This window comes from Cryptomeria japonica, chromosome 11 (assembly GCF_030272615.1).
Source record: "Cryptomeria japonica chromosome 11, Sugi_1.0, whole genome shotgun sequence".
In the NCBI taxonomy this organism is placed as follows: Eukaryota; Viridiplantae; Streptophyta; class Pinopsida; order Cupressales; family Cupressaceae; genus Cryptomeria; species Cryptomeria japonica.
Window position 1 is genome coordinate 614,523,745 of NC_081415.1, and position 72,089 is coordinate 614,595,833.

Here is a 72,089-nt window from a genome sequence, read left to right on the forward strand (position 1 = left end):
ATTGCATTTTGGAAAACTATGTTTATTGCATGAAACAAGAGATTGGATATGTCAGTGAATGGAAATTGGTCCCACTAGATGTTTCAAACACATACAAGGAAAATGAGGATGAAATATTTGAAGACATTTCTTTGATTTCTATTGATTATGACCATATTTTAGGATTCATTAAATAAGGTATACATATATATCCTTTAAAAATGTTATGTATGTAAATAAATTTTAAGTTTTTAATTGAGTACATTTTAAATTTATAACTTGTTTCAAATTGTAGGAGATATTTTTGTAGTCATAGAAGAAGATGGAAATATAGAAAGTGATAGTTATTATTTATTGCATTGCACAAAAGAGAGAAAGAAGTTAACAAAATCTAAAATGAGCGATGGAATGTCCTTTCTCACATGTTTGAACTGATTTTAAAATTAATTAATTTATTTTAAACATGCACATGTTTTAATTTTTATATTTACATAGCTTACACAAATTTTTAATTTCTCATTTGTTATACATGTACATGCAGGTTGTTAGGATTCCCTAAGATACTTTGAAATTAATTAATTTATTTTAAACATGCACATGATTTTAATTTTTATATTTACATAGCTTACACAAATTTTTAATTTCTCATTTGTTATACATGTACATGTAGGTTGTTAGGATTCCCTAAGATACTAAGAGGGGGGGTGAATGAGTATCTAACCAATTTACAGATTTTCTGAACTTATTAAGTAATTTGCATTCCAAAACAATGTACCGATAAAGAAGAATTAATGCAGTAAATATTAACAATAAACACAACATAGAAAGCACACCATAACACAAGATTTTTGGCAAGGAAACCCGGTGTGGGAAAAACCTTGGTGGGATTTGTAACCCACAATATTCACTCACTGGCCAATGAATGGATATTAATTATAATGATGTGTGCCTGCACATGCAGGGAGGCCAACTACCTAGTGCTCACTACTCAAATACAAAAGGAATTCTCACTGATTTACAAAATAGATTATAGAAATCCAATGTGATGTACTACTACAAAAATCATCTACTATGCTAGGTTCAATACTGATTGAAGCTCATACAATAACCATAAAGCTTACTCCAAAATATTCCTTAATATTCGCTCTACATGTCCATCCTATCATCTCTCTCTCTGAAAAATGATCTACAAGATCTCATACTTATATGAGTCTTATTACAATATGCCATGTCGGCTTACAAAAATATATTACAGTTAAATACAATATACAATAATCAAAATCTTGTCGGCTAGGGTGCCAGTAAACATTCTTGTCACTGCCGGTGAACTATCTGTAGGTGTAGAGTCTGTCAGTGTTGGTCCCTGCCGGTGCCATAAGATTGCAAGGTTACCATCAATGACAATACCTTCATGTTGGCATATGAGAAGAGTATGATGACATGATTATATTGTATGTTGCCATTGATGTCAATATGCTGAAGTATGAACCGGTATATTGAAGTAAGCAATTTGGCAGAGAACCGGTATGATGAACCAATATATGTGCAAAAGTGGTATGTTTATTCAAGTGAACCGATATGTTGGAATGTGAACTGGTATATGGAAATTTTTGTATCAGGGTTTCATTTGGTATGACTACCAGTTGGTAGTCTCAGCTTCAGGGTTTCTAGTTGATGCATTCCAAGTCTATGTGATTCGACCGACAACATTTTGTGATGAGTTAGCATTGCAATGAAGATCAGATCATGTTGCCATGTCAGCCTTGTGCATGTGAAGTATTTCCTTGAGGATCTTTCTTGAAGAAGATTGATTCTATCTACATTGGGAATGTGCAAAGTCTCAGTAAACAATGGAGAACATGTGATGAGTTATCAACTTCCAGAAGCAACAAAGAACAAACGATGGAGAACATCTTGAAATCTGTTCAAGATGGTTTTATTCAATGCAATGTGTTTGAATGGTCAGGATTGAACCAACTATATTGATAACCTAAAAGTTTAGGGTTTAGGATTTATGCCACTGACCTATCTGTTGTCTATAAGGTCGATGATGATTTGCATTGTGAAGTTGTTGGAAAATGTTATGTGTGTATCCAAGTGAAGAGATACTTGATTCTTGCTAGACCAGAGAAGTGCATTGATACCTCCAAAGTGTGATTGCAGAAGAAAAGGAACTAAAGTGGATTTGCCTTCGATTTGAGTGTTGTTATCAGATCAATGTTTTACCTGTTGACTTCTAACCATTTCAACAGTTGGAAAATACCTTAACCGGATAGCTTTAAAATGCTTTTTGTAAATCCTTTAACAAAGTGACTCAAATTCATTGAGTTCTTCAAATCCTCTTGTGAGGTAATCTTTAGCAGGGTTCTAACCCTTAACTAGGTATTTAGCCATCCCTTAACCGGGTAATCCCTAGTAGGATCGGTTCCTAACAGAACCTATTGTAAGGTTCTTAACCAGATTAGGCTCCTAACAACGAGGACTTCAAAAGAGTTCAAAGAATAACTTGTGGGTATTCATCCCCACTTTGGTTTTTCCCATTTGGGTTTCCACATGAAAAATTAGTGTATCATGTTTGATTCTTTTTCATGTGATGATTAGTATTTTTTGTTAAGTGGTAATGCATGCTGATCCAGTGGTCTTTATATTTCTGATGTATTACTTGTTTAAGCATATGGTGATAGTTTTGATACTTAATGTAAAGAGCTAATGCCAATAGCTAACAAGATGAGAGGGGGGGGGCGTGAATCATACAAACTTAAACTTCCATAAAGTCAACAGATTCAACCTCGGTAACATATGTATCAATAATATAACCAAAACTATTAAACATGCAAACTCATAAACACATAATCATCATAAAACATATAACACTAGATTTAATGTGGAAACCCAAATAGGGAAAAACCATTGTGGGATTTCAGACCCACTAAGAAATATACTCTTCTAGAGTATGCTCGGTTAAAAGAAAATCCTATTAAAGATTACAAACACATTGCTAAATGTGACCTAGTTAAGGGATTTCCCTTAGATCTGTTAGGATCTTCACTTTGTTAGAAATGACCTTGTGAAAGGATTTCAAAAACTCATTTAGAATGTTACCTTGCTAGAGGGTTTATAAATAAGATTGTTAAGTCCACTTGACTAAGAGATTTCTCTGTTATTCAGAATAAACAACAGTAGTAAATATATCTACAACTTCAAATCTAAAATGCTAAAGAAGATTCTTATTTTCTCAAAACAATGCTATCATAAGACTTATCTAGTCTTCTGCTGGGCTCCCTACTCTATTATTCAAACAGGTATCCAAGCTTCTATGCTTGGTAATCACTATGTAGCATCCCTATGCTTACACTTGCTTGCATACATTGTTTACCGACAATTTCTTATTTATAAACAATTTTCTAACTGCTTAATCTCCTTGATCACATTTACCATGATCAATCTTAGCCATCAGATCTTCAATCTTGACTAGGTTCAATGCATCCTTCGATCTGAAAATGTTTTACCTTGCCTTGGGACTTGCAGTCCTTTCTTGGAACTTGTACAAGGTTATTGTGGTTCAATCTGCGATGTAGATCTTCCTGCCGATTTTTCATTGCCATAGATTTTTAAAAAACTTCATGCGCAGCATTCCAATCATTTATACATCTCCAACTCATCATTGTCCTTCATTAAATAACACTTGTATTCATCAAATGCGCTCTATCATAACTCGGTTGCAACTCGATAAATACTAAACTTTACTCGGTAGACATTCCACCTTCATTAACTGATATCGATAACCTTAGGGTTTATCGACTAGGTTCCTTAGGGTTTACCGACTAGGTTCTTTGCTCGGTGACATAGTATAGTATTAACCTTACAATAAACAACATATGTAGGATATCAAAACAATCTAAACATCATGATCTCATCATTGTCTAACTCGGTAATAGTTGCCCATTGAATAACTTATTTCTCCTTATTCATATTCTTTTTGTGTCACTTATCGACCACTTAATACTCATCAAATCAATCTCCTCAAGATATGGCAACATCATACTGAATTAGAAAATCAATTTCTTGACATCAATGACAAAATAATGTTATAAAGATAGTTATCATCCTTCTTCAGTTATATGAAATAGTCTTCAAAAACCTTCTCAATATCCTTAATGAATATCAACAATCTTTCTATCTACTAAAATGCCAACAATCTCCCCCTTTGGCATTGATGGAAAAACCAAATTTTAAATGGTAATACCAACAAGATATTCAAATTGATTCAGATTCAGATTGCTGTTAGACTTCTTCTGAAATCTTCTTCCTTTTGGTGATCTTCTCCCCCTGTCATTAGTCTTCTATTATCTTCTTTTAGGGCTTTATCATTCAGTCAACCATTTAGTCTTCTCCCCCTTTGACAACAATGCCAAAAAGTAAAAGAACTAAATCATGATTTCTTCCTCTATGAAGTGATTTGCCTTGCTGTGTATCATCTCAGTCTCAGTCAGAGCAACTTGTCTCTATTCACTATTTCCTGCACAACTTTAGAAAACCTCCTAAAATGTAAATCAGCATCAATACACACATAATATTCGGTAGATTCATCAAATTGATGCTTTCACCAAACTCTGTCAGTGAGTAGAAGATAGGGGTAGGACCCCTAACTTGCTTCAGAGATACTCAAAAGTGTCCCTTGGTTGTGGCTTTGTGAAGATGTCTACTAATTGCTCCTTTGAACTGATATATTCTAGTACAACTTTCTTCTCTTGAACTTCTTCTATGAGATAATGATACTTTATAGATATATGCTTTGTCTTAGAGTGCATCATTGGATTCTTTGAAATGTTAATGGCACTAGTATTATCACAGAATATAGTTACTGGTTCGATAACTTTTTCATTTATACCTTCCAACAGTTGTTTGATCCATGCTATATTGGTACAATTCAATGTTGCAGCAACATATTCAACTTCTGTTGTTGACTGTGAAATACATCCTTGTTTCTTGCTAAGCCAACTTACTAGTCTTTCTCCTAAAAAGAAAGCTCCACCACTTGTGCTTTTCCTGTCATCAATGTTTCCTACCCAATCAGCATCAATATAAACTTTTAAATCAAAATCATTTCTCTTTTCATATACTAAGCCATAATCTTTAGTGCTTCTTAGGTATCTAAAAATTCTCTTGATTGTTGTCATATGAGTTTCCTTGGGATCTGTAGAGAATCTTGTAATAATACCTACTGTATGTGCTATATCCGGTCTACTATGCACAACATATTGCAACTTCCCAATCATAGATCGGTAAAGTGTCTCATCAATAGATGTAGATTCATCATTCTTTGACAATTTACAGTTAGTAGTCATAGGAGTACATACCAGTTTAGAATCCTCCATTCCAAATTTCTTCAAGATTTCCTTTATGTACTTGGATTGAGTAATGAAAATCTCATCTTTCATTTGCAGTATCTATAAACCTATAAAATACTTCATCTCACCGATTAATGACATCTCAAATTCTTTGCTCATTTCATTTCCAAAGTTCTTGCATAAAGAGTCATTACCACAAAAAATAATATCATCAACAAATATGGCTGAGATCACTATTCCATTGTTCTCATCATTCTTCATGTACATGTTGCTATTTTCACTTGTCCTTATAAAACCAATCTTGAACAAATAAGAGTGCAATCTCTCATACCATGCTTTAGGTGCTTGCTTCAGACCATATAAAGCTTTGTTTAATTTACATACCTGATCTTTACTCTTGTCTTCAACAAATCCTTTAGGTTGTTCAATGTAAACTTCTTCTTCTAGTATACCATTCAAAAATGTAGATTTAACATCCATTTGATATATCTTGAAATTTTTGTAAGCAACATATGCCAACAATGTTCTTACTCCCTCAAGTCTAGCCACAGGTACAAAGGTTTCACCATAATCTATTCCTTCTTCTTGAGCATAACCTTTGCAAACTAGTCTTGCTTTGTTGCGAATGACCTCCCCTTTTTTATTTAGATTGTTTCTGAAAATCCACTATGTACCAATTACATTTTTGTCCTTCAGTCTTGGAATCAGAGTCCATGTGTCATTCTTCTTGATTTGATCAATCTCTTCTATCATAGAATTTACCCAATCTTCATTGTTAAATGCCTTTTTTACTATTCTTAGTTCAAATTCAGAAATCAGACATGTGTTTTGTCTTAGTTTGTTCCTTGTCATCACTAGATCATCCTTATCTCCTATAATTTGACTTAATGCATGATTTCTTCTAACATATTTGGCTAATATAGGCTCCATAGACTCTATATGATCTTCTTCATCACTTGGTAATTGGACATTCTCTTCATTTTCTTCATCAGCTTTCTCAGTAGGACTTCTCGGTTGAACATAAACAAATTCTTCATAATCTTCTGGTTCTTTGGAATTTCCTTCATCATTTATTTCTACAAATTCATCAATTTTCACATTTGCACTTTCTACTATTTTGTTAGATGATTTGATCAGACATTTAAATGGTTTACTTCTAGAAGAATGACCTAGAAATGTTCCTTCATCACTTTTCTGATCAAACTTTCCATTTCTGTCATCTTTGTGAACATAGCATCTACTTCCAAAGATTTTAAAATAACTTACATTAGGTTTCTTGTCATACCAGATCTCATATGGTGTCTTCATAGTTCCTTTCTTCAGTTGAACTCAGTTCAGGGTGTAAACTGCAATGCTGATTGCTTCTCTCCAAAATGTTTGAGGTACCCTCTTTTCTATCATCAGGGTTCTAGCACAATCCACAATTGATCTATTTCTTCTCTCGACTATCCCATTTTGCCAAGGTGTTCTCAGTGCAGACACTTGCCTTTTTATACCATGATCATTGCAGAATAAGTTAAATTTATCAGAAGTGAACTCACCTCCTCTATTAGATCTAAGACATTTTAGTTGTCTTCTTGTTTCATTTTCAACTCTTGCCTTGTACCATTTGAACATTTGAAAAGCTTCTAATTTTTCTTTTAAAAACATGACTGACATCATCCTTGAGTAATCATCCACAAATAATATGAAATACTTATCACCATAATAAATTTGGACTTTTATAGGACCACACAGATCAGTATGTACTAGATCTAAAATTCCTTTAGAAGTGTAGGACTTACTTGTAAAGCTTGATCTTGTCATCTTACCCATTTGGCATCCTCGGCATATAGCATTCTTAGGTTTTTATAGACTCGGTAGACCTCTTACTCGGTGCTTCTTACTTATTTTGATCAAATTATCAAAATTTACATGACAAAACCTTTTATGCCATAACCAAGTATCATCAATCTTTGCATAAAGTAACTTGTTTCAAGTTGAGTCAAGATGAAATGTATTACCTTTTGTTTGTGTCCCAGCAGCAGCTAACTTTTCATGCTTATCATGAACTTTGACAATTCCTTTTTAAAATTCTATTCGATATCCTGTATTGTTTAGCTGTGCTACACTCAACAAATTGTATTTCAATCCTTCAACCCAGTATACATCATCACATTTAGCATTGTCAAGAAGTGTTATAGATCCTTTACCTTTCACTGGACATTGTTCATCATTACCAAATCTTACATAGCCTCCATCATAGTTTTCTAATTTAACAAACTTGTGTTTATCACCTATCATGTGATGTGAGCATCCACTATCTATGATCCAAGAATCGTTATTATTTATGTGAGATACTAGGGCTTTCTCTTCATACCTTTCTTCATCTAATCCATCTTTAATAGCCACATAAACAACTTCCTCAGTATCAGTTTCATCAGATTTATCATCATTGGATTCCTCATCAGCTACTAAACATGTCTTTCTATCTCTCCTTCTGAAGTCTCGATGTTCTCTGTATTGGTTGTCTTTCTGCTTGTCTTCTCGGTATTCTCTCTTTTCACTAGATTCTCTATCAAGATAGTTAGAAGCCATATATCCTTTTTTATCACAATTAAAATATTTTAAAGGTAGCTTTCCTTTATACTTTCCTTTTCCTCTCGGTAACCTTCTGGCTAATAATGCTTCAAACTCTTCTTGCTTCTTGATTTCCTCATATAGTTTGTGCACTTTTTCCATGTTCTTGCGAAATATTTCACTTGCTCCACTGTGATCCCCTTCAGAGTACTTACTCATTCTATCATTGTAACCATCAGATTCACCAATATGAAAAGAACTAAATGTAGATTCTACTTTATTTACCCAATACCCACTGTTATCAAAATTAATTAACACAAATGCATGTAGCTTACCAATAGTAGCATGCAAAGAAACTAGCATGTTAGGTACAGACCTCAATTCATTGATTGTAGAGACTCTAATAGTGTAAGTTGGTAGAAGGGTTCTCAACAACTTACTTGTTACATCCTTTTCTTCAATAGTTCCACCTGCTCCTTTAATTTGATTGACAATCTCCTTTAATCTTGTACTGTATTGTGTTATGTTCTCACCTTCATTCATTCTCATGGATTCAAGTTGTCCTCTTAGACTATCTAATTTTTCTCTTTGAACATGTTCATCACCATCGTAAACAGATATGAGCTTAATCCATATTAATTTTGCATCATTACAACCTTCTAGATCATTAAACTCTGAGTCAATCAATGCTGATGTTATTTCAATCATAGCTTGAATATGTTCTTGCTTTACCTTTATCTCTTCCAAGGTCATTGGATTGGTGCTCGGTGCAATTTAATCATTCTCTAGATGATATGTTGCATATTCTCCAATTCCTGATAAATGCAACTTCATCCTTTTCTGCCATGTGGAGAAACTTGACTTGTTCATCTTTGGTGCATCCCTTTTATACATCTTCGGATCTTTGCCTCAAGTACCTTTAAACTTTTCTTCCAGAGTCCAAAGCTTTGATACCAATTGATAGTTTTGATACTTAATGTAAAGAGCCGATGCCAATAGCTAACAAGATGAGAGGGGGGGTGAATCATACAAACTTAAACTTCCATAAAATCAACAGATTTAACCTCAGTAACATAGGTCTCAGCAATATAACCAAAACTAATAAACATGCAAAATCATAAACATATAATCATCATTACACATATAACACTAGATTTAACATGGAAACCCAAATAGGGAAAAACCACTGTGAGATTTCAGACCCACTAAGAAATATAGTCTTCTAGAGTATGCTCAGTTAAAAGCAAATCCTGTTAAAGATTACAAACACATTGCTAGATGTGACCTGGTTAAGGGATTTCCCTCAGATCTGTTAGGATCTTCACTTTGTTAGAAGCGACCTTATGAAAGGATTTCAAACACTCATTTAGAATGTTACCTTGCTAAAGGGTTTACAAAGAAGATTGTTAAGTCCACTCGGTTAAGAGATTTCTCTGTTATTCAGAATAAACAATAGTAGTAAATATATCTGCAACTTCACATCTAAAATGCTAAAGAAGATTCTTATTTTCTCAAAATAATCATGTTATAAGACTTATCTAGTCTTCTACTGGGCTCCTTACTCTTTTATTCAAACAGGTATCCAAGCTTCTGTGCTCAGTAATCACTATGTAGCATCCCTATGCTTACACTTACCCATATACATTGTTTACCAACAATTTCTTATTTATAAACAATTTGCTAACCGCTTAATCTCCTTGATCACATTTACCATGATCAATCTTAGCCATCAGATCTTCAATCTTGACTAGGTTCAATGCATCCTTCGATCTGAAAATGTTTTACCTTGCCTCGGGACTTGCAGTCCTTTCTTGGAACTTGTACAAGGTTATTGCAGTTCAATCTGCGTTGTAGATCTTCCTGCCAATTTTTCATTGCCATAGATTCTTAAAAAACTCCATGTGCGACATTCCAATCATTTATACATCTCCAGCTCATAATTGTCTTTCATTAAATAATGCTTGTACTCATCCAATGCGCTCTGTCATAACTCAGTTACAACTTGGTAAATACTAAACTTTACTTGGTAGACATTTCGCCTTCATTAACCGATATCGATAACCTTAGGGTTTACCGACTAGGTTCTTTGCTCAGTAACATAATATAGTATTAACCTTACAATAAACAACATATGTAGGATATCAAAACAATCTAAACATCATGATCTTATCATTGTCTAACTCGGTAATAGTTGCCCATTGAATAACTTATTTCTCCTTATTCATATTCTTTTTGTGTCACTTACCGACCACTTAATACTCATCAAATCAATCTCCTCAAGATATGGCAACATCATGCTAAATTAGAAATTCAATTTCTTGACATCAATGACAAAATAATGTTATAAAGATAGTTATCATCCTTCTTCAGTTATATCAAATAGTCTTTAACAACCTTCTCAATATCCTTAATGAATATCAACAATATTTCTATCTACTGAAATGCCAACATATGGGTGAAGTGGAAATAAGTTATTAGGTTTTGTGAAGATCTAAGTGTTACAGATTTATGTGTTTCACAGTCTCACTGTGTTTTACCGGTAGTGCCTGATTCAGATTGGTGATCTTGTTTACTAGTTAGTGTAGTCTTTGCAGTCAAAGTGGTTTCAAGAATTTTTTGTCTATATTGATTCACCTCCCCCTCTTAGTGTCTATTGAGTACTTACTGTTCATCATTATTCATCAATTGGTATCAGAGCATCCTCCAGGTCCTCTGTGTTGTAAGCTTAACCGCTTGAGGAAAAGATCCTATTCTAATGATGAAGAGGGAAGGTCCTAAGTTCAATAGAGACAACTTTAAGATATGGAAGGATAGAATGGAGATATACATTAAAAGAATGGGTGCTCAACACTAGAGCTATGTTGAGAATACTTATGTTGTCCCTATCGGTACTCTCACCGATGATCAAAGAAGAGAAATTCAGGAGAATGTGCAAGTAATGGAATATCTTATCAGCAGTCTATCTGATGTTGAGTTTATAGATGTTCAGGAAAAAGACAATCCCAAAGATGTATGGGATACTCTGGAGTCTATCTATGGCGGTGATGAGTATGTGAAGCAGGCTAAGGAAGAAATCCTTAGAGGAAAGTTTGAAGATATGTGGATGGTTGAAGGAGAGACCATTCAACAATATGGGATAAGGATTAAAACTGTTGTTGGAGGCATCAAGAGTGCAGGAGGTACAATGGATGATTCCACCATTGTTAGCAAAGTTTTGAGAACCTTATTATTGGTCTATGCAATAAGGGTTGCCGCTATTTAGGAGTTGAGATCTATTGACAAGACAAAGGTGTCCTTTGATTCTATCATTTCTAAGTTGACCGCTTTTGAGCTAAATAGTTATGATGGCAGTGTTCAAAAGACTGATTCAACCTTTAAAGCATCTGTTGCACTATCTAGAAAGGGTAAAGAAGTTAGTACCAGTTGTGAATCTAAACAAAGCAGAGATATGGATGATGAGGAGATCCTGATGGAATTTGAAGCTCTTCTGGCCAAGAGACTTCCTAAGGGAACTGGTTAAAACAGAGGTAAGCTCCCTTTAAAATGCTTTTCTTGTAATAGGATTGGACACATTGTTGTTAACTATCCAAATGGTGATAATAAGGACAAACTAGAGAGGTTCAAAATGTTCAAAGGAGGAAATAGGAGAAATTTTCTTGTTGTAGCTGATGAAGGTGTCACTGATAATGAATCAAAGGATGAAGAAAGTGAAGACATAGTATTTGTAGCTATCAAGGAAGATGTGTTAGACAAGAAGGCTCTTGTCTCCTGCTTTGATAATTCTAATGAATGGATTATTGAAAATGGTTGTTCTCACCAAAATGTCTGGTGACTGGAGAAAGTTTCTATCTTTGGAAGAGTATGATTGAGGTGTAGTCTGATTTGGTAATGATGCACCTTGTATGGTAAAAGGAAAAGGGTCCATCTCTCTAAATGGAAAAAGTAGTGTTGATAATGTGTATTGGGTAGAAGGTCTCAGGTATAACCTTCTGAGTGTTTCTCAGCTGAATGATAATGGAATCACTCTATAATTAAAAGATGGAGTGTGAAAAATAAAAGGAAAGAGTGGTGAACTAATGGCCATTGGTATGCAGACCAAAGGTAACTTATTTGAGTTAAATGAAAATATCAGCCAATGTCTAATGGCTAAGTTTGATAACAATTGGATATGGCATAGGAGACTTTCTCATGTGAATTTTGATAATATTGTGAAGGCCAATAAGATCAAGGCAGTTAGAGGATTGCCTATGCTGAACAAACCAGAGAATCCTCTGTGTAGAGAATGTCAACTAGGGAAAATGTCTTCCTCAACCTTCAAAGGTAAATCTTTCACAACAAAAAATTTACTTAATCTTGTGCATACTAAGGAGTGCTCAAGGAGATAGGTACTTTAAGATTCTTACTTATGATTTCTCAAGAATGATGTGGGTCACATTCTTGAAAGACAAGTCTGAAGCTTTTGGAAAGTTCAAAGCCTTCAGAGCACTGCTTGAAAAAGAAAGTGGTAAGAGAATCAAATGCCTTAGAACTAACCAAGGAGGTGAGTTAACTTCTAGTGAGTTCAATAAGTACTATGAAGAAAATAGAATCAAGAGGCAACTATCTGCCCCTTGGACTCCATAGTAGAATGGCCTAGCAGAAAGGAACAACCAGACTGTAGTTGAAGCAGCCAGAATGATGTTGATTCAAGGAAAGGTTGCTCATACTTTTTGGAGAGAAGCGGTGAGCACTGCAATCTACACTATGAACCGGGTACTCATCAAGAAAGGTAAGGATAAAACACCTTATGAGTATTGGACCGACAAGACTCTTGTAGTAAGATACTTTAGAGTGTTTGGTAGCAAGTGTTATATCAAGAGGAGTGAATACCAGAGAAAGTTTGATGCAAAATGTGATGAGGGAATATTCCTAGGATATTCCACCAAGAGAAAAGCTCTCAAGTGTTTCAACAATAGGACTCAGAGAAATGTTGAAAGTATCAATGTTAGAGTTGATGAAACCTCTGAGAAACCTAAGGAAACTGATAGTGAGCAAGTGGTAAATGAACTGGCTGTAACCTTCTGGGAACCAGTTGCAAAACAACCAAGTACCAGTAATAGTGCTCCTACACCAGTAGATGTTGATGCTGATGAAGATGAGTATGAAGAAGAAAAGAGAGAGGAATCTATTAAGATCATTCCTAGGTATGTAAATATGAATCATGATCCAAAGTAGGTCATAGGAGATAAGGATGCAGAAATTCTTACAAGAAGAAAGGTCAAAGAAAATTCTTGCATGATCTCTAAATTTGAGCCTAAAACATTTAAAGAGGCACATAAAGATGAAGAATGGATCAAGGCTATGGAAGAGGAACTTGACCAGATAGAAAAAAATGGTACATGGTCTTTGGTACCCAAACCTAAGCATAAAAATGTTATTGGAACCAAATTGGTTTTCCAAAACAAGTTGAATGAAGATGGCACGGTGGTATGAAACAAATCCAGACTCGTATGTAAGGGATATGCTCAAGAAGAAGGAGAAGACTAAGGAGAAACTTTTTCTCTAGTAGCTAGATTGGAAGGACTTTGAATTCTTCTTGCATATTTATCCTTCAAGGGATTCAAAGTGTATCAAATGGATGTAAAATCAACATTCCTAAATGGAATAATTGAAGAGGAGGTGTATATAGAGCAACCAGATGTGTTTTCCCTATCAGAAGATAGTGGAATGGTGTGTAGGCTACATAAAGCCTTGTATGGATTGAAGCAGGAACCTAGAGCATGGTATGAATGTTTATACTCCCATCTTGTGAAGATTGGATTTGAAAGAACAAGTGAAGATAACAATATCTATCTAAAGTCAGAAGGAGATCAAATTCTGATCTATGAAGTATTTGTTGATGACATAATTTTTGGTGGAGATGACAAGATGAGTCATGATTTTGCAAATGAGATGAAGAAGGAATTTGAGATGTCACTAATCGGAGAGATTAAGTTCTTCATTAGACTACAAATATAATAAATGAAAGACAATATCTTTATCACTCAGTCCAAGTATGTCAAAGAGGTGTTGAAGACCTTTGGCATGGAAGACAACAAACCGGTTGGTACACCAATGGTGACTGGTTGTAAATTGTCAAAAGAAGATGACTTAGCATTGTTGAATGAGAAGTAATAGTGATCAATGATTGGTCAGTTGCACTATGTAGTACATAGTAGACTGGACATTGCACATGTAGTGGGCATTGCTACACATTTCCAGAAAAGTCCAAGAGAATCCCACTTGGTAGCAGTCAAGCGGATTCTTAGATATCTGAAGGGAACTATAGACTATGGATTGTGGTATCCATATAGTAATGATTTCAACCTCAAAGTGTTTACAGATGCCGATTGGGCTGGTAATGTGGACGACTGAAATAGCACAACCAGTGGTGCATTCTTTCTTGGTGGTAGACTAGTCTCGTGGATGAGTAAGAAGAAGAGTTGTATCTCTTAGTCTACAATAGAAGCAGAATATGTAGTAGCATTTATGAACTGCACTCAGACAATTTGGATGAAGCATGTACTAAGTGATTTCAAAGTCCTTGTATCTGAACCAGTGAACATATTTTGTGATAACACAAGTGCAATTAATATTTCCAAGAATCCGATATTGTATGCTAGAACCAAGCACTTCGAGCTCAAGTATCATTTATTGAGGGAGAAAGTTTAGAACAAAGAGGTTGTATTGGAACATGTTTCTAGTAAGGAGCAGTTAGCAGACATATTCACCAAGCCTCTACCAAAGGCTACATTTACCTATTTAAGAGGTGAATTAGGGGTGTTGCCCCTTCAAGAGGTGAACTAAAGGTATGTGCTCCATATCAGTCGGGTATTGCATTATCAAATCTTTTCAGAATTGGTGTGTTGAAGAACGATACTCCTCAGGGGGAACAACATAGTGGAACATAGTTGTCTGTGCCTCCACTTTGGCAATGTTGTCAAAGGGGGAGAAAATGTGAAGCGAAGAGATATCTTTGTATATTTCCATCAATGCCAAAGGGGGGGATTATTGACATATGAGAAGAGTATGATAACATGATGATATTGTATGTTGTCATTAATGTCAATATATTGAAGTATGAACTGGTATATCGAAGTAAGAAATCTAGAAAGAGAACCAGTATGATGATGTGAACCGGTATATGTGAAAAATTGAAGTGGTGTGTTTGTTCAAGTGAACTGGTATGTTGGAATGTGAACCGGTATATGGAAATTTTTGTATCAGGATTTCATTTGGTATGACTACTGGTTGGTAGTCTCAGCTTTAGGGTTTCCAGTTGATGCATTCCAAGTCTATGTGATTTGATTGATGACATTCTGTGATGAGTTAGCATTGCAATGAAGATTAGATCATGTTTCCATGTCAACCTTGTGCACATGAAGGATTTCCTTGAGGATCTTGCTTGAAGAAGATTGACTCTATCTACCTTGGGAATGTGAAAAGTCTCTATAAATGGTGGAGAGTGCATGATGGATTATTAGCTTCTAGAAGCAGCAAAGAACAAACGATGGAGAACATCTTGAGATCTGTTCAAGACTATTTTATTCAATTCAATATGTTTGAACGGTTAGTGATTCAGATCGGTGATCTTGTTCACCAATTAGTGTAATCTTTGTAGTCAAAGTGGTTTTAGGAAGTTTTTGTCTATAGTAATTCACCCCCCCTCTCAGTATCTATTAAGTACTTACTGTTCATCATTATTCATCGCTTCAATCACCTATAATTCTTATTGGAGTGTGCAATGACAACAATCTCCCCCTTTGGCGTTGATGGAAATACCTGTGAGAAAAATTCAAAATTGTATCCAAAAATTTAAGTCCAAAAATGTTACCAAAACTATGTGCGCCCCCTGAGAAAATGATCTCTAAGTCATTGGATTTTTCTTTTCTCTACTACTCCCCCTTTGACATCAATGACAAAGGTTGTCAAAATGTCAATTGAGTGCAATTTTAGCTTGAACCTTGTAACCAGTTGGTTACAATCTGGAATAAATCTACTAATACAAAATTCAGGCTCTAAGTGAACATGTTGTCCTTCAATGATTCCTTTGTTCTTTGAATTGTACCGGTGAGGTGATACATTTTCTCTTCTGGTGTCTTCTGTCCCTAAACAAGTGCCTCTAAGATCTCTTTCCTCAAAGAGATGAGGTTATCCAACTTAGGATCGAGTCTGCATTTGAGCTCTTTTGCCTTGCCTTTTATTCTTTCCTTCTCCTTCTCCAATTTCTCAAGTTTCTCCTCAAATCCAGCTATCTCTTGTTCTATAACTGATATTGGTTCTGATAAACCAATAATGTTTTCAGCTATATCATCTATTTCTTTTTATAATTTGCTGATCTCCTCATCGATATCCACTATCAAAAGATTGGTCTTACATGTATCTCTATATAGTTCCTTAAACTCCATTATTGTTTTACTCAGTGTCGGTAAGAGGGTTTCAATGTGTCCCATGCACTTCTTTATTGTCTCATCAAATAATTTCTCTTTTTCCTTATCCATTTTCTCTTTAAATGTCTCTTCATTTATTTGATTAATAGTCAATATATTATCGGTGATGTACTTAGACAATGTGTGTAATTGACTCAAGGAATCTTTATTTTCTACATTGCACTTGGGTGCTATCAATTTAAGAATGGGGATGGTATCATCTATAGCCTTATAGGCCAATGCATTGCAATCTATGATTTTCTTAATAGAATCCAATAATACCTCAGTTACATTTGTCAGTCTGAATTCAGTCATGGAAGTACTAGATGGCTGTCCAACTACCTTAACAATCTCCATGCTGCCAGTGTGAGCAACCACTTTTCTTGCCTCAACCTCTGGTGTGTCAGTTTGTGTCTGCATTTCTATCAGCAAAGGTTTAGGCTTCTCAACTGTTGTCGGTGGCACTGTCTCTATATGTACCTATGACTCAACCTTTTTCTCCATCGGTTTCTTAGTGGGTTTCACTGTGCTCTCTACTGTTGATTTTTTTAATGGTTTCTCAATGTTATCAGTCAATGCCTCTAATGATTTTTCAGTGGTATCCACTGTTGGTCTCTCTTTTTTCACCTCTACACTATTCACTACTGGTGACTTAGTAGGCTTCTCTGAATTTTCTACAGCCAGTATCCCATCTGTCGGTTTTTCAATGCTTGCATCGATGGTATCAATCACCATTTCACTAACCCCAATCTCAATATATTCCACTATTTTCTCTGCATGTGTCTCTACCTCAATATTTTTAGGTGGTGGCTCAGTAGCCACATCTTTCTTCTCACTACTGGTCTCCTTATCAACCACAATATTGACCTCCTGAGTATCAATGTTCATTGTGTACAACATTTCAGATTCAAGATTTGTATCATCATGTGGAGTCTCCACATCCTTAGTGCCTGGTGTTGCATCTAACTGAACCGGTGGAGTAACAGAAGGAGGTGGAAAATTGTCTGTCACTTTTATATTTGGTAGTCCACCTACCTTGCCTTTTCCCTTATCTTTATCCTTTTGGTAAACTTTGAAGGCTTTTGGACTCTTTAGTTCTTCTTGCTTCTCTGTTTCCACAAAGAAGATGTCCCATTTATCAGTTGTCTCTTCTGATATGTCATTAACCCTATCGACCATTAGACTTACATGTCCGTGACCACTAGAAAATAATGTTCTGTTAGCTTCACCAATTAGCTCATCAATTTCTTCAACTGATTTAACAGGGTGAATAGCTAGAAGTTTCTCAATCTTTATTTTCTTCTCTAGTTCCATAATAGCTATCCTTTTAGCATCAAGCCACCTATACAAATCACTCAGTAAATCATCTACAACCTCTATCAAAACTTTCTTATAAATGTCAAGGTGTAGAATGATATTGTTTTCCATGCTTTCATTTTCTTCATTGGTAAATGTATCATATAATTTGCTAACATTTGATAAATTTCTATCATCTATTATTTCATTCAATACATTGTCAAGAGGAGGGATAACCTACTTTTCCTTTTTCTTCCTGGTGTCATTTTCTTTGTTGGGGGCCTCAATGCATGTTGTTTCTTTCTTTCCTTTTTAGGTGTAGGAGAGGGTTTCAGTGAAGGTTTTCTCTTCCTTTCTACTCTTTTAAACTCAACTGGGATTTCAATTTCTGATGAAGTTCTAACCGATGAGATGTGAACTTCTGATTATAACCCTTCTAAGTCACTTTCTTTGATACCGGTGATATTCATTATGTTTTCCTTGATTTCTTTCACCTGTTTTGTTGAACTTCTGATATATTTCTCCCTTCTCTTTCTCTATTTTAGTGCTTTCACTCCACTTTCAATGGTTTTAGCAAAACACTTTTTCCTCTGGTTCTCTAGGGGAATCAAGTAGGGCTTTGGCATATGTCTCAATAATATTCACATCAGCCTCATAACCCATCTCTGTCACCCAAACAGTTCTAAGAAGAACTTCCTCCATCCAAATTTCATCTTTCTTGATTACAAAAAAAGTTTCTTTTTGATACCTGTCTACAATACTTTGAGGTAGCCTTTCCCTGGTCTTCATTTAAACCTTAAATGCTTGGAAATACTCTATTATTTTGTTTTCCCTATATGTTCCCATGTCGGTGAAGATACCCAACATTTTTTTACCTACCAGTATGTCATAACCAAAGTCTTTCCTACCTATACTGGGAACCTCCTTAGTAAGATATAGCATTAGGCATACAAGAAGATTGCCAAATCTAAAAGTACCTTTCTTATCTCCTTTGATTTTATTCAAATTATCAATTAACTCATCTTTCAACCACTCACATACATCTATTTTAGCATCATTCTTTACCATATCATATGCACTCTTGATACATAGATTGGAAATTGAGTTTAGTCAGTTAGCATGTGTGGCCTTATATCCCAATATCATGCTAATGAATCTAACATTGTCATATTTCACATCATTAACTCTTAGGGATCTGCTTTCATGGGTTGCACCAGTTAAAGTCATCACAGTGTTGTTCGAAACTTTCTTGGTCTTATCCGGCCTATTATCAGTGGAAGGTAAGCCATTCACAACCCTAACTACTTCTCTTGTGATCTTATGGATAGATTCTAACCAAAAGAATTCTCCATGAACTCTACTGAGTACAATCCTCACAACTTCCTTAGGAAATTCTGGGATGTCAAGGATTTCTACAAAACTTAGGGTTTCAATAACCTTATGTTCTGGTTTTATAATTCCACTTTCATCACAAATCACATTTTTAAACATTTTCATGATTTCATCTGAACCTAGTTCCTCAATATGGAAATGTATGTAAATTCTTGGGTCTTCTGTATATGCAGCTCCTTTAGGGATTTTAGAAAATGCACCTAGGGTATCATCCTATTTTGCTACTTCAGGAATAATCATGAATATGGGCCTAGGGAATTTAACCACTTCAATAATATTAGGGTTTGCAATGAATTCAGGAGTAGAGGAGGAAGCCATTGATAAATACCTTAAGTTGCCTTTTAGGTTTGGATGCTTGAAATATCTTTTCTTCACTTCTCACTAAGAATGCCTTTGCTCAAGATTTTTGCACTCTTAGGAAATTTGAATTCTTGGTGAATGAAAAAGAGTGAAAAACACTTATTTATAATGTCTTTTCCTTCAACTACCATAATAAATGCCTGCCGGTTAAGTGAAACTTAACACATCTGCCGGTAAAGAAGAAGTTCATCGTCTCACCATCAACCGAGGGTAAACTTACATGGTTTTTAATTTGATACCATACCCCCAAAAGGTTTCAGTTCAATTGGATGAAGAATCTCCTACCGGTGGAGTAATACTGTGTTCTATCGGTGAAGGAATAGTCTCATCAATATTCTAATCTCTCTTTCTAATCCATTGTTTCGAAAATTCTTGCTTTACCTCATCAACCTTCTCTTTTCCTTTCAAACTGGGTCCTTTGTTATTTGTCAGTGATGTTTTACTTCTACAAAATTTTGCAATATGTCCAATCTTTTTACAAGCATAACATGTCACATTGTTCTTCTAAATAGCCTTTCCATATCCTATGCCAATATGTGTTCTGCATTGATTAGATAGGTGTCCAAATCCTACACAAACATAACATCTTGCATTCATTCTGCAATTTTCTAAATTATGACCAATTTTGTTGCATTTGGAACATTGAACGATGGGTGTATTAGTGTTTTGATACTTTCTAGATCTACACTGATTTTCTCTATGAACATACTTGTTACAGTTAAATCATTTCCCTTTAAATTTGTAGGCATTAGGTTGTCTTACTGGTTTACTATGATCATGATTGTTTGCAGTACTAGAGCTATCACCAACTTCAAAGCCAAGTCTATTAGTGTCTCCATCAGGTCTTTGATTTTTCAGTATGATATCAAGTTCTTCTAAACTTTACTTGAATTTCTCTTTGTGTTGATTTGCAGTAGCCAACTCATTTTCCAAGATTCCCTTATGTCTCATAAGTTCAATTTTGTCATTTTGTGTGTGCATCAAATTTGTCTTCAACATATCATTTTCATGACTAAGTCTTGTATTTTCATTTCTAGCATAATTGAGTCTCCTAGTCAGGTCTTCTTCATTCTTCTTTATGTCTTCAATGTCTTTACAAAACCTCATAGTCATATCTTGCATCTCATTCCTCATAACACTATTTTCTTGTCTCAACTTGTTCACAAGGTCATTAAGAGCTTCCTTTTCATCATCATCACTCTGCATCTTCTCATGAATTTCTCTTCTTTTGTTTCTACTAATAGTGAGATTCTCTTGAAGTCCTTAAATGAATTCCTGTGCAGACTTCAGATCATCTTCAAGTTTGATATTTTACTACTTTTCTGCATCATAATCTGCAAGAGTTGTTTCCAATTGCTTTCTCAAGTTTTCCATCTGTACCCGTGTCATAATCTTCTTCAAGCTGTTAGGCTTTTGAAAATAGAGGACTAGGCTTTAATACCAATTGTTAGGATTTTATAAGATATTGAGAGGGGGGTGAATCAGTATCTAATCGGTTTATAGATTTTCTAAACTTATTAAGTAATTTGCATTCCAAAATAATATATCGGTAAACAAGAACTAATACAGTAAATATGAACAATAAATGCAACATAGAAAGAACAACATAACACAAGATTTTTGGTGAGGAAACTTAGTGTGGGAAAAACCTCAGTGGGATTTGTGACCCACAATATTCACTCACTGGCCAATGAATGGATATTACTTATAATGATGTGTGTTTGCACATGTAGGGAGGCCAACTGCCTAGAGCTCACTGCTCAAATACAAAAGGAAGTCTCACTGACTTACAAAATGGATTATGGAAATCCAATGTGATGTACTACTACAAAAAGCATTTGTTATGCCAGGTTCAGTGCCGATTGAAGCTCATACAATAACCATAAATCTTACTCCAAAATCTATCTTAATATTCACTCTACATGTCCATCATATCATCTCTCTCCCTGCAAAATGATCTACAAGATCTCATACTTATCTGAGTCTTATTACAATATACCATGTCATCTTACAAAAAGATATTACAATTAAATACAATATACAATAATCAAAATCATATCATCTAGGGTGACGATAAACATTCTTCTCATTGTCAGTGAACTATCTATCGGTGTCGGTGTCTGTCAGTGCCATAAGATTGCAAGGTTGCCATCAATGACATTACCTTCAATCACCTACAATTCTCATTGGAGTGTGCAATGCCAACACAGGATTAGTTGTACTGCAAGGGACCTATTTCAAACAAGTTAAAATTGTTCAACATGGGATTCATTTCACTGAATACTAAATTGACAACAAAGTATGTCAGTATAGCCACTTGGTCATTGTTGTTGGCCTAATTTTTCATATAGTTCCACGTTGCGGGTGGTCTCAAAGGTGGAGACTAGATAGTGAAGATCTTGAGAAAATATTAAGTGTTATTGAAGAGCAATTTGAACCACTTGATATGGTATGGACTATTTAGTACACCTAAGTACATGTGTTTGAACCTATGAATTTTTAATTTAATACTTTAGAATGTTCACTTCTACTTAATTTGTTCCAGATGAAACTTCTAGAATAAATTATTGAATATGTATTAACTTGAGTTTCTTCATTTGATATGAACAAGTTTGATTTGTATATTGTTCATGGCTTGTGTGGAGTGGATATATTAAATTATGATGTGTTTTTCATATGCCTTGTGATGTTAAATAATAGTATGCGTGTACATGTACAAAGTAATTGTGATGTGGATCCAAGTTGAAAAATGTCTTAAAGGGTATGTATGCACAATTAGGACATATGAAATTAGGACATGCATGTTTAACATAAATTCATTTAATAATTAAAAAAGAAAAATTTGATTGAAATTAAATTTAAATTAGGACATGTGTGTTTAAATTACTTGATACATACATGTGTGTGTAAATTTACAAAGTTATGAAAATCAATATATATTAAATTATTACTCAAGATGTATATACATGTACATATATTCAAAAATTCATTTAAATTCAATGCATATCTATACATTAGATGTAATCAAATTTAAAATATAAACATGATCTTTTTAATCCATCTTTGTACATAAATTCAATCACAGATATATATTTAAAAGTTTTAGAGTTCTCAAATATTTTTAAAATTTGAAACACCAATGATCTAGATCTATATATTTAAAAGAATAATCAAACATGCATACATACACATGTGATAATAATTTACATATCATCAAACACATCAAATCATATTTAAAGTATATAATAAAACGTGTAAATATGACCAAACACAAACTGTACATATATATAAAGTGTACGTAATCTAACATCTACATGATCATATATAATCTTAATACAAATGCATGATATATAATTTGATCAAACACAAACTGTATAAAGTATAATCTAAACATACATGCATAATATATATAATCTGATCAAACACAAACTGTATAAAGTATAATCTAACATACATGCATGAAATATATAGTCTGATCAAAACAATATAAAGTATAATCTAACATGTGCATGAATATATAATATGAAAGTCTAAAATGTACATATAAAAAGATAAACAAATGATCTATAAAGTGGCAAATAAAAATGCATCATGTCGGTCACGAACAGAGCGACCCTCTGAGGGAGAATCCTGGTGAGAGTCTGAATGTCCAATAGACCCTTCCAAAAGTAGAATTTATTTAAATATTAAATATAGATCTACACATACATATGCATATTATTTAAATAATCAATTCTCACTAGTTTTAAATTAAAATATAAATTATAATGCACATGTACATGTACATAAAAAATCCATAACTAGCATGTCCACTAGCAGGTGTAGCATCGAAATAATCTCTCCTATGCACATAATCAGAGCTCAAGCTATGATTGACATGAGCTAACTATTGCACATACATGTGTATTTTAGGATTAGTCTGAACAATAAATGATACTTAACTTCTATTATTTATTAAATGATATAGAAATTATACATTACAACATACATCTTTTAAAAATAAACACACATACATACCTGTGTATCAAGAGTAGGTTGTATAGTCTAATCATGTCCTATGATCATATCAACCACATCACTTGTGCCTACATATCTTTCTTTGGCTGTACGTATGATTAGGGAGTATAAGGGGCTAACTATATGACTACGCGTCGAGGATTAAGTGTCTGACTCTAGTAGCATATCCATTAACCCAATCTGCCTCAAACCTCAAAGTTGGTCCTTAGATGAATCCAAGCCCTCATCTCTAATATGGACCCGATAAGTTCATATCTCCTCCTCTACATCAATAGAGTGATTAGTAGGTGGTTCAATGCCCAGAGCATGTGTAGAGTGATGATAATTCTATGATTGTCTTGGGGTATGCGATGATGTGGTAGCCTACACATCTCTTAAAATATCCTCTCTAACAATAGCCAATAGTATCCCAAGTCGAGATTAAATAAAATGGTAAGAATGTAGTAGGTCCTTAGAGAAATACTACGACATTTGTACATGTCTACTACCTCCTTCTATAGTCGCTACCTCATCTGGCAAAGGGATGCCAGTAGTAATATACTGATCTAAATCTAAAGCCACCCCATGACTAGAAGATGCCTTTGTGGATGATCTGGAATGTGGTTGGCTCATCATGTATTTTCCCACCCTATTAGATGATATGGTGGCTATTGTTGATGCAATCTCTCCAATCCTATCAATTGCTTCTCTCTGAGAAGAAATCCAAACATGATCTGCTATGGGGCGAGGGTTGGGACTATCGCTGGAAACATCTGACCAACAAGTTCCATGTGTCTAGGTGGAGCTCTATCATGCCTATGGTATGCATCTTTGTCAACAATCCTATCCCTTCCCTGTCCATAATATGTTGGAATATCAAGGTAGTTGGATTTCAACCCATAATGAACCTCAACATAGACTTGATGTGCAAATTATAATGGAATCTGGTTGTTATTAGGATAAGGACCATGGGAAGCTAAGAAGTGTGGGTAAATCAATGATGCAACCTGTGGATCAATACATCTCGTAACCTAATATCCTTTTACCTTACTCTTATCCTGACACTATGGAAAACATCTCTCCTTGATGGTCTCCTTCAAGACCACCCTCAACACATCAGAAAAAGAATGATGACCTCTCACCTCACTCCTCAATTGTCTATAGATATCGGTTATAACCTCTGGTAAAAATAAGGTGTGACTAACTAGATAGTCCCTCAATGTCTGAAAACTACAAAAAATGGATTGGCATGTACTCTTGTACATGCCATCTATATGTGGATTATCTAATATAAATCTCAATCTCTATAACTCACGGTCACTATAATAAAATATTGCACCTATATAAGGAAACTGAGGATCCTATTGTGGAGGATCTGTTAGGATAACTGGTGGACAACTGAGAGAGTGGGGGGTAATCAATTGTCAATAGATTATGAAACTTTAAGCACACAAAAACTTTTACTAGAATAGTAGATATATCAAATAAGCACAAACATAAATCATAAACCAAATACCATGCATCCACAACACATAACACCAAGATTTGTACATGGAAAACTTAGTAGAGGGGAAAACCATGGTGGGGAACCCTACCCATAGTCAGATGATACTTTCATAGTAAGTATGTGATTACAATAAAGGGGCCTACATATGCAAGAAGGCACACTTCCTAGAGTGCAATGCTCATCACTAAGGGGCCTCACTGACTACAAGAAATCTTTGGAAGTTACAATGCAAAAAGAAGAGTGAACTGCAAGAATAGCATCTCCTCTGTCTAAGTACAATTCCAGTTAAGCTCAATATCAGATGTCTAAAACCTCTTACTCAAACTGAATTTGATCACCTATGATCGACCAAAACCTCTGAATATGATTACAACTTTATTCGCACACAGATAATCCTATAACCCATGATCTACAAGGAGATATTACATCATATTTATACAAAACTGGGACCTAAACAATTAGGTCAGCCACCTAAAAGATAATACAATAAATCCATTACATAAACCTAGAAACCAATGATAACCCAAGTCATCCAAAGACCGAAATAAAATTATCCAATTAATAAATCTAACTTATAATGCATCAAGAGCATCCACCAACAGGTTTCACAAACTAGTCCATAACCTAGAAGTCAATAATACAGAGTAGCACCAGACCTAAAATAGATCGACATAAGCCAAATGCAACACCACCAATAAGATGGAACACAAACATGATAACCATCATCATCCTAAGAACCTTCTAGAAGCCACACCAACACCACTTATTGTTGGCATTTGATCATTTGATCTAAACCGATAATTGTTCATTTACTTGATGCAACCGGTACAGGTTTGATTAGATTGTTGTATGATGACTATGTTGTATGTTGTCATTGATGGAAAATATGTTTTTATAGTCTTCTAAGTCATATAAGTTAACCGACAAGGCTTATCTTGTAAGTAGAGACATTTTTATCAAAACCGGTATTTAGGACTTTAACTGGTAAAAGACAGACAATATTATATTCCGACAACCGGTATAGGAAATCTATGAAGAATGAGATGATACAGTGTTACAGAAGTAATGAAGGCTAGTAGATGAAGTTATGTTCATGACCACATGTGTAGATTTGATTGGATGAATGAGATTTGATTGACAGAGCAGGTATTCTGACTGAGACTTAACCAGTAGTGATGAAAATCACTTGGATCAGTAAAATGGCACATAATTTGATTTCTTATGTCAGTGGCTGACATAACTAAACCATGCAATATAATATTCTCTAGATGAATTCAACCTTCAGAATTGTAACAAGGTTCTAGTCAACCTAATGATGATTTTAAATGTGTGATGAGGTATGAAAGGATATGAGTATGAGCTTGAATGTGTGAAAGATCATTAGCAAATTTTATATTTCTAATAGTACCATGATTAGAGGAGTTGAGAGGTGAAATTTATGTGATATTGTAATTTTCTGAAGTGGATCTTATTGGACAATGAAGGTTATAGTTAGATCATTTGTATTTGTTGTCTCCCTAATAGTTGCAACAATAAAATCCTCTTATAAGGTCACTCCTAATAGGGTGCAATCGGATCCTAAAAGGTCTGATCATTAAATCCTCTAACTAGGTGAGACATTATATTGTGTTTGCAAATCATAGTAACTTGGGTAGCTCCTAACAGGGATGGTCCTCACAGGCCTTTTTGTAAAGCTCTTAACCAGGCTTAGACACTTCTAACAGGGTTTGCCCGTAACCGGGTGTTGTAGACCTTAACTGGTCAGATCTCTATACTATAGATAGTAGGTCTTTGTGAGTACCTACTCCCACTGTGGTTTTTCCCATTTTGGTTTTCCATGTATAAACTTGTGTTATGTGGTTTATGCTTTATGTGGTGATTTCATATTTGGTGTTATTTCTTATATGCCTATTGAGTTTTAAGTTGGTTAAATTGATAATTAGATTTATATTATTTTTACTTGCACTGATTCACCCCCCCTCTAAGTGCCTTATAAGTTCATCACTTATCAAATCCATTAAAATATATTCAACAAAGCTCTACCGGTAAAACCCTTGCCGGTAACCAAAAGGCTTACTAGAACATATGATAGCTTTTGGATCACCAAATCCCAAACCAATTGAATGTGACACGTACATGAATGATTGAATCAAATCAATTCCACCAAACTGAACATATTGGAGAATACTAGAGATGGTCTCCAGATAAACATCACATTCCAACCATTCTACCGGAACCCGGTAGACAACCAAACAAGCTAGTGTTGACATCAATGCAACATATATCAATAACTCCAAATTGCCAACAGGATCTACATGATGTGGCTCCTGATCAGGAGCCTATGGAGGTGGATGCTAATCAGGTACATAACATGGGGAACCTCTTGGGAAGCCATCTATCTAGGTAGATCATAAAGTTACAATTTACGTAAGCACACACACATGAAGTGTATTCAATTTAAAACATTAAATTAAAATCATTTAAATTCTAGAGAGAGAGATCATTAATCTTGAGCTCGTTAAATTAAAATGTACAAATGTGAAGTTCTCACATAATTCATCTATATACATAAAGTTATCACATAATTCAAATTTAAATAAATTATTTTAAAGAGAGCAAGAGGGAGGTCATTAAAAATGTATAAATTTATCTATATATCGCATACATACATTTTAAATTATTAAAACATTAATGAGAGAGAGAGGGAGATCATTTTCATGACAAAGAGAGATATCATTAATTTCAGAGAGAGAGAGAGATAATTAAATATATATACATGTACTAAATTAAAACATAATTTTTAAAAATTAAAACACATGCTGAGAAAATTAAGGGAAGAGAGCTTGAAACACTAAATCACAATATGATAAGTATGTGGTCAAATTGGGTCCTAAGGGGTACATCATAAACATTAGGATGTTATAAGGGGTCATAAGTGGTCATAAAGGGTCACACATGTGTTAGAACACACATGCGTGACCCCTTAGGACCACATATGACCCCTTAGGACACTTTGTGATGGACTAAGGGGTATGTTGTACACACTAGGATGTTATAAGGGGTCAGTTCAATATGTGGTCCTTAGGGGTCATGCATATGTTAGAAGACATGCATGAACCCTTATGACCACATATGACCCATTAGGACTCTATGTGATCTTAAGGGGTATTTCGTACACACCAGGATGTTATAAGGGGTCATATATGATCATAAGGGGCCACACATGCGTTACAACACATGCGTGACCCTTGAGGACAAAATATGAGCCCTTAAGACACTATGTGATGTTAAGGGGTATGTCGTACACACTAGGATATTATAAGGGGTTATACGTGGTCCTAAGGGGTCACACATGTGTTACAACACATGTGTGACCCCTTATGACCATATATGACCCCTTAGGACACTATATGATCTTAAGAGTTACATGTCATACACACTAGGATGTTATAAGGGGTCATATGTCATCGTAAGGGGTCACGCATGTGTTCGAACACATGCGTAACCATTAGGACCACATATGACCCCTTAGGACACTATGTGATCTTAAGGGGTATGTCGTACACACTAGGATGTTATAAAAGGTCATATGTGGTCCTAAGGGGTCACCCATGTGTTAGAACACATGCGCGACCCCTAATGACTATATATGACACTTTAGGATACTATGTTATCCTAAGGGGTATTTTGTACACACTAGGATGTCATAACAGATCATGTGTGGTGTAAGGGATCACACATGTGTTAGAACACATGTGTGACCCCTTAGGACCATATATGAACCCTTAGGACACTGTGAGGTTAAGGAGTATGTTCTACACACTAGGAGGTTATAAGGGCTCATCTGTGGTCCTAAGGGTTCACGCATGTGTTAGAACACATGTGTGATTCCTTATGACCACATGTGACCCCTTAGGACACTATGTGATCTTAAGGGGTATGTCATACACACTAGAATGTTATAAGGGGTCGTAAGGGGTCACACATGTGTTAGAACACATGCGTGACCCCTTAGGACCACATATGACCCCTTAGGATACTATGTGATCTTAAAGGGTATGTCGTACACACTAGGGTGTTATAAGGGGTCATATGTAGTCCTGTAGACACTCAAAATATTAAATAAATATTTTATTTATTTAATTATCTAAGCCTAATTCTTCTATTAATTAAATAAATCTTTATTTATTTAATTAATTCATTTATCCTCTTCTAGCCTTATTTCTCATTTAAATAAATACATTTATTTATTTAAATTATCTTTTTCCTAAATTAAACAAATATCTTATTTATTTAATTATCCCACTTCTTCTATTAATTAAATAAATCTTTATTTATTTAATTAATTCATTAGCCTTTTTCTACACATGACACATGTCATTCATCTCTTAATTCCTACAGTACCTACCTCTTTCATTATTTTATTATTTCTTCTACCTACCCTCTAATCATAGCCGACCTCCTTTTTACACCTCTCAATCTTATCCCTCCATTTCATATAGTGTCTTCTATTTAAGGAGATGCTTCCTTCATTATCAAACCCTAATCAATGATTCTAATCAATCATTCTAATGAACTATTTTTGATCATTTGACTATACTACGATCCTACTTGCAACCACATTCCGTTCTTTGTTGAGCTCTTGTGCACATAAAATCTAAGAGCAAATATATCAAGCAAGATGAATGGAGATAGGAAGAATGGAGATCAAAACCCTATTGGACATGTGATGGTATAATCTTTGTGATTTCATTTTATTTGCATTGTCTTAGGTAATCTTCATATGTTATGGTGGATCTTTGTTGTTGTTAGGCTAGGGTTTGGTGGTTGAATTCATTTAGCCTTTCAATTTTGTTATTATTGTTATCCATTTTCACCATATACATTTTGGCACGCCCCGTGGGACATGGATTTTTCTTAGATCTGTGTTTTTTGCAGATTTTTCTAACCCTATATTGCTGTTTTGTAAAACAATTTGGAGAATAACCTTGTGCAACTAGGGTTTTGGACCAAAAATCAAGATCTCGGAGAGATTTCATTATATCTCACAAATGGCTAGGAAATTTTGCACCAAATGTTTTTTGCAAGTTGAAAAAAGTATCAGGAGCTCTCAATACAAAATTCATATTTTTTGGAGCACATGTTCATTTTCTATGAATTTTTTATGATTTTTCATAAAAAATTAATTTTGAGAGCAAATGAGAGAATTTTTTGGATTTTCTTACATTTTTGGAAATCTCTCATAATTATACATAGGATCTATTTTTTGTGATTTTAATTTTGATGCAAAATATTTCCCTAAAAATTGGATTTTTAAAAATTAGGGTTTTTCCTTATTTTGATCATATCTAACAAATGGATTTGATTTTTGGTATAAATTTTTTTTTGCACGTTAGGAGGGGTATCAAAAGGATCCAGGACAAATTTAAGATTTTTTGGATTGATTTTGCAATTTATATGAATTTTTTATGATTTTTCATAAAAAATTAATTTTGAGAGAAAATTAGCAAATGTTTCAGGTTTTCTTACATTTTTGGAAATCTCTCAGAATTATACATAGGATCAGGTCTTTGAAATTTTAAATTTGATTCAAAAAAATTCCTCAAAAATCAGATCTTTAAAAATTAGGGTTTTGCATTATTTTACTCATATATCACAAACTGTTTGGATTTGTTGTAGAATTTTTTTTTTGCAGGTTTAGAAGACCATCAAGACTCTCCAGTAAAAATTTCAAATTTTTTAGATTGGTTTTTCATTTTATATAAATTTTTTATGATTTTTCATAAAAAATTAATTTTTGGAGAAAATTAGCAAATTTTTTGGATTTTCTTACATTTCTAGAAATCTCTTGAAATTTTACAGGTGGTCTTTTTTTATTATGAATCAAATATTTGAATTGATCAACAAAATGCATTGTTGAAGGCCCCTATTTCACAAAGTCTTTTGGATCTAAAATTTACCTAACTTGTGTGCTTGCAGGAAGGGGTGATCATTTGAAACAATCCAAACTACTAATAAATCTTTGTTGCAGGTCCTTAACAAGGTTTTTTTGGATTTTTATTGTGTGCCTTATTTTCATAGACTAGCAAACACTTCAATTGGTACACTAAAATTGAATCATTGTCTTTTGTGTCTTGAGCAATAAGCTCTTTTTGTTTAATCTTTAGAGGGCCTGTCTTCCCGTGTGGTCATTAGGACTACTAGTGAGAAGAGAACAACCCAAGTGGTAGCGAGGAAAACCCACCTCTTTCGAACCACTATAAACAAATGTATTCATGGTGAAAACTATGAATAACGTGTGTTGATTAGTTCATATCAACACTATGTCTCCCCATAAACTTGTTTGATCAAATTTATTTGATCAGTTGTAGGGTGTAACCCCTACCAACTGGGAGCCTTCTATATTTACAGAGCTGAAAGTGCCGCATGTATGGCCACACGAGCAGATGCCCTTACTAGCACCTTTTTGTTTTAGAAGCCCAAATCCTTCTAGTTGTTGGGGCAGGAGGTCGGACCTCTGGTAGCGGCCCACACACATATGGTTCTTAGTAGAGATACAAAGTTCACCACGGGGAGTTTTCGTGGGGACTGATGCTTGATTGACCCAAGAAGTGAGTGCCGAGGGTGGAGCCAGTGAGGTCAAGCATCTAAGTATCTGCTCTGAATAGCGTAGCCTCGGGGGTAAAACCCTATATGGGATCAACAACTATTGTCTTGGCCAACCATAAGAATTGTGCTTGACTTATTTTAAACATTCAAACATTCAAGACCAAATAGCAAAACATTGTGTCTTTTGTGTCTTCAAGTGTATGCAAAATAATTTTACATCAAACAACACACTTTTCTTGGATTCATTTTCAGTCTAAACACTTGCAAACATTGAGTCCTCATCAACATTGTGTCCTCTTGTCATGAAAAACAGTCAAACATTCAGATTTGGTCACAACAAACAACTTCACAAACTGGAAAAATTTTATAGTCCAGCAAACAAGAGCAATCAGTTTCAGAATTCTTAAGCTTCCTAGGTTGTTTCTCCAGGTTTTCATCTAGCATTCAACTTGTCTTTGGGTCTCACATAGTCCATCATTGCTTCACATCTTTCTTTACATTCACACTTGTCTAAACTTGAGTCAAAAGGTCACTTGCTTGTCCTCATCATACTTTGTCAACACACTACATACAACAACACTTTGCTAAGTGGTCCCTCATCAAGGTCTATCACCTTTGGGTCTCATTTGGTCTTACTTAGAGTCAAGGTCAACTTACCTCATCAAGAGAAACTATCCTCTCTTTGGAAGTCACACCTACTCTACTACATACATACTTGGTCTTACACTTTGGAAATTGCAAGTACACCTCAGATTCATTTACACTCCATCCAACTCTTGGTCTTCCATACTTTTTCCATTTTCATCTAATCTCACACATCTCGGTCAATACCTAGTTCATGGTTGAAACCCATCTTAAAAAATCTAGGAGAGAAACTAAAGAGGCTCAAGAGTCCGCAAACATGAGTTCTTATGAGTATGACAATGATATCTTTTTCAATTCTGATCATACTACATTACCTGACATGGATGCCTATAGAAACATTCCAAATGTTGAAAACATGGGCACTACAAACAACAATGATACACACAATGACAATATGGAAAACTTTTCAATACATTCAGTAGATGTGGAAGAGTCCATTATGAATCCCCATTTCAATCGGTTGGTTGAGGAAATAATGAGGAGAGATAGACAATACTTCTTACAAATGATGGCACAAAGTGGAGCCAAGATACCTCATGATTTTGACATGTCTCAAATAATGGAAAATCGACCTTTGCAACAAACTCACTCCAACATGGATCAAAGGAGGCCTAATAGTGGAGGAAATAGAGGACCACATATGGTACCTAAATCACCATCGTCTTTGCTTCAAAAACCAGAGGTCCCACATACACATGGTCAAGCATATGATACTCACCTTCGCAGACCATTATGGAAGTCTTATGCAGAAAGATATGCTCAATCACATACCAATGCTAAGGATCAACCACCAAAGCAATTGGATATTCAAAGGCATGCTCAAAATTTGGACACAAGGAAACCCCGTGTCAAATTTGGGGGCAACACATTAGAGCATGACATGCCTGTAGAGTATGGTATACATGGACAAAATAGATATTTCGTTCCTCAACATGAATCTATACCAAGTGGTCCATATATGCAGCATCATTATAAACCTCCTCCATATGAACATGTGTATGATCAATATCATCCATATATGCAACATGCTTCTCCTCCAATTGGTGCCTCAAGCATGGGGTATGGTCCAAGAAATCGATCTCCACCTAAGAGCAATTTGGAGCAACAAATCAAGGACTTACAAAAGAAAATGGAGGACATAAATACATCGAAGCCAACATACACAATGAGAGACATATGTCCTTATCCATTCGACAAGAGCATTCCAATGCCTCCATTTCCTACACACTTTGTGATGCCTAAATTTGATAAGTATAGAGGAAAAGGGGATCCTAAGGCACACATAAGATAGTTTTTCACAGCTTGCATTGAAGTAGCTTCAGAAGAGACATATTTGATGAGATTATTCCCACAAAGCTTAGGTGATCAAGCTATGGAATGGTTCTCCCAACTCCCACCTGGTATTAAGTCATGGGGTGACTTAGCAGAGGCATTTATTCAACATTTCTCCCACAATATAGAGATAGACATATCAATCACTACTTTATGCAACACCAAGCAAAAAGAGGGAGAGTCTTTTGCATCATTTTTACAAAGATGGAGGAATCTAGCTAGCAGATGCTCTTGTGAAATTCCACAAAAACAAATGGTAGAGATGTTCACACAAAACGCTAACAAAGACATTGGCTATGATCTAAGGAAAGCTTGTTTGTCCACCTTCAGGGACGTTATTGAAAAAGGCTTAGCAATAGAGAAGGTCCTAATTGAACAAGGATTCATTAAGATATTCAAGGAAAACAAAGATGACTTTAAAGGAAAAGACAAGCCAAGATTTTGGAATAAAAACAAGAACACAGTCAATGATGGTGTTGTTGATGCCAACACAGTGTGACCCAAATTCATCTTTTCGGGATCAAGTTCTACAAACAATCAAGTGAATACTCAAACAACTTCTAGATCATGAAGGAAGTACACTCCATTGGGAAAACCACTTGAGTCAGTCTTCAAAAAGTTAGTGGCAAACAAGGTAATCACAGTTCCAGATTTTCCTCCATATGAACCAAAGCTTAAACCAAATTGGTGGAACGATGATGAGTATTGTGAATTTCATAAGAGCAAGGGTCATAAGACAGGAAATTGTCATCGACTGAAGAACATCGTACAAGATCTCATTGATAGAGGTGACATTGAGATTGAGGGACACTCATCTAATCAACAACATGAGATGTTTAAGGAACCATTCCCAAAATATGACAAGGGAAAAGCTAAAGCCACAGATGACCAAACCAACTATACCAGAGCAACCTATAACTATGATTCAACTATCAATCACATTTCAATGGACAATTACATCTCTACCATTATCATCAAGGACAAAAACCCAGAGAATTCTACCCGAAGACCCAAGATTGTCCTAAAAGGTGTTGGATCTTCTTCCGAACCTACCTTTGAATGTCATGTTACAACCCGTCGAGGTAAAAATACTTTGCAAGGTGCTCCAGCCAAAAACACCCCATCTTCATCAACCAAGCCTGAGTATGACCTTGTAGAACAATTAGGGAAAACACCCGCGCTCATCTCCATCCTTGAGCTTTTACGCATATCCCCCACTCATAAAGCTATTCTTGGCAAAATCTTGAGAGACACCGTCGTTCCTACTGATCTGAACGTGGAGCAGTTTCAAGCCATGGTGGGATACCTTTCCATTCCACATTCCCTTACATTCACAAAAGTTGATGACCCCTCCGTAAGTCAGCCACATAATGCACCTTTACACATTGAAGCCTTCATACACAAACATAAAATCAAACGAGTCCTGATAGATGGAGGAGCTGGTCTAAACATTTGTACATTGAGCACAATTAAACAATTGGGATATTCTGATAAAGCTATGAATTCTACAAACAAAATTACTATCAAAGCATATGATGATGAAGAGCGTTCATCCAAGGGTACAGTCATTTTACCTCTCAGAGTTGGGCCAGTTACAAAGGATGTGGTTTGTCAAGTCCTAGACCTTGATCTCACATACAACATATTGCTAGGACGTCCATGGATTCATGAGATGAGCGCAGTACCATCTACATATCATCGATGTATCAAGTTTCCACACAATGGAGTTGAAGTGACCATCAAAGCGGATCCAAATCCATTCATATATTGCAACAATCTACAATCTCAGCCAGAAATAACAATCCCAGTCAACTGAGAAGCTATTCCTTCATCAGCATATGTGGATCCAAAATCATTAAAAGCTTCTACATCCAAACAATCAGAGCTCAAAGAAAAGTTCAAGTTTAAAGACATGGGATGTGGTGAATATATCTTTCATGTTGATCAACTCCCACTATCTGCTAAGATATTCAGTCGACAAGAACAAACTACAAACAATTTGCAATGTCAAGGAATTGGGTGTGAACCACCTAGTGTTGTGGCTACTAAGTCTGAATGCAAATCTCCTCTAGTGGTGCAAGCAACTCTTGATATCAATAGTCCTAAGAGTGGTTCCAGCAAAGAATCTATTGAGTGTATTGCCAGCCCTCTTGATAACTCACATAGCTTTACCATATCATCCACTCATTCCATTTCCACTCCACTTCCAGACTTGGATCAACAAGAATTACAAAAGCCCTTACTCATTGGGGATCACAAATCAAGATTTGAAAAGAAAAATCTAAAAGTCAAAAATAAAGAAAAGTCCTTTAGTCCAAATCAAAATCAAAAGCTATTGGACTCTACAAAAATCAAAGTCAAGGATAAAAATCCTATGAAACAAAAAGAGAAAGAGTTGATCTCCCCTAATACCAAAATAACTGGGGGCAAAAGTTCTACAATTTTAAGTCAAAAAGCATACTTGTTGATCCTAAGTCTCCATCATGCTATCCTACTTTCACTTCTTTTCACAATCATAAGCCTTCATCACTCATCCACTTGTTCCACACATCATTTCCCTTTTGGTGATACATCATGGACCTTTAGTGGAGCTTCCTTGAAGGACTTTCTTATCAAGAATGCCCAAACTTCTTCAGGTGACACACATATGGGCTTATGTAGTCCACACACTAGTAATTCTATCTCAGTTCCTTCATCAAGGAAGACAATCACTCAAGCTACACATCATTCAATCAAGGAACATCACAGTTACAATTATAAAGTCAAGCCTCGCACATTTGAGGTAGGTGACTTAGTTCTCAGAGAAAATCCCAAAAATCAGCAAGACAGAGAGAAGAAGGGCAAGTTCGAACCAAATTGGCTTGGTCCTTACATCATTACAGCAGTATATGGATCTGGGGCATATTAACTCTCAACTATAGAAGGTGAACCTTTGGAGGATCCTATCAACAGCATGCACCTTCGCAGGTTCTACACATAGCTCTTCGGAATATCCTAATTCAAAAATACAAAAAAATCAAAAAATTCAAAAATACAAAAAAAATTATAAAAACAAAAAAAATCATTACTTGGTGAAAACCTGGCAAACAAGCGCCTTGTGACAACAAAAAACATTGAAAAATCAAAAAAAGTAAAGAGAAATAATTTCGTCCAATGGTGAAAACCACTTCAGTGGCACCCTAGGCAAGTACCATGGTGAAAACTGGGTCACCAGTGCCATGCGTAGAGACATTGCTTCTCCCTCCTTCAGGATCCACTTTCATCCTTTCACTTCGCACACACTCACGACCAATTCATCCATAATAAACTTACCCATTCCCATCATGGCTTGTTATTGATCTACCCAAGATTGGTTAGCCATTCATAATAAACCTCCCTTTCCATCCATAATAAATCAGATCCTATCTGTGGCCATGGCAAATCCTATGTCTAGTGATGGGTGTGGAACTAAGAACATCACATTTTTGGAGGAGTACAGTTTCTTCCAACTTCCTTCAGTCTATCAGCGCACAATCCGCAATAAAACAACATCTACATCGCCAGTCCACAATAAAGTTTCATCTTCTCTGCAATAAAGTATCAGCTTCATGGATTCAGTTAGTTTTAGATGAGACAGCAGCAACAATGAGCTTCAACAAATCAAATCTTTCAACAGACTCAGACAACATATGGTTCAGTGCTATCTATCCTTTTTGTGAAAGTAAACATTGTGACCACAATCAAATAAGACTTATACAAGTGACAAGAGACACTAAAACTTGAGGACTACAATGGATGTTGGTGTCGAGTCTTGGTTTTCTTTTGATTTTATCTTTTGGTGACATGTCTTTTAGCTTTTTCAGGATGTCTCTGACTAGAGATTCTATCTCTAGGATGTCTTTGACTAGAAAGGTGAGGATGGGGTATCATCACCTATTTTTGTTTGCTGTCTATGGATTGTCTTTTAGTAATGCTATGACTTGTCCAAGGATATGAGGACATTGTGAGTCTAGTGTGAACTGGGGCATTCCTTGTTTGTGACTGTCTTATCTCCATGCAAATAGGTACAATGACTTTCTGGGTTGAACATATGCCTCGATTGTCATAACCTACTTGCCATAATAAAGCTCAATGATGATAACGCACAAGAAGCTCTTTCATGTTCATATCTTCTATCTTTCATCCCCCTTTCTTGATTGACTTCCATCATCCTTCTTGAGTCCGTGTAGCCTGCTATCACATGACTGAGTATAATGACACACCAAAAACATTTGCATTTCATGTAGTTGCACCTGCACTACCACATATAAGCATTTCATACATACATATAGATATCACAACTACATCACATCCTGTACACAACACCTGTTAGCACAATTTACATTTGCATTATCATATTCATCTGCATTTCATACATTCACATTCACATATGCATAACATATAAAACATAAAATATATATATATATATATATATATATATATATATATTGCATTGCATCATATACATATTTGCATCCATATCATAAGTATCACATAGAAACATACATCACATAGGTATACATGCATATGGCTGCTGCAAAGATGAATCATCTCATATATATATATAAAGTGTCATGATACAATGATGTCAAAATCATATGGCTACAATCACCCGCAGGTGTCTACATCATCATACAAAATGGTACAATACTGATACATAGGGATCCCTCTATGGCTATGATGAATTCCCTTCCTCAGAGTCGGCTGGCCTTGATGGAGTCTAAGCCCTAGAAGGACCCGCCCCAAGATCATCTCTCTTGGCCCCTATGTCCCCTGCAGCCACCCCTCGTGTTGCCCTATCCGGATAGAGGAACCCACTGATAACTACTGCCAACACTGTTGGTAGTGCTAATCCTATCCATGTCATGGTATCCCATGCCACATGTCCCACCCTCATCTCTAGTCCTGGATCCTAGAACACTCGTCTCAGTGCATCCCTGTCTCCGTCTCGATCGTAGGGTACTCACTCCCCATCGATCGGTATCCGCAGAATCCTGTATACATCCTCCAAGGTGACTGTCATCTCCCCCATCGGCAAATGAAAAGTACATGTCTCAGAGTGCCACCTCTCCACCAGTGCAGTTAGCAATCCCATGTTCGCTCGAAACTCAGGCAAATACAGAATGTATCTCAATCCCATAGCCTCAATCGCTGCTCAGTCCTCAAGTGTCAACTCAGGTCGCAATCTCTATGTTGACGGAAATCTCTCCCGTGACTCTAGCATCGGCAAATACTCTTGTAGTCAAGACAAGCAATCATGTCAGTCAAAGTGACACTCACTGTTCATCACAAAGTGTTGCTTCTATCCTAGTGACACTCACTGTTCATCACAAAGTGTTGCTCACATTTGCACTCACTGTTCATCACAAAGTGCTGCTCATATTTTAGTACTCCCTATTCATCACAAAGTACTATATCTTGGTACTCACTGTTCATCACAAATTGCCTTGATCTATCTTATCTTAGGGCCTATGCTTGAGTGAATCCTCTTGACTAGTTTCCTAATTGGCAACGTATGTTCTATCATAGAATTGTCAATCCTAGCCCTATTTACTATCTTAGTCTTCCATAGAGGACCTGCTTGAGTGTATCCTCTCAGCAGCTTATCCAATCGACAACGTATGTTCATCACAGAACTGTCAATTTGACCTAGAAGACAAAAATTCACATTTTTGGACATAAACGTGCATTTATTACATTACCTAGCATGCATTAATGACAACAATAAATGCATCAAAGTACGAGGAGGTTTGGTGGTACTTACCGGCTCTCCTGCCTCTGCTGGCCTCTGGAATCGGTGAACGCGGTCGAATCTATGAATGAAAGCCATCGCTGCTGACTGCTGCTGCTCTATCTCACTCTGTACTCTAATCTCTTGGATGTGTGGATGACAATTAGGATGTCTTTTGCATGTGGTCTGTCTTATAGCCTACCCTCGCCTTAGCCCTCATTTCCCGAGTCAATCTTCTTTATCCCGTAACTCTATCACTTTATCCGATCAGTCCATTCTATTCTCTCTTTCTTATCGAGAGATTGTCTACAATCTTTTCAGACATTTTCATCCAATCTCTCGAGGGGGCATATCATTCCCATCTTGGGGCAACTCTATATTAGTTCATCTTATCTTCTTTGAAACAACACGACAAGCCGCATTGTCTCAAAGAGGGGCAAAATGTAGACACTCAAAATTGTCATGTCTAATTAAATAAATATTTTATTTATTTAATTATCTAAGCCTAATTCTTCTATTAATTAAATAAATCTTTATTTATTTAATTAATTCATTTATCCTCTTCTAGCCTTATTTCTCATTTAAATAAATACATTTATTTATTTAAATTATCTTTTTCCTAAATTAAATAAATATCTTATTTATTTAATTATCCCACTTCTTCTATTAATTAAATAAATCTTTATTTATTTAATTAATTCATTAGCCTTTTTCTACACATGACACATGTCATTCATCTCTTAATTCCTACAGTACCTACCTCTTTCATTATTTTATTATTTCTTCTACCTACCCTCTAATCATAGCCGAACTACTTTTTACACCTCTCAATCTTATCCCTCCATTTCATATAGTGTCTTCTATTTAAGGAGATGCTTCCTTCATTATCAAACCCTAATCAATGATTCTAATCAATCATTCTAATGAACTATTTTTGATCATTTGACTATACTACGATCCTACTTGCAACCACATTTTGTTCTTTGTTGAGCTCTTGTGCACATAAAATTTGAGAGCAAATATATCAAGCAAGATGAATGGAGATAGGAAGAATGGAGATCAAAACCCTATTGGACATGTGATGGTATAATCTTTGTGATTTCATTTTATTTGCATTGTCTTAGGTAATCTTCATATGTTATGGTGGATCTTTGTTGTTGTTAGGCTAGGGTTTGGTGGTTGAATTCATTTAGCCTTTCAATTTTGTTATTATTGTTATCCATTTTCACCATATACAAGTCCTAATGAGTCACACATGTGTTACAAAAAATGTGTGACCACTTATGATGACATATGAACCCTTACGACAATATGTGATCCTAAGGGGTATGTTGTATACACTAAGATTTTATAAGGGGTCATATGTGGTCCTAAAAGATCATAGACGTGTTAACACATGTATGACCCCTTAGAACCACATATTATCCCTTAGGACACTATGTGATGGACTAAGGGGTATGTCATACATACTAGGATTTTATAGGGGGTCATATGTGGTTCTAAGGGGTCACACATGTGTTAGAACACGTGTGACCCCTTATGATCACATATGACCCCTTAGGACACTATGTGATCCTAAGAGGTATGTTGTACACACTAGGATTTTATAAGTGGTCATATGTGGTCGTAAGGGGTCACACATGTGTTATAACACATGTGTGACCCCTTAAGACCACATATGACCCCTTACAATACTATGTGATCCTAAGGGGTATGTTGTATACACTAGGATGTTATAAGGGTTCATATGTGGTCCAAAGGGGTCATGCTTGTGTTAACACATGTGTGATCCCTTAGGACCACATATGACCCCTTAGGACAATATGTTATGGACTAAGGGGTATGTGGTACACACTAAGATTTTATAAGGGGTCATATGTGGTTCTAAGGTCCATCATGCATGTGTTAGAACACATGCATGACCCCTTAGGACCACATATGACCCCTTAGGACACTATGTGATCTTATGGGGTATGACGTACACATGAGGATGTTATGAGGGGTCATGTGTGGTCCTAAGGGGTCACAATTGTGTTAGAACACATGTGTGATGCCTTATGGACACATATGACCCCTTAGGACACTATTTGATCTTAAGGGGTATGTCATACACATTAGGACATTATAAGGGGTCATATGTGGTCATAAGCAGTCACACATGTGACCCCTTAGGACGTCATATAACCCCTTAGGACACTATGTGGTCTTAAGGGGTATGTCATACAAATTATGATGTTATATGGGGTCATATATGGTCCTAAAAGTTCACACATTTGTTAGAACACATGTGCGACCCCTTATGACCACATATGACCCCTTAGGACACTATGTGATCATAAGGGGTATGTTTTACACACCTAGATATTAAAAGGGGCCATATGTAGTCATAAGGAGTCACACATGTGATATAACACATGTGTGACCCCTTATGACCACATATGACCCCTTAGGACACTATGTGTTCCTAAGGGGTATGTTGTATACACTAAGATGTTATAAGGGGTCATATGTGGTCCTAAGGTCTCACACATGTGTTAACACATGCGTGGCCCCTTATCACCACATATGACCCCTTAGGACACTATGTGATGGACTAAGGGGTGCCTCATACACACTAGGATTTTATAAGGGGTCATATGTGGTTATAAGGGGTCATGCATGTGTTAGAACATATGTTTGATGACTTAGGACACTATGTGATATTAAGGGGTATGTCATACACACTATTTTGTTATAAGGGATCATATGTGATCCTAAGTGGTCACGCATGTGTTAGGACCACATATAACCCCTTAGGACACTATGTGATGGACTAAGGGGTATGTGATACACACAAATTTTATAAGGGGTCATATGTGGTTCTAAGGGGTCAGGCATGTGTTATAAGACATGTGTGATTGCTTACGACTACATTTGACCCCTTAGGACACTATGTGATCTTAAGGGGTATATTGTACACCTTAGGATGTTATAAGGGGTCATATGTAGTCCCAAGGGGTTATGCATGTGTTATAACACATGTGTGACCCCTCATGACCACACATGACCCTTTAGGACACTATATGATCTTAAGGGGTATGGCATACACACTAGGATGTTATAAGGGGTTATATTTGGTTGAAGGGGTCATGCATGGGTTAGAACACATGCATGGCCCCTTAGGACCACATATGACCCCTTAGGACATTATGTGATCTTAAGGGGTATGTTGAATAGTCTAGGATATTATAAGGGGTCATATGCGGTCCTAAACAATCACACATGTGTTAGAACACATGCGTGACCTCTTATGACCAAAAATGACCCCTTAGGACACTATATGATTCTAAGGCATATATTGTACACACTTGGATGTTGGTATAAGGGGTTACACATGTGATAGAACACATGTTTGAACCCTTGGGACCACATATGACCCCTTAGGACACTATATGATCCTAAGGGGTAGGTTGTGCACACTAGGATGTTATAAGAGGTCATTAAAACACATGTGTGACCCCTTAGGACCACATATGACCGCTAAGGATAGTTTGTGATCTTAAGAGGTATGTCGTACACACTAGGATGTTATAAGGGCTCATATGTGGTCCTAAGGGTTCACACATATGTTAGAACCACATATGACCCCTTAAAACACTATGTGATAGACTGAGGGGTATGTCGTACACACTAGGATTTTATAAGGGGTCATATGCAGTTCTAATGGGTCACGCATATGTTATAACAAATGTGTGACCTCTTAGGACCACATATGACCTATTAGGAGACTATGTGATCTTAAGGGGTATGTCATACACACTAGGATGTTATAAGGGGTCATATGTGGTCCTAAGGGGTTATGCATGTGTTAGAACACATGTGTGACCCCTTATGACCACATATGACCCCTTAGGACACTATATGATCCTAAGTGGTATGTTGTACACACTAGGATGTTATAAGGGGTTATATGTCATCGTAAGAGACACGTGCATGGCCCCTTATGACCACATATGACCCCTTAGGACACTATGTGATCCTAAGGGGTATGTTGTATACACTAGGATTTTATAAGGGGTCATATGTGGTCCTAAGGGGTCACGCATGTGACCCCTTAGGACCACATATGACCCCTTAAGACACTATGTGATCTTAAGGGGTATGTCGCACACACTAGGATGTGATAAGGGGTCATATGTGGTCCTAAGGGGTCACACATATGTTAGAAAACATGTGTGACCCCTTAGAACAACATATGACCCCTTAGGACACTGTGATCTTAAGGGGTATCTCGTACACACTAGGATGTTATTTGGGGTCATATGTGGTCATAAGGGGTCACACATGTGTTAGAACACATGTGTGACCCCTTAGCACACTATGTTATCGTAAGGGGTATGTCGTACACATTAGGATATTATAAGGGGTCATATGTGGTCCTAAGGGGTCATGTATGTGTTAGTACACATGTGTGACCCCTTATGACCACATATGACCCCTTAGGACACTATGTAATCCTAAGGAGTATGTTGTATGCAATAGGATGTTATAAGGGGTCATATGTGGTCCTAAGGGGTCATGCATGTGTTACCACGTGCGTGACCCCTTAGGACCACATGTGACCCCTTAGAACACTATGTGATCCTCTATAGTCCTAAGGGGTCATATAGTGTCACCAGGGGCATATGTGATCTTAAGGGGTCCTAAAGGGTCATGTTGTGTGTGTAATAGGACGTGAAAACGAGACATAGAGGTTTTATTTTGTCTAATTTGTTTAAATTTATTATCTAAGTTTTATAATGTTTTTCTAAGTTTTAATTTATTATTTAATTTTTCTAACATTTTAATTTATTATATTTAGTTTTGTAACATTTTTTTTATTTTTTTATTTTGTTAATGTTTTTCTCAACGTTTTTCTAAGTTTTTCATAACATATTTTTTTAAAAGTTGAAAAAAATAATACATATACACTTATTTAATTAAAAAAATAAATTGACGTTAAATTAAAACATTAGATTAAGTCTTCTAACATTTTTCTAAGATTTAATTTTGCTAATGTCTTTCTAAAAAATTTCAGAACTTTTTCTAAGATTTAAAATTTTAGTATAGATATGTTTTCTAAGTTTTTGTTAATGTTTTTCTAAAATGCTTAAAAAATAATAAATATACAATTATTTAATTAAAAAAAAAATTAACAAACAGATTATTTACTAATTTTTAAATAAATTTAATTTAAAAAAAACATTATTAAACTAAGAAAAAGGTTATTTTGTGCACTTGAAATAATGTAGGTCGAAAGTTGAAAGATGAGAACCATTGGCTGCTGTTGACAAGGCATGGTGACGCATTAATGACATTGGGTTCACTCTAACCCCCTCTCCATAGTAAACTCCAAACTTGAAAATGATAGTTTAACTGTCATTTTCGGCTTTTATAGATATTTAAAAAAAATAAAATTAAGTGGTTTAATCGAACCCTATAAAAATAAATATTTTATTTGGTTTCATCGAACCCCCATACCCTTTTGGGGTTCGATCAAATTGAGATCAGATGGTGGGTTTGATCCAACCATTGGGGGTGGTTCGCTTGAACACTCCTAGTTCGTTCAAACTATTGCAATTTTTTTTCCCCACCTTCACCAATTTTGTTCATTGGCAAAATTAGGAACCATTATTGTGAGTTTACCCATCTCCAAAAGCATGAGATCAATTCCAAGATTAAGCTCAAATCACAATACACAAACCTTACAATAGATCTGGTGAAAGATATTTTTACTACTTTCCTCAAGTACTTGTAGTAAGTCCGGAAAAGGACTACTGCAATACAATCTGCACTTTGACTCTACACCAACTGCCTTCATTGTCCACTACTTTATACATCACACTACTGCTACCTACTCACGCACATGCATACTCCATGCATTTCCCCCACACACACATATACTCCAACACACATCAAATGCTTGTCTCTCTCTCTCTCTATATATATATATACACACACACACACACACGCACATGTATATACAAATATATATGTGCTAGAGGACTCATACACCAGGATAATGTGTCAGCCTGGTGCAACACTTTACCCAGTAAAACCTTGAACAAAAACATGACAACTAAGTCAACCTCCGCAATATATTTATGCACATCCTTTTGCATAATTATTTTACCGATGCATATACCTTAATTATTAGAATGGGACATGGTCATTTGGACCCATAAATACTGACCGATTATCACAAAAATCAAACATGAAATCTCCAAAAATCCAAAATTTAAACTCCACATGTACCAAGGATATTGAACCACGAGACATGAAGAGATACATCTGAAAAAGCCAAAATAGTTGATATCGAGACACGTAACTATTATCGGGACTAATGTAAGCACAATTCAAAATTATGAAGATAGGGATCTTTTGGAAGTCACTTCATTATATCAACTCCATCTTACGGCATCACATCTAACAGTATTACTAGTAGGCACAATACCTAATCATAACAAAAGTTGCACATATCAACTACATATAACATCCAGACCAAACCAAATAATAGGATTGTCAATAATGAACTACAAATATTGTCTGGTCCAAACCAGATAAATTGTTTGACATCAATGGCATAAATATTCACACAAGTCTAAGAATATCTCCCTTTGTCATTAATGGAAAAACATATCCAAAACATATATGCTTATAACTCAACGCCCCCTAACTCATACATCTCCTTAATTCACATATCCAGAATCCGCATTCCTTTTTCCCCCTTTTTACATCAAGGATAAAGGATGCCTTTCATGAAAAAAGAAAAGAAAAAACAACAGAGTATATACACAATGTCAAGAACTAAATACCAAACCAAATAGAACCTTTAGTTGCTCTTCTTCAGAAAGACAAGCTTGTATTTCTCCTTTAGTTCTAGAAGAAGAACTTCCCAATAATTTATGGCCAATTTAATGCTAACTAAACGGCTTCTGCATTTCACTAATAGATCAAGAACATGGGAGAAATTGTCTAGAGTAGATGGGTTCGACTCATACTCAATAGCACTACCAAGCAATGCTGAAAAATGCTCCATCTTTGCCTCAACAATCTCTTTTACTTTCCAAAACATATTTAAAAAGTCTTATCTTTTCCTATACAAGAATAAGAGTTTATCTTGAAGACAATTTATTATTTTCCTCTGCTCACCATCCTTATCTTCCAAAAAAATCAAAAGATTTGCCTAAAACACTCAACTCATCTTCAATAGCATCAATTTTGGCTTTGTGATTCATTGCATGTTACACCCAATTTTGACATTACTATTTACTTTTACTTGTTTTGGATAAAATATTGTAAGCACATGAATATACTTTGAATATATTTGGAAATCAGATCATTCTTATATCTTGAATATTTAAAGATGGATTATATGATGTTTTAATATCAGTTGACTATTGTTGTAATGTGTTGAGTTGGATGCAGGAAATGAACGATCCTCCAGAGGGAAGGAAGAGTATCACTCAGGAGAATAATTTGGCTTAGTAATATTAATATATGTACCTTTTGAGCTATCACACACACTCACCACCTAGTTGGTCAAGTTGAGCTGGATTGGTTGGGTAGCCATAAGATGTCTTTTGTTGATTTGGTGATGATTTAGGGAAGTGTTGATATGTCTTGGTTTGTATATACTTGATCAAATCAATTTGATAGATTTTAGTCTTTATGCTTTAATATATATCTATCGATATATTAATTGATGAATATATATATATATGTGTGTGTGTGTGTGTGGTAAGATTTTATAAATCGATCATTGATTATAAGTATTATTTTATTATAAAAAAAAAATATATATATATACAATGTTCATTTGTTCTGATTTAATACTTGTTTATTTGTCATATAAATATATACATCTTAATATATATATATATATATATATATATATATATATATATATATATATATACATACATATAATATTATATATATATGCACATATATTAATAAGTATATAAATATATATTTATATATTTTATCAGGTTGTATATTTATACCACATATGGGTTGATATGCATGCCACCTTTTTGAATTCGTAGGAGAGTATGGAAGGATACCACCACCCCACGTGGGGAGTGGTATTAATTAGCGTTGAGTACTTAGCCTTGGAAAGCACTAGGTATTTAATATTGCCATGAACACCCCAGTATAATGGGAGTGTATGCTTTGAACTCTACCACCCCACTTGGGGAGTATTCCATGCATGGCATGGACCAAGTCAAGGGAACCAAACACCATGCTAGGTGCTAATACTTTATCGACCCCCATTCTAGTTTTTAAGGAGTGAATTTAAGGGGTTCAATAACATTGAACTACCTCATATTTAATAAGAATGTAGATATGGACCTAGTTGATAGGAAATATTATTTTCTCATAGGAAATTATGAGTTACTAATAAGTATTTCTAATTTAAGGGAAGACTTAGTATATTTGAATTTCATAATTGGAGTAGTGATAGAGTTGAATTTGAATAGGTAAGTGTTCTTAGTCATCATATTTTGACTTAGTAAATAGATGAGTCGTAGTAGCATTTATATGGACTGTTCTATGTCAACCATGGAGCTAGGGAGTAGCCACACAGTCTTAGTGGTGGCGAAAGGTAAGAGAGATGTGGCATGGTAGAGAGCTTAACTATAGAATCAAATATCTCATACTTTTTATATAAATAGATGAGTGAGCTTGGAGGTTATTCACTCATTCCCATTTTCCCATTTTCCCATTTCTATTCTCATTCATTCTCAATTCTATTTAGTTAGTCTCATTGCTTAGATCTCATATTTGTTGAAGAGTAGTGTTAGTGTGAGGGAGAATTAGAGGCATATTTTGTAGTAGGATTTGGAGAATTCCATTCCATCCCATCTCATTTGTCTCATTTCTTGGAGAACATATCATCTCTCACATTTTTCTATCATTCCATCTCAGTTATCCATCTCCATAATATATTCCATTGCTTATCGTTCTTTGTTTCTAAGTTCTTCATTGAGAGAAGAATATAGTTCAAGAGTTGTAAGGGAGTGGGTTAGTTCCTATTGGGGAAATCTTGGGAATGTCTATGTTAGTGGATATGATGCGAAGAGATCATCATGGAGGAAGGAATTGATAATGAATGATAGATATAATCTAGGCATGAGTATTCTACCTCTCTTTTATATTGATATTGATATCAATTTTTATTTTTTTAAATGAGAATGAGGCAAACCAACTTCTCGAAATAAGGAGGCATGACTAATTGCTAAGTTTAGTGATGATTTTTAACAACTCAACCTAAAATATAGAGGGTCATTAACTACTAATGTAGAACCCTGCACCTAAAGCTATTTATGTTTTTCATGGAAGAGAAAGAAGATAGTTAAAAGAAACCAGCTGGTAAAGAAAAGAGATCAACACCAATAAAGAAGTAGGCCATACAACCTTAAAAAAAGTCTCTTCTATATCCACCAGTTTTATAATATATGCATACATTAAAAAATAATATACTGATGTTGATAGGAGTATTACCTTCGTATATACTTTAGTAGTGTGATTTTATATCTAATTATTTTTTGAGTATGTGTAAGATTATTTTTTTAAATGATAAATCGGACATTTATTCCTAAAAAACAAGTGGGTTTTAATTGTGATAAAAAACAAGAAGTTGTTAATAATATTCTATTCTAAGAGAGTGATGTTCATCTAAGCCTCTAAAATAGGGCATTTAACTACTAGTCTAAGTTATCAGATACCTCAAAATCCAAAAGTACCCAAACATAGGAATACCCACAAGTGTCTGAAAAACCCTAAAATGCCCTTAAAAGGATCTTCACTCTACCTTTTTTTAATTTTGGCATTTTGAAGGGCATATGATATATATTATATTTCATATGACATAATATTGAAATTTTGGCATTTTGAAGGGCAGTTGATATATATTATATGACATATGATATAATATTGATATTCTGAACTATCAATTGACATTTGATATTTTACCTTTATCGCTACTATTTTGATATTTGAGATTGATCAATGATGAAGTAACATACTATCAAATATATTTAACTATACACTTTTATATATTTTATTAAATTTAATTTTTTTATGTATGTATGTATTTGTGTGTATATATGTATATGTATATATACATATTTATGGCTTTATGTATTATAAATATATATTAGTTTTCCATATAATTATTATTTATTAGTTTACCTAGTTCCTCTCAAATTTTGATCCTCGTCTGAATAAAAAATTAAAACTGTAGTGTTAAATTCATTGAAAAATTGTGCGAGGATTTTCTTATAATAGTGGTAGTTAGAAACTACCATGTTTTATTGGGAATGGAAACAAGTGTAGAATTGTATTACTATGAGTTAGTTTTTCTCTTGTCTATTAAAGGAACTTTAGTGTAGAAAGTTTGGGTGATAGGGAAATGAAAACGAGAGAGTGGTTCTATTACACACAATGATATATAAATTATTATTTCTAAAATATAGGAGGAGAATGGAAATATGCAATGGCTGGTTTTTTATTGGAAAATATAAAACACTATAAATGAAATAGACAAAATAGAAGTATTTTATGTATATATCTTGTTGAACAAATAATATATATTTATACATGAGTGAAAATAAACTTCTTCTCTATAAATATGCTAAAGAAATTGACAACTACTAGAGATTGACAATGAACTACAAATGGAGGATTGGTAATTAAAGAGTTTGAAAACATTTCAACTACTGCTCCAAATAATTGAAAGGTGCAAGACACATACGCACGATTATGTTTGACTTATTATAACATTCCCCCTTAAGGCATAATATAATTTCAAATTGAACACCTCTACACTTCTAAATTATCTTCTTATTATTTTCTACAACACCTAATTTGTTATTTTGGTCTTCATGTCCTTTGGCTTGCCTCATCTTCATTTTTTGAATTTAATATAATTGGGATTTAATGTACTGCTTCATTTTTATTGTCTTCCCCTCATCATAATCACTTTGAGATTTTCCAGCTTGCCCTAAACCAATACAATTTTGAGGTAGTTTTGGTTTATCATGAACCATCACACTAAGTGGTTTCTAGATAACCAAATAACAACATAAATGAAATAGACAAAAGAACAAAATTTGATGTATATATTGTATTGAAAAAATAATACATCTTTATACAACAATGAAGATAAATTTATTCCCTATAAATATGCTAAAGAAACTTATATCTAAGTATTGGAGATTGACAATGAACTATAGATGAACGATTGGTAATTAAAGAGTTTGAAAACAACTCAACTATTGTTGCCAACTAGCTTAAAAGTGCAAGACACATATGCACAATTATATTTGATTTATTCTAACAATTTTGGCTAAAATAAAAGGAGGTATCTCTAATTTCTGTTTGGAGGTTAAGGGTTATTATTTGTTGTATGTTCCAACTGTTATATTCTTTTACCACATTCTATGACTAAATTTTTATCAAAGTGAGTTTTAGCTTGCAGATCTGTGAATAGAGAGGCTATGTTTTGCTGATATTATTTGGTATTAATCATGTTCATTGATTTCCATTCTATTTTGTTTGTTGTGCAATTTGCATTTGTATCACTAGTAGAGTTATTAAACTAGAAGAAATAGAGGTTATCTGAATCAATTTCCAAACTAAATAAATGAGTTATGTTTTGGAGGTTAGCATGGTTAGTGCATTAATTCAAGAGGTTAGAAAGAGGAAAGTGACTTGATGTAATAAGGAAAATGAGAGCAACAGGAAATGGGTAATAGTGAAGAAATAAAAATAGGTGAAGTGTGGGTAGAAACTAATGGTAATAATGAAGAGAGTGATTATCTTAGTGAAATTTTGTTTCGAATAATAACTTACCGATTTACCTTGCTAAAATCTATCAACTTTATATGAGATTCAAAATTTAGATTTGACAATAGTTTTTTCATAGACCTAATTATTTAGAGGAGGGATTGAAGGAGAACCTGACATCAGTTTATCACAAGGTCCTCCATTGGACCAAGGTATAAATTCCCTCACTAGATATCAATCTATCTCTACAAGACCCCTATGTAGGATCAAGACATAGATGTCATAAAGTCTCTCAAGTTCTTCAAGTCATCCATCAATTGTTAATTCTTGATAACAACTTGTATTGTAGTGAAAATATTATACTCTTCTCATCCCCTTCTCATCCCAAATTAGAACAGTGTGCTCTCCTTCAAAACTAAAAACTCACACCAAAATATAAACTACCAAAATTGTACCTTCACTCCCCAAAGATGAAAGAATAAACCCAAAATTAGAATCTATCCAAAATGGATAACTACTTCAGCCAAAAATAGGAGGAAGTCAACAAGAAAAAATTAAAGCAGTTAAGTAGTGGACCCGACAATTAATCCATGGTTACATTATTTTCCCCAACTTTGAAAGGTTTTGAATCTATTGATTCAAAAGAATGTAATCTCATAAATTTTATGAGATCTTCAGTGATCTATGTGTTGCTAGAATTAGAAAAACCCACCCATTTTACCAAATACATCTTATAATATTTAATTGGTGTGGCAAAAATTTTAGAATCTAGTATATTTTTTATGTGGTATCTCTCTTTTTGCAGTAATGTAATGCCCCTCTGATGCAGGTGTATCCTTGATTCTTGGAAATCTCGCATCAACCAAAAACATTTCTTTCCAGTTTGTTTTATGTTTTACAGTTTTAGCATTTTTTCTTGCATTTTCTTGGATTTTCTCACCAGATCTTGCAGAGATGGATTTTACTTGTAATCATGATTATCTTCCTTATTTATGAAACATGAGATGTTTGAATCTTTTTCCAACAAGTTATCACTTCCAGATTTCGAGATAGTTTTCTGGCTTAGAACACCAGAACCACTTGGACCTATTTTCTATTGGTCAATCTTGTAGATCCTTTTCATAGCTTTTGGAGCTATAGTTTTTTGATTCCAATGTTCCTTGGCATGTGGCCGACCTTCCCTTTGATCTGCACTTCATACTTTGGATTTTTTAGAGGATTCTCTTTGGTAAAGGTCGACCTGGTGGTTTTACACATTTGATCTTGTTCTTCAACATTTGATCCATCTTCGGCTGATGTGGATATCTCTTGAGCATATAAATAAATCTAATTAACCATCATAATTCATTTGATAGAATATAGAAGATGTATCTTAAGATTTAGAGATCTGGAGTTGACCAATTTTGTAATTGAGCATATACATAGCAAGCCAGTGAGTTGAATCTTGTAGTCTAGATGTTATCAACCATTTGTAATTAGTTCTTATGATCTAGTCAATTCAGTTCTACATTGCTTTCATCAAATATTGTATTTCTTTGGTTGTGTTTACTCTTGTTGCATGATCAAGATAGATCTCATTGAGGTCCCTTCTAATCATGACTGCAACAAGTGGTATCAGAGTGAGATTTTGTTGTGGAAATAGGCGTGAAGATAGTGTGAAGAGGAAATAGGAATGGTGGAGCACGTGGGAATACAAACCCTATTGTAATGGAAATGATAAGAGGAATTTCATCCTGTTTAGAAGCTATTGAAACAACCTAGAGAAGAGGTCGACATATTGAAGATGTGAGAAAATATGAAGAAGAAGAATCATAGGCAGAACAAATAGAAAATCCACCAGTGATCGATCCTGATGAAGATAGGTTCTTGAAGGTTTTGAGTAGGGAAAAAACCAAACCACATTTTATCCTACCAGAGTATGATGGTAAGTTAGATTTGGATGAATTAATGGATTGCATCTCAAAGATGGAGAAGTGCTTTGATTTTGAGAACACCACAAAAGAAAGGAAGGTGAAATATGCCTATACTTAGTTGAAAGGTCATGCATCTCTTTGGTGGGAACATTTGCAGGATAATTGATAGAGAAGAGTCAAAGAGAAGATCAAATCATGGGAGCGGATGCTTGCCAAGTTGAAATTAAAGTTTATGTCAGTTGATTATCAAGTAAATCTATTCTGGAAGTTGCAAAACCTAAAGTAGAAAGAATCAAGTGTGAAGGAGTATACTAAAGCATTCTACAAGTTGAATATCAAATCCGAACATGTCGATGATAATATTTAACAAGTTGTGAGATATTTGAATTGGTTTTAAATGTCTATAAAAGATGAACTCAGTTTGATAAACTTGCAAAGTGTTGAAGAAGCTTACTAATATGCCTTGAAAGCAAAAGATAATTAGAACAAAAACATGAGCATAGATAGAGAGGTAGAGGTGGAAGTTTTTTCAGAGGAATATTCAAAGAGGAAGAGGATATTCCAGAGGAATAGGAACCTATAGAGATCGACACAAGGACAAGGAAGTAAGAAAAGATAGTAGTTCATACTAGAAGGATGATAGAAATTTCTATCAGAGAAGAGAACCTACTGGTTACCGGAATGAACATTTTGGAAAAGATTATAGAAGAAAAGATAAGAGAGTGTTTAGAGGAACTAGCTTTAAGTGTGGAGGAGAAGGACATCATTCTTTCGAATGTAAGAAGATAGAGAACACTAGGAGAACAACCTTGGTAGAAGAAAGCCCCATTAGATCAACTAACAAACCAAAAAATGGAGAACTATTGGGGAGGAGGAGATACTTGTGTCATACCAGAGAAGATGAAGAGCCCTTGCAAAGGAGAAATTTGTTCAAGACCAGGTGTAAGGTATCTGGTAATTACTGCAAAGTAGTTATTGATAGTGGTAGTTTGGATAATCTTATTTTTGAAGAAATGGTGAATAAATTAAAGTTGGGAAGACTAAAACACCCTAAGCCTTACCAAATATCATGGATTTAGGATAATCATAAGTTGTTAGTGAGTGAGAAATGCTTGGTGAAATTGAAAATTGAAAACTATCATGATGAAGTTTTGTGTGATATTATGCCTATGGATATTTGTCACATTTTGTTGGGTAGACCTTGGAAGTTTGATAGATAGGAAATACATGATGGAAGGAATAACATTTACACTATTGTAGCAAATGGGAAGAAACAAACCTTGTTACCCTTGGAGGAGCCCCTACAGAGGGAAGTCTTTACGAATGCTAGAATCTATTTGGTGGATGGAAGGAAATTCCTAGATGGAATGAGACATGAGAATGTGTGTTTTGCCTTAGTTCCTAAAAAGACTGGGAACCTAGAGCAGATAAAAGAGTTGTGATAGAGTATCAAGACATCATTTCAAATAATGTGTTGGATGGATTAGCACCTATGTGGAGCATCAGTCATTGCATGGACCTAATTCCCAGAGCTAGTTCTCCTAACAAAGATGTACATCGAATGACCCTGATAGAGAATAAGGAGCTAAATAGACAAGTGAAAGAATTGTTGAAGAAAGGTTTAATCAGAGAAAGTTTGAGTCCCTGTGCAATACTAGTCATGTTATCACCTAATAAGAATGGAGAATGGGGGATGTGTATTGATTCCAGAGCAATAAACAAGATCACAATGAAGTACCAGTTTCCTTTTCCTAGGATGGATGCCATAATGGATTGTTTGAGTGGAACCAAATACTACACAAAGATAGACTTGAAGAGTAGATATCATCATATCAAAATCAGAGAAGGAGATGAGGGGAAGACAACATTCATGATAAATGAAGGATTGTATAAATGGTTGGTGATGTGTTTTGGGTTGACTAAAGTACCAAGTACTTTCATGAGGTTTATGAATGAGGTATTGAAGAAATTATTTGGTAAGTTTTTTATTGTATATTTGGATGACATTCTTATTTCCAGTAAGACAAAAGAGGAGAATTTGTTGCATTTAAAACAAGTTTTGCAGAGGTTGAGAGAAGAGAAGTTGTTGATAAACTAAATAAGTGTAGTTTCATGAAAGAAGAGTTAGTCTATTTGGGATTTATGATATCTACAGATGGATTGAAGATGGACCCTAAGAAGGTAAGATAAATTGTTGAATGACCTACACTAGAAATCATTGGATATGTTAGATCATTTCATAGATTGGTTATTTTCTACCACAAGTTTATCAGAAATTTTATTTTAGTTTGTAGCTCTATGAATGAGACAATAGGAGGAGATAGGAAATAATTCAAGCAAACAATTGGAGCAAATAGGAGTTTTGAAATGTTGAAGAAGAAGGTGATTGAAAGCCTGTGTTAGATTTACCGGATTTCAACAAAGTATTTCGAGTAGACTGTGATGCAAGTGGGAATGCAATTGGAGAAGTGTTAAGTTGGGAAGCGAGAGAAGTAGCTTATTTCAATGAAAAGTTGAATGATGCCAGAAAGAGATATTCAATGTATGACCAAGAATTTTATGCTATAGTTCAAACCTTAAGAAGTGGAAATTTTTCTAAGGAGTGTGTGTGTTGTATACTCATCATCAAGCCTTGTTGTATTTGAACAGTTAGAGTAAGTTGAATAAGAGACATATGAGATGATATTGGAAGAAGAATTTTACTAATAGAGATGAGAGTGGTAGAGATGAGGGTGGCAGTGTTAGGATTTGAATAATTGAAGACTTGTATGATGATGACCCAAAATTTGCAGAACCTTGGAGAGCATGTAGAGAAGCGGTTATTGTTGATAGGAGTAAGTGGTTGGATTATCTCATTCAGGATGGGATGTTATTCAGAGGAGTTTAGTTGTGTGTACCTAAGAGTTCTATGAGGGAGAATCTGATAAAGGAGAAGCATAATGGAGGATTAGCTAAACACATTGATATTGACGAAATAGTAGCATTGGTGAGTGAACATTAATTTTGGCCGCATATTCATAAGGATGTCAAGAAATTTGTGCAAAGTTGTAGAGTTTATCAAGTTGCAAAAGGTATAGTCGAAATGTTGGATTGTATAAACCTTTGACAACACTGAAGAGACCTTGGGAGGACATAATCATAGATTTCATACTTGGATTAACTAAGACACAAAGAGGAAATGATTATATATTTGTGGTGGTGGATAGATTCTCAAAGATGGCTCATTTTATACCTTGTAAGAAGACATCTAATGCAGTGCATGTAGCTAACTTATTTTTCAAGGAAGTGGTGAGATTGCATGGATTACCTAAGAGAATAGTTTTAGACAAAGATACTAGGTTTGTTGGTTATTTTTGGAGAGCACTTTGGAAGAAGATGAAGACAAATTTGAAATTCAATTTTACTTTTTACCCACAAACTGATGGACAAACATAGGTAGTAAACTAGAGTTTGGGAAATTTGTTGAGATGCATAGTTGGAGAGAAAACTAGAAGTTGGCATTTGATCCTTGCACAAGAAGAGTTTTCCTACAATAATTTAGTGAGTGAGAGTACCAAAAGAACATCTTTTGAAATTGTTACCGGAGCACACCATAGAGGTATATCAGAATTGAGGGATATTAGTAATGAAGATAAGCGAAGTGCAGAAGTAGAAGTATTTGCAGAACACATGGTGACCTTACATATTCAGGTTAAACAACAATTGGAGGATATAAACAACGAATATAAGGAGAAAGAAAATGAGAAGAGAAGACATAAGGAATTCGAAGTTGGCAATAAAGTGATGGTGTATCTGAGAAAACAAAGATTTCCAGTTGGAACCTATAACAAGTTGTAGATGAGGAAGTTTGGACCTTGTAAGATCTCGATGAAGTTCAGTTCTGGAAACGCATATGAAGTGGAGCTACTAGATAGTTTGAGTATTTCACCTATATTCAACATTGCAGATCTACATCAGTACCATGAATTAGAATTTAGTGAAGATGGTATTAAACACTTGGAGAAACAGATACCCCGAAATGAACCACATCAGAATAAAGACATTTTGGATAGCAGGATTCGACATATCTTGTGAAATGGAAGGATAGAACAGTTGAAGATTCATCCTTGATTTATTAGGCAGAGGTGGACCACCTTGGTTTTCCTCTAACCCTAGAGAAGTGAGGGACTCACTTTTTCAACAACTCTTGATGTCTGATGCATGAGCATCTCGGGTTCTTGGCAATCTTGCATCAACCAAAAATATTTCCAATTTGTTTTCTATTTTACAGTTTTAGCATTTCTTCCTACATTTTCTTGCATTTTCTCACCGAATCTTATGGAGATAGATTTTACTTTTAATCATGATTATCTTCCTTATTCCTGAAACATGGGATGTTTGGATCTTTTTTCTGGCAATTTATCGCTTCCAGATTTCGAGATAGTTTTCTGGTTAGAATACTGGAACCACTCGGACCTATTTTCTATTGGTGAATCTTGTGGATCCTTTTCAAAGCTTGCAAAGCTTCAGTTCACTAATTCCAATGTTCCTTTGCATGTGGTTGACCTTCCCTTTGATCCACACTTTATCCTTTGGTGGAGGCCAACTTGGTGGTTTTACACATTTGATCTTGTTCTTCGGTATTTGATCCCTCTTGGGCCGACACATATGTCTATTGACAATATAACTCAATATAATTAAGCATAATAATTCATTTAAGGGGATACAAAAGATGTATCTTAAGATTTATAGGTCTGGAATTCAATGATTTTGTAATTGAGTATGTATGTAGTAGGCTAGTGAGCCGAATTTTATAGTCTGGATGTTACCGATCATTTGTAATCAGTTTTAATGATCTAATTCATTGAGTTCCACATTGACTCCATCATCTTGTCTTATTTTCATTGTGTCTACTCTTGTTGCATGGTTTGTATAGATCTCATTGAGGTTCCTCCTAACCATGACTGCACCACCCTCCCTGATTCATCCTTTGTGATTGAATGTGTTAGATGTTTATGGGCTTGTTTGTATTCTTGATACTACTTTGTTCCTATTTCTTTCTTGATCTTAAAATTCTCTTTAATAATAAGTGAACATATTGTGTTTGCTATGATTACTATGGCAATGTCAATTCTATGTTCCTAGTTAATTATTTAAGTTAGATTTATGTTTAGCTTTGTTGCTATTCGCTCATTAGAAGGATGTAATTCCCTGACCTATCTTGTTTATCTATGTTTTGATGGACTTGGTATTGATCTAGATACTTTGTCATGATGATAGATATTTTCTTCATTGATGGACTTTGTTAGCTTTGGCATGTTTGTCATTGATGTAAAGAAGTATGTGAAAACCAAAGTATGTAGGTGACAGGATAAGTTTAAAGACATGGTAATATGGGTTTGTTGTTGTTGTTACAAGGTGATGAAGAAAAGACATGAATACATGCTCATAACACTTCATTTTGGTTTAGTTTTTATTTTATTAATCATTTACGACAACTTGATAATAATATTTGATTATGTAAGTTGTGGTTGTGTTTGATAGAGTGAAGTGTGTTGTAGTTATCATATTTTGTTATCATCTTCAGACAAGTCCAATGCTGAATTATTTGTAAAGCAGATAGGCATGCAGACTAGTCTATGCATGTTGTTTCAAATCTGCAATAACAATGTTATATTCTGCACTTATCATGATAGAAACTCAAATCCACAATGAATTTTAGATCCTGATCTTATACACTGAGGTGTTGAGGGTGGTAAATGGATAGTTATCATGTGCATCATATTTTTTAAACTAATGTTTTTGTACAGATATATTGAAGACTCTATCTCCTATAGCATGGGTGACATGATAACTTGAGACTAGTATTAGGAGGAACAAAGATACGTGACAACAAAATAAGTGACAAAACTCTATCGATGTTATTGTAGATGTTTAGTGCCTTAAGGAATAATAATAATTTGTTATAAAAAATAGATGAAGACCATTGTTATAATTGAATGCTTAAGCATCAATTTTATAGAGTTTAAAATGTTTAATGAGTTTGAACATTCCTTGTAGATAGGTTTTGTAAATGTTCCTTATAATACCAATAGAAAAATATCATGGTTTTGAAGATTATAGGTACAGACAAAAGAAGTCGAAAAAAGGAAGAAATAAGGTGGATGTGTGTGTATATGATATGAAGAATGAAACAATGACAATTTTAAAATAAAATAAAAAGTGATTTATAAATTATCGTTGCAGACATTGATGGTGAAACTCAAAAGAGTTAAAAGAGAATAACAAGATGTTTAATCAATGAATATAATCAAAAGTGCGGTAATTTGTTCAATCTAACATTGTCCATGATATTTCTGGGTTTTTTTATACAGTGAGGGTTTGACAATGAGGCTTTTGATAATAACAATCTGTCAAAGTTTTTTTTGTAATAGTCTAACATTGTATATCCAATTGTTATTGGATTGATTGCAAAATTATTCATGAATAGGAAATTTATAATATAACAATGACTATGAAAGCTTTCTTGAAGGGTAGTTCATTGGAAGACGAGCAGTGTATCAGTTTGCTTTGTATTGAAATAGAGTAACCCTCTAAATTTGTATTGTTCTAAGTTTTTATTTTTGTAAGGGATTAGTGTTCCTTGGAGTGGGTGATCACAAAACTTGTAAGTGGTTGGTTCTCCTAGAGTCAGTGCTTTGAACTTTTTGTAAGCGAGACCTAATATAAAACTTGTTTATAGTGGTTTTTCACCCTTAGGGTTTTTCCACTCAAATATTGGTCTCATGGTGTTGAAAATTTGTTTTGAATCTATTGATTGCTTTATTAAATGTTATTAATATTGTCCTATGATGTGCTAGAAATATTAACACCATTGTATTAGTTTAAAAGTACAAACTTGTGTCACACTTTTATAAATGAAAAGGTTAACACAACAATAACTGTTCAATTTCGACGCCATAAAAGTGGTATTTGTATTTTGAATTTTAAGATGATTTAAATTGATGAAATGTGTAAAATTTGATGAAGTTTAAGTATATTAGTTTTTTTTTTAAATTGACAAGAATTGATATGTTTTTTTTTTACTTTTAAAGTCAATTTTTTTATTGTTCAAAAATGTTAAAAATCAAGGGGTTTAGTTCCCACTAAAAAATAAAAAATAAATCAACTTATTTTTTTTCTAATTTTCATATCCCTAATAGATGACATACATATATAATGCATCAAAAAAAAAAAATCAATGTATATTTTCTTCGTTATAACATTTTAAAGTCGAATATACCTGAATTTGACAAATTTTTTCTCCTGCCAAATTTTGTCTATTAAATTTATGTTAATAAAAAAAATACCCTTTTGGAGAAGACTCTCTCCTTTGGTGAACCATATTTCTTTTAATTTTTTTTTGAGGTGATTTGATATTTTCTTTTCTTTTTCAAACCAGCCTCTTATAGAACATTAAAATACCTACTTGTAGTATTTTTGAAATAATATATATTAAATCTAATCAAAACATCATAAAAGTTATATGATTAGATTCTTGCCTTTGATCTCTCCAAACAGGTATTTTTTAGTTTTTTTAATAAATTGAGTTTGCTTGTAGAAAATTATTGTAAAAGTTAGAAGTTTCAAAAATGTGACAAATTTGGTGATGTGGCTACCACTTAGGATGCCACTTAAGACATTTTGGCCAAAAGCATTCCGATCGAAAGGGTTTCGACTAGAACCCTTAAAGCCAACACGACCAGTCATTTGAGCGACCACACCCCTTCAACCCCAGATAAATAATGATTTTTTTTTGTTTTAAAATATCAAAAATAAAGGAGTGCAAAATAGTATGATTGATTTTTGAATTAAATCAATTGTTTTTGCAATTAAAAACGACATTTTTTATATAAAGTGGGAGAGATTTCCAAATTTTCAGAAGATTTTGATAGATATTAAATTAAATTATTTTTCAAGTATTTAATATTAAATTATTTTTTCTTGATTAAATAAATATCCAATATTTTATTATTTTCTTTACCTACTATTTCATCTTAGTCGATAATTTACACTTTCACGTCTTTATCCCAAGCCTTTATTTTTTAAGTATGTTTTTTATTACGTGAAAAACAAGTTCTGAAGGGGCCCCATAACCCTTTACAACAAATTATAAAAGAGATAAAACATGAAAGGTCCACCTAGAAAGCACATAACAACAAACAAAATAGCTGGCAAAAACAAAAAGCCAGCAAGAGAAATAAAAGGACAACATAGTGACACTAAAAGGACAACCAAAAGCATAGGCCAATAGAATTAAAAAAAATTCTTAAGAAGCTTCGTAGCATCTTTCTCCAACTGAGCCATAGAGGCAACATCACTCTTGACGTCATCTAGTTCCTTAGCTTGCTAAGCAATCTTCCTCATATTCACTTGTGTTCTTTTACCAAGTCTAGTAGTCACACCTTCAAGGGTCAAGTCCTTGTCCTTAGGAATATCGATCGTATTCTTTTCTAGCTAGATATGTTCTAGTTTACCGATCAGCACTCTGAGATAATCAACTAAATCTTTCAGAGTTTTATGACTTTGTTCTCCAATCTTCTTCAGGGTTTCCTATTGACTGTAAACCCTCTTTTCCAGCTCATTAAACCTAGCCTCCACAACCTTGAATTGGGAGACATAAGCCTGATTAATAGCCTTCACATCACAGATGGCTTTTATCAATTCCTTTAGATAATCAGGCAAAGAGCTGAGATTACCCATCCCGATAGCTTCCAAAATGTATGCTTTCTTAGAAGAGTCCTCCTATTTAGAATTCAAACTTTCAATCTCCGATTAGACCCATTTTATAACCTTATAAAGCTCCACCACCCCATTCTTCTTAGTGTGAAGCATAGCTATGGGAGAATCACTGCTATCTTTATTGAATTCTATAAAATCAACATTATTCTCTAGGGTTTCCACATCAATAATTGTGACTTTATCTTTAGGAGGCAAAGTCTCACCTTCTAACATATTCTTTCCCTTTTTCTCAACACCACAAGTTCATCGATTAGGATCCAAAGGAGAGGAAGGGTCCTCTGAGGTACCAACCTCCTTCTCCAGGTTGATTTCAGTGATAGCAGGACTACACTTAGTTTTCTTCTTAGGCGGTGTGGTAGAATTTTCACTTTTAGTCTCCATACAATCATCATCCTCATCATCTTCTTCAAACTAGCTATCCTCCTCCTGTACTTTTTTCCTATTTCCCTTAACCCCTTTACTGGAAGTATTTCTACCAGACCCTGAAGCCATATCTTTATCCATCCCCTTTCTCGTTCCCTTAGCGGAGGTATTCATGTCAAAATCACTTTCCAACTCCATATCAGACCGCTCATCATCATTGTCATATGAGTTCTTAGATTCCTCTTCCAAGGCCGAAAACTCAGTGATGGAATTTTTCAAGTATGTTATATTAAATTATTTTTTCTCGAGTAAATAAATATCCAATATTTTATTATTTTTCTTTACCTACCATTTAATCTTAGTCAATATTAGGACTCTTTATGGGGTCTTAAGAGGTTTTATGTTATGTTAGGACTTATTATGTCATAATAGGTGATATTAAGGGGTCTTAAGGGGTTTTATGTCATAATAGGTGATCTTAAGGGCTGTTAAGGGGTTTTATATCACATTACTACCTATTATGTCATATTAGGTCCTATTTATATGTCGTATGGGGTCTTATGGTGTCATATATGGGGTCTTATGTTATACATGCTAGGATGCTAAAAGGGGTCAAAAGATGTCCTAGGTTTTATTAAGGGGTCATTCAAGTCTTAATAGATCATAGGATGTACTAGGGGGTATGTTGTACCTAATAGGACTTTAAAAGGGGTGATATGGGGTCCTAAGGGGTCACACATGTCTTCTAACACATGTGTGGCCCCTTAGGACCCCATATGACCCCTTAGGACACTATATGACCCTATGCAATCATATTGTGTCCTAAGGGATATGTTGGAATCCAAAAACACTGAGATGGGGGGATGAATCAATGTTTTCTCATAATGATAAATTTTAACCTTAAATTAACACAATAACTTAGCAACCAATATACATACAAGAAGATAACAACAAGTAATAATGCAACCACAAAGATGAACACCATAACACCACAAATTTATATGTGGAAATCCTCAAAGAGGAAAAACCATGATGGGATTGGAGACCCACAATATCTATCCACTGATCAACTAAATAAATATTACATATAAGGGGCCTGCACATGCAGGAAGGCCAACAACCTAGAGCGCACTATTCATCACAAAAGGAGCCTCACTAATTACAAAAAACTTCATACTACAATCTGAAAATAAGAATGAACTACAAGAATATAATCTCCTATGCTTGAGTACAATTTTGGTTAAGCTCAATACTGGAGGTTTTAAACCTCTTACACAAACCCAATTCGATCACCTATGATCGACCAAAACCTCTGCATACGATTACAACTTTATTCACACACAGATAATCCCATAACCCATGACTGATGATCTACACAGAGATCTTACATCATATTTGTACCAACCCAAAACCTAAACAATTAGGTCAGCCACCTAAACAATAGTACAATAAACTCATTACATAAACCCACAAACCAATGATAACACAAGCCAACCCGAGACCGAAATGCCATTATCCAAATAATAAATCCAATTGGTAACACATCTGGAGCATCCACCAACACATTACATAAATCGGTCCATAACCTAACAGAATAGCATAGAATAACACTAGACCTTAAATAGGTCACTATAAGCCAAATGCAACATCACTGATCAACTGGAACATGAATATGATAACCATTAGCATCCTCAGAACCTTCTAGAAGCCGCATGATGTGGGGCATCATGAAAAACCAACTAAGAACCCCAAATCAACCATGGAGTTCAAACTTCAACACAATATCTTCAATATCAGAGGCATAGACATATTAAAATTCCTCATATTATCATATTACTTTCACCCAAATCTATTTCAAGTTCATCCAACACTCTTTATCAAGGTACTAAACCATCAAATTCATATACCATACTGATTTTCAAGGTAATATATCGCATCTCAATAGTCATAATTTCATGCATGCTATAGGGGTTCATTAATTATGTCTCAAACATACCCAATCATTTATACCTTTGCAAACCATTATACTTCATTTTTCATTGAAAGAATCCAATTCACTATCATCAAAGTGATTGTTATTGACATGATAGTTTTCTATACCTGCACACAAACATTAATAACTTTCAAACCCAAGCATATTTGGATGATCACTTTAGGGAAGCTGTATAAAACTAGGTTGCTAAATCCATATCCAAAATTGAGAAAAATCCAATGGTTCATTTTTGAGTTATTCTCCCCATACTGAGACCTAGTTTTACTGTCATAAACAACTCAGAAAAATTCACCATTTAGCCTACTAGGGCATCAAATATCTCAATAGATACTTAACAAAATGAAAACAAGACCATAAACAAATGAAAAACCTCTGAGTCTACTTTCATAATATTCAGCCCATTAATTTTTCAATGGTGAAATCACAAGATGACTACAAACCCTTTCTAGCAACTCCATTTACGATAGCTTAAAACCGGTTTCCACCAAAACCTTCATAACTTTCACAAATCTACATAAAAATAACTCAAATAAAAATAAAATGAAAGGTTACTAACATATGTTTCCAATGAATCCACTTATAGGTCTTAAATCTTCCATATGCATTTGTACCAAATGCTACAACGTGACTGTTCTCAGGAAACTTGGAAGTTGCAAATAACTGCTTTCACCAAAATGTGCATATCTTCTTCATTTTTTTATGAAATTGACCCAAACAAAAAAAATGAGAAAGAGGATTCACTCTTATATCTAGCCATTTCTATATTATAGAGTTTCCAGGCCATACGTGAATATACAAGGCCTGGAAAAAGAGACTTAACACAAGAAACCTAACAAAATGCAAGATTTAAACACATCCAATTGTTCCAAAACTTTCTCCTCCTTCTCTCTATCCTTTTGAAAGACCGAATAAATTCCTTTTATGCATTTTTTTTATAGTTATAAACCATCCAAATATCCTTATGACCTTTCATCTTTCTTTTTACAACTTGTAGTGCATTTTTGCATTATTTCATTTTATCTAACAACTTTTCATCTTCTTGACAACTTTTGTGACACTTTATAAAAATGACTCCACACTTTGTAAAATCCCCCTAAACATGTCCAAATAACCTATTTAATACCTTTTACATATTTGATAGCCTTCTCATGGCCTTTTATACAATTTTGACCATCTTGACCTATAAGGGCCTATATGGACAACTAGGACATAATTAGGACTTGCTTACATTTTTAGGCTTTTAAGCCTTACAAATCATTCCAAATGGATTCAAATACATTATAAATGACCTTCAAATATCAATTATATTTCAAATGATGACTTTGACCATATATTTGCCTTACACCATGGGTGCTCCTGCACCACCGTACCAACACCACTTATTGAATCCATGAAAAGATCTTCAATAAAGTTTTGTTAGTAAAACCCTTACTGGTAACCAAACGGATTACTAGAACATATGATAGCTTCTGGGTCATAGAATCCCAAACCAACTAAATGTGACACACATCTGAATAACATGAATAACTAAACCAAACCAATTCCACCAAACTGAACATACCAGAGACAAATCTCCTGATCATCATCACAATCCAACCACTCTACTAGAACCCGGTAGATAACCAAAGAAGCTACTGTTGACATTAATGACAAATATCAGTGCAACACATAATAAATTCCTCCAAATTACCAACAATCTCCCCCTTTGGCATTGATGGCAACACTAGAAGTGAAAAACATCCAAGTGCCAAGAAGTGCCAAACAAGTCTCCCCTAATGGAAGACATCCAACAAATGATATATCAAGGAAGTTTTGAACCAATTAACCATCCATAGACAAAACTCCCCCTATGACAGATATCTCCATTAAGCTCTATTTTTCACATGTATATATCTTCCCCTTTGACATTAATGCTAGAAATCTGACATAAACATCAAAGAAAAACCATAAATCCTATGAACCACACAGTTGACTACTCCCCTTGAGTAGTAGAACCAACTTATCAATCCAAAATGAATGATAGTTATGATAATGCATACCAGACTGATGCAAATCAAGATCACTTAACTCTCAATCGGAGGGGCAAAGACCCCCAATTTGTCTCTAGGTGAACTCACAATAATGGTTCCCACTTTTTTGCCACTTTTGACACTGAGATGAACAATTTTAAAATAATCTTCAACTTTCAACAATTATAACTTTTAAACTATTAAGAATTTGAAGATGATGTAAATTAGTGATTTGTAGAATTTTGTCTGTAGATTCTATATATATTTTTTTCAAATTTTTTTGAAGGAGTTTTTTTTAATTTTTCCATCTCCCTTGAAAAGTAGTTTTTAACAACAAACTGCATTTTTTAAGAGTGATGTGCCTCCCGAAATGCATAAATTTTTTTCTATAAATGATAAAAACTCAATTCTTTCGAATTTTAGTTCGTAACATCAATACCCAAGGCTTGCAATTGGTTTGATAGTGTTATGTTCAATATTTTTCATTTTATTAAGTTTTGAAGTCCAACTAGTTATAATTCAGACATAGGTTTACGTTTGAGCACATAACTTATTCTATATATATCAAAATTCAATTTATTTTTTTTTCTTTGAAAGAAAACATCAATACCCAGGGCTTAGATATTTTTCAGAATTTTTTTGAATTAGTTTTCTATTTTTCCCAATGCGTTGAACAGAGAAGTTCATGTTCGGTGAAAAACCTATATTTGGTAAAATTAAAAAAACAAGTTCATAATAAACTCAATATGTAATAAAATTATATTCATTGGAAAGCTTGCTTTGAGGAATATAATACTACATTTTGGGTTGTCAAGATCATTCCATTTGAGCCTTCAACTAGAGGTTTCAAGGCCAAAAATCTGCAAAAAAATGTAGAAATCTTCAGAGAAGTGTTAAAAAAGGGGTTCGAACGAAGGGGGGTTCGAGCGAACCCCCCTTTTTTAGGGGGATTCGAATGAAGGGGGGTTCGATTGAACCCACGTGCTATAATTGAAAAATGACATAAATGGGCATTAAAGGTGCTTCTCTTGAAAGATGGGGTTCGAGAAAAGTGGGGTCTTCGCTCGAACCCCAAAGGGTATTCCGTTCGAACACCCCCACTTCGATCGAACCCCCCGTAAAATTTTTTTTCCACTTTTGCTAATTTCCTTCATTAGCAAAAATGGGAACCAGCTTTGTGAGTTCACCCCTCTAAAGTACTCAAATGATTCCTTGGGCAAAGGTTTAGTGAAGATGTCTGCAATTTCCTTTTTAGTGTTCACATAAACCAAGCTGACTTCATTTGCTTCCACATTTTCCTTCAAAAACTTGTACTTGATTGATATGTGCTTTATCTTAGAATGAAATAAAAGATTCATTGATATGCAAATAGTAGCAGAGTTATCACAGTGAATAACTACCAGTTCATCATAATATACCCTTATATCTTTCAACATTTACTTCATCCATAGAACTTGTGTACAACTAGAAGAAACAACATTCTCAACATCAGCAATAGATAAATAAGTACATGATTATTTCTTGCTGATCCATGAAACAAGTTTCTTTCCAAGAAAGAAAGCTTCACTGAATGTGCTTTTTCAGTCATCTACATCTTTAGCCCAATATGCATCTATATATACATAGAGTAAAGTCATCATCTTTAGGATACCACAAACCATACTTGAAAATCCTTGAAAATATCTGAAAAAATCCTAGCTACCAAAGCAAAAGATTCATCATAATCAATTATTTCCTTCTGATATTATCCTTTGCAGACCAATATATCATTGTTCCTCACAACTTGTCCATCTTCATTCAATTTATTCCTAAAAATCCATTTAGTTCCAATAACATTCTTATTTTTAGGTCGGGGAACTAAAGTCCATGTGTTGTTCTTTTCTATCTGATCCAATTACTTTTCCATAGCTTTCATCCAACATTCATCCTGCATGCCTCAACTACTGATGCTAGTTCAATTTGAGGAATTAAGCATACCTTTTTAGCTGCCAACCTTCTCCTTGTCATCACTCCTTTTCTCTTATCTCCAATGATATGATATTCTGAATGATTCAACCTTATATACCTAGGAGTCTTTTGATTTTCTGATTCTCTACTCTAATCTTCAGTTATTGTTGAATTTTTTGATAGTGCCAGGGTAACTAGTTCAATATTTTGTTTCGGTGCAAGCATTACTAGATTAGTTATTATGTTTCCACTTCTGGTTGTCTTTCATAAGTTATGATTTTACCTCTGTACTGCTCATCCAACTTGACATTAGCGCTCTCCAAAATTCTCTGTAATATTTTGTTATAACATCTATATGCTTTTTTTTTCATTTGAATAACCAAGAAATGTCCCTTCATCACATCTAGGATCAAACTTTCCAATTCTCTACCAAAGATTCTGAAATTATTAATTGTATGTGTATGACCAAACCATAACTCATAAAGTTTCTTACTAGTAAACCAAACCAGATCCAAGATCCAACAAATCTTCCCAAGTTAACCTTCAAGTTGACTTCTCAAATGTCTGAAACAAGCTTTCAGACCACTACTAGGGTAATAAAAGATCTATCATCAATTTTCCTCCCCCAAGGCATCTGCCTTAGTTACCAGGTGAGTTTCCTGCAGGTGCAAGAATATTTTGTTATGTTGGTTGAGTAACCAGTGTATTTGCTTCAGCTGATTGATCCTCAGACTTTCTAATACACTTCTTCTCATTCTCTTTCCAAATATCATTTTTTTGTTTTCGCTTCTCATCGGATTTGTCATTTCCTACCAATAGGTTCTTGCTTCTACAAAATTTAGCAATGTGTCCTACTTTGTTGCATGCATAATAGGTGACATTTTTATTCTCAATTGCCTTATTGTAACCTTGACCGTTCCTTGACCTACATTGATTAGCCATATGTGCAAACTTTCCTCATGCATAACATTTTACATTCACTCTACAATTTGTTGTCCTATGACCATAATTTTTGGAATTGAAACATTGACCGATACCTAAATTATTATTCTGATTGATTCTATTTCTGCATTGACTTGCCATATGACCAGACTTATTGTAAACAAATCATCTACCATTAAATTTATGTGCATTGGGTTGTCTTACCAATGACCTCTGATTCCGATTAATTGGTGGATTCTCCCAATTGTTCTTCTGACCAGATGTATCATCTTGATTTGCAGTACCAGAGCTATCTCCATGCTCAAATCCAAGACCTCTAGTGTCTCCATTGTCCCTTTGTTTCTTCAATAATTTGTCAAGCTTTGCAAAATTGATCTTGAACTTGTCTTTGTACTCATTTGTAGTATCCAAATCACTTTTTAGGACTATTATCATTATTTCCAACTCTTTCTCATTATTATGAGATTGCACTAATTTATTTCTTAATATATCATTCTCATGTGCCAATCTAATGCATTCTTGAGATTTGTCTTTCAGAGATTTGGCAAGAGTTTCTTCATTCTTCTTCCAATCTTCAATCTCCTTGGATATCCTCATGGTTAGGACTTGCATTTCATTCTTCATGACACCATTTTCCTGACTCATCTTCTGACATAGATCCTTAAGAGCATTATTTTCTTCATCATCCTGATTTTGTAATTGATCAGAGAGTTCTTTTCTTTTGGCTTGCACAGATGACAACCTCTGTTGCAGAGTAAAGATGAATTCTTTCACAGATCTTAGCTCATCTTGCAGCTTCATGTTCTTCAATCTTTCAACATCATAGTCTTCAAGAGCTACTTCAATTTCTTTCCTCAAACTCATCTCCATAGATTCCGGATTCGGGATCTTTCTCAAGTTGTTGGACTTATTCTGAGGCATCAGGCCTTCATACCAATTGTTGGAGTCCAGGAACATTGAGAGGGGGGGTGAATCAGTGTCCTGCCAAAATGATCAATTTTAACCTTATTAACACAATAACTTAGCAACCAGTATACATACATGAAGATAAAAAGTAATAATGCAACCACAAAGATGAACACCATAACACAACAAATTTATATGTGGAAAAATGCAAAGAGGAAAAACCACAGTGCGATTGGAAACCAAAATATCTATCCACTATTAGTTGAATAAATATTAAATATAAGTGGCCTGCACATGCAGGAAGGCTGACAGCCTAGAGCGCACTTCTCATCACAAAAGGATCCTCACTAACTAAAAAAAACTTTGGAATACAATCCGAAAATAAGAATGAACTGCAAGAATAACATCTCATATGGCTGAGCACAATTTTGGTTAGGCTCAATAATGGAGATCTTAAACCTCTTACACAAACCCAATTTGATAACCTATGATCACCCAAAACCTCTTCATATGATTACATATTTATTTGCACACAAATAATCCCATCACCCATGACCGATAATCTAAAAAGAGATCTTACATGATATTTATACCAACCTGGGACCTAAACAATTAGGTCGGCCACCTAAAAGATAGCACAATCAATCTATTACATAAACCCTCAAACAAATGATAACACAAGTCAGCCTGAGACCAAAAGAAAATTATCCAAACAATAAATCCAATTAGTAACACATTGGGAGCATCCACCAACACGTTACATAAATTGGTCCATAATCTAATATAATAGCACAAAATAGCACCAGACCTTAAATAGGTCACCATAAGACAAATGCAACATGACCGATCAACTGGAACATGAACATGATAACCATCAGCATCCCAAGAACCTTCTAAAAGCCACACCAACACCACTTATCGGATCCATCAAAATATCTTCAGTAACGTTTTATTGGTAAAACCCTTTCCGGTAACCAAAAGGCTTACTAGAACATATGATAGCTTCTATATCACCAAATCCTTAGCCAACTAAATATGACATGCATCTAAATAACATGATTAACCAAACCAAACCAATTCCACCAAACTGAACATACCAGAGACAAATCTTTTGATCATCATCACAATCCAACCACTCTATCGGAACTCGGTAGATAACCAAAGAAGATAGTTTTGACATAATTGACAAATATCAATGCAACCAATAATCAATTCCTCCACATTATAGACATATGTTGTACCTACTAGGACTTTAAAAGAGGTGATATGGGGTCCTAAGGGTTCACACATGTCTTAGAACACACATGTGGCCCCTTAGGACACCATATGATCCCTTAGGAGACTATATGCTCCAATGGGGTCATATGGTATCCTATAGGGTATATTGTACCTACTACGACTTTAAAAGGGGTGATATGGGGTCCTAAGGGGTCACACAAGTTCTAATAGATGTTTGGCCCCTTAGGACCCCTTAGGACCCTATATGACCCTATGGGGTCGTATGGTGTCCTAAATGATATTTTGTACATACTAGGACTTTAAAAGGTGTAATATGGGGTCCTAAGGGGTCACACATGTGTTCTAACACATATGTGGCCCCTTAGGACCCTGTATGACTCGTTAGGATACTATTTGACCTTATGGGGTCATATGGTGTCATAAGAGGTATGTTGTACCTACTAGGGCTTTAAAAGGGATGATATGGGGTCCTATGGGGTCACAAATGTGTGGCCCCTTAGGACCCCATATGACATCTTAGGATACTATATGACCCTATGGGGTCATATGGTGTCCTAAGCAGTATGTTTACCTAAAAGGACATTAAAAGGGGTGATATAGAGTCCTAAGGGATCACACATGTGTTCTAACACATGTATGGACCATTAGGACCAAATATGACCCCTTAGGACACTATATGATCCTATGGGGTCATATGATATCCTAAGGGGTATGTTGTACCTACTAAAACTTTAAAAGGGGTGATATGGGGTCATTAGGGGTCACACATGTGTCCTAACACATGTGTGACCCCTTAGGACCCCATATGACCCCTTAGGACACGGGTTATATGGTGTCCTAAGTGATATGTTATAACTACTAGGGCTTTAAAAGGGTTCATATGGGGTCCTAATGATTCACACGTGTTAGAACACATGTGTTGCCCCTTAGAACCCCATATGACCCTTAGGGAACTATATGATCCTCTGGGGTCATATGGTGTCC